Genomic DNA, 72,089 nt, shown 5'->3' on the forward strand with positions numbered 1-72,089 from the left:
GCGCCGTGATCTGAAGTTTTTAGCGGTACCATTTTTGCATTGATAGAACTTATTGACTTATTGATTTTTAAATGATATAAAAAGTGACCAAAAATGCACTATTTTGGACTTTGGAATTTTTTTGCGCATACGCCATTGACCGAGCGGTTTAATTAACGATATATTTTTATAAATTGGACATTTCCGCACGCGGTGATACCATATATGTTTATTTTTATTTACACTGTGTTTTTTTTTATGGGAAAAGGGGGGTGATTCAAACTTTTAATAGGGAAGGGGTTAAATGATGTTTGTTCACTTTTTTTTTCACTTTTTTTTTTGCAGTGTTATATATAGGAGACTATAACACTGCACACACTGATCTCTTATACTGATCATTGTTATCCCATAGGAGGCTATAACACTGCACACACTGATCTCTTATACTGATCATTGTTATCCCATAGGGACCTATAACACTGTACACACTGATCTCTTATACTGATCATTATTATCCCATAGGAGACTATAACACTGCACACACTGATCTCTTATACTGATCATTGTTATCCCATAGGGACCTATAACACTGTACACACTGATCTCTTATACTGATCATTATTATCCCATAGGAGACTATAACACTGCACACACTGATCTCTTATACTGATCATTATTATCCCATAGGGACCTATAACACTGCACACACTGATCTTTATCATTGATCACTGGTTTCTCATAGGAAACCACTGATCGATGATTCTGCCGCATGACTGCTCATCCCTGGATCTCAGGCACGGAGCAGTAATTCGGCGATCGGACAGCGAGGAGGCAGGTAGGGACCCTCCCGCTGTCCTGTAAGCTGTTCGGGATGCTGCGATTTCGCCGCGGCTATCCCGAACAGCCCACTGAGTTAACCGGCAGCTTTTACTTTCACTTTTAGCCGAGCGGCTCAGCTCTGAGCGCGTGGCTAAAGGGTTAATAGCGCGCGGCGCTGCGTGCTATTAGCGGCAGGTCCCGGCTTCACTATGACGCTGGGCCCGCCGTGATATGATGCGGGGTTACCGTGTAATCCCCCGGTTATATCACGGAAGCAGGATCAAGGACGTACCTGTACGTCTTTGGTCCTTAAGGGGTTAAATGAATAAGATGAAGGTCGCTGGCGCTTTAAATGAATGACTTGCGGGCCACCAGCGCTTTAAATGAATGAGATAAAGGTCGCTGGCGCTTTAAATGAATGAGATGTGAGTCGTGGCAAGATGTCACCTCCCCCTGCAAGCGCTGAAAACCTGGCTTTTAGCGCTTGCAAGGGATGTTGACAGCTTCCGGCTCGCAACTTAATCGTTTCCAGCGCCGCGGCCCGCATCACATTCATTTAAAGCGCCGCGGCCCACATCACATTCATTTAAAGCGCCGCGGTCCACATCTCATTCATTTAAAGCGCCGCGGTCCACATCTCATTCATTTAAAGCGCCGCGGTCCACATCTCATTCATTTAAAGCGCCGCGGTCCACATCTCATTCATTTAAAGCGCCGCGGTCCACATCTCATTCATTTAAAGCGCCGCGGTCCACATCTCATTCATTTAAAGCGCCGCGGTCCACATCTCATTCATTTAAAGCAGCGGCGGTCCACATCACATTCATTTAAAGCGCCGCGGTCCACATCTCATTCATTTAAAGCGCCGCGGCCCACATCTCATTCATTTAAAGCGCCGCGGTCCACATCACATTCATTTAAAGCGCCGCGGCCCACATCACATTCATTTAAAGCGCCGCGGCCCACATCACATTCATTTAAAGCGCCGCGGTCCACATCTCATTCATTTAAAGCGCCGCGGCCCACATCTCATTCATTTAAAGCGCCGCGGTCCACATCTCATTCATTTAAAGCGCCGCGGCCCACATCTCATTCATTTAAAGCAGCGGCGGCCCACATCTCATTCATTTAAAGCAGCGGCGGCCCACATCTCATTCATTTAAAGCAGCGGCGGCCCACATCTCATTCATTTAAAGCAGCGGCGGCTCGCAAGTCATTAATTTTAAAGCGACGCGGCCCGCATTTTATTCATTTAAAGTGCCGTGGCCGGGGGGGGGGGGGGTTAGAGAAATATATCAGCGCCTGGGGGTGAGGGGGAACACCGTTAAATACCGTGGAACCGCCATAACTTGTAAAAATACCGGATATACATTTTTGGTCAGTGGGCGGCAATACAGGAGCTGCAAAGCTCAGCCTATCAGGGCTCAGTGTATAATGAATGAATATTGATAAGGGGCGTATCCTCTAGCTGGAAGAGGAGAGTGAGGGGAGGGAGAAAACCCTTCTGTTGCATTGTGGGTAAATGTGACGTTCCGAGCCTAAGATGGCCGTCTAATGCAGCTCTATGGGCTGGAAAGTAATGCTGGCCGAACGAACTACTGAGCTTCCTGTACACAGCTGAGGAATGAATTACAGATGAACAGAAAAAGAAAGAAAACGCAAGGACATGGGAAAGTTATAGAACTTTTGTTTTTGCTCCTTTTAATAAGTTTTAACCACTTAAGGACCAAGGGCGTACAGGTACAGGGAACGGACCGGGGTGACTGCTGATATCGATCAGCAGGCATCCCACGCAAATACCCAGGGGGGCGATCGCCGCAAATCGCAAGTGAATTCACACTATTGAAAATCTCAAGTGAATTCACGGCTATTCCGAGTCATTACAGGTCTATAGTGACCCGGTGACCCAGAAAATAAGGGGGATCGTGGTTGTCCAAGACACCTAACATCCCCCTGAAGGGATAGGAGTGAGGTGGCAGGGGTGCCACCCCTCCTATCCCTGCTATTGGTCGTATAGATGCGACCACCAATAGCAGTGGGGGTTTAATTTTCGGTTTCCCCGTTCTGCCCACCCACAATAGGCGGGGCAGAACTAGGAAACCGGCGGGGACCGGCGACGAAGTCCACTTACCCTGGGGGCGACGATCCATGTCAGAGATTGTCGGGCAGCTATGTCGTGCGCCTGGCTCCCTGGATCCTACGGAAGCCGGTGAGTTGCCTAGCAACATCTGGAGGGCTACAGTTTGAGACCACTATACAGTGGTCTCAACTGTAGCCCTCCAGCTGTTGCAAAACTACAACACCCAGCATGCCCAGACAGCTATTTGCTTTATAGGCATGCTGGGATTTGCAGTTATGCAACAGCTGGAGGGCTACAATTTGGAGATCACTGTGCAGTGATCCAACTGTGGCCCTCCAGATCTTGCAAAACTACAACTCCTAGCATGCCCAGACATTCCCCCATAGGCTTGCATTGAGGGGGCGGAGCCGTGACGTCTCAATGCTCCGGCCCCGTGATCGCCACTCATCAGCTGAGAGCTGTCGCGCCCTCTCCCATAGGCTTGCATTGAGGGGGCGGAGCGTGACATCACAAGGGGGCAGGGCCGTGACAGCACAATGCTCCGGCCCCCGTGATCGCCAGGTATCAGACCCGGAGCGAACATGCTCCAGGGACTGATTATAACAGGGTCCCCCGCGATCAGCCATCTTATCCCCTATCCTTTGGATAGGGGATAAGATGTCTTAGTGCCGGAGTACCCCTTTAATGTTCTACATATGTTCCTATCTCTAAGACATATTACCAGGTAGATGTAAGTTACTAACATTAGCGTATAATGATTCACTAATACATATCTGATCATATCTGATTAATGATTCATATATACATATAATCATTGTGTTTATATACTCATGTACGATTATTAATCATAACCAATAAGTCTGCATAGTTTACAATACCTGTGTATCATTTATGATATAAGTTCTACCAAGCGCTAAATAGTCGCACCCAGAGACCTGAATTGCATGGTTTATATTTTTGCCAATTCAGCAGGTCAGAAATGTTGAACTTTTGGTCACTATTGGTCTTTAGGTGATAATGGCGTCATGACCTACTGCTATAGGGGCGTATTCATCGTGACACATTCAAAGCCCTAAAGGAGCAGGGGCCCTGTAAGAGTTAAAGGGGTATTCCAGTTTTTTTTTTTTTATTTGACTATGCTACAGGGGCTGTAAAGTTAGTGTAGTCCATAATATAGTGTCTGTACCTGTGTGTGACGGTTTTCTCACAATTCTTATGTGATTTTCACCCCAATATTTATTTTTAACAACATACAAAATGACTGTTGTCTCAGATTTTTCCCAGGTTGCAATGTGGCCGAGACATTACATCACTAGTCAGCTGATGACAGGGAGCCTGTCTGCTTCAATGGGTGGAGCGATCGGGGAGTGGGAGAGAGATCAATCTGCTAATGCAACAGCCGTAGGCACCCTGATTGAAAACCACAGGTCTTTTGAATGGATGCAGCTCGTTTATGTTTCAATGGGTGGGGTGGCTGATGTGTGGGAGGGAGGAAAATGGAATTATGGGATTTGTAGTAAAACAAGAAAAAGTCAAACAGGAAATAAGTTAACCACAGTGTTATGGTAATCTCACAACATAGCCATTTATCCCCAAGACAAGTGCAGATCCTTCCTGTCCATTACTGCCTGCCAGGTACGTAATAAAATTACCTTATGGTGGAGAATTCCTTTAATAGCCCCCACAACCCCCTCCTCCTACACATCTGTCCCCGCTGCTTCCTGTCACTGCTCCCACTTTCCGGAACTCTCCACCACAGTCTTCATAAAGACATAAATCTCACCTTCTCTACAATCTCTCACATGCCTCTCACTTTCTCCCCTTGTTTGTATAAACCTCGTTTTTGTTGTCGTCGTTGTTGTTGTAGCACAAGCACCAATAACCATGTGGCCTGATATAGCCAAACACCATTACCTGTCATCTCCAGAACACGTTACAATGGAGGAAGCGGATGATATCGTGGACTTTAATAGTAACGGGACTTTGGGCCGACGTACAGTGAGTTGTTCCTCCACAGTTGATTTGCCAGCACCACCCAGAAAAGATCCTTGCTGTCTTCTTTATCCTTTTCAGGACGTAGGGCGTATACATACGCCCTGCTTCCCGAGTCCTTTAGGACGAAGGGGGTATGCATACGCCCATGGGAATTCCGGTCCCCACCGCTAGTCGGTTGGGGACCGGACTGGGATGCCTGCTGAAATCATTCAGCAGGCATCCGAGCACATCGCCGAGGGGGGTCCTGAGACCACCCCCCCCCCCCCCCATGTCGGCGATCACAGAAAATCAGACATGCGATTTCCAGCTTTTCCGGGCTGATCGGGTCTCTGGTGACCCGATCGCCCGGATAATAGGGATGATCCCCTCCTATTTGTTAGAAATGAATTCTGACCAATGGCAGTGCACGACAGGGGGTTGCTATGGAAACTCCCTTCTCTGCCCACTCCTGGATGTCGGTCAGAACGGGGGGAGAAGATGCCGTGGGGACCGCCGATCATCGGTGGAGATCAGCGGAGCAGGTAGGGAGGCGACGGTGGGGGAGGGGAAAGGAAGGGGGCAGTAAAGCGATCTTTAATGCTGCCCTTCTAGTGGTTGCCAAACTGGCTAGTGGTTCAGCCAAGATGCAACGCGTTTCACTGCGCAAGAGCAGTGCAACGCGTTGCATCTTGGCTGAATAAAGCTTTTTACCTGCACCTACCTACCTGAATTGTCTCTGTCCTGGTCAGCGCCATAGCATTCCCTGCCACCCACAAAGTTAACTGGATTGCCGTCTTCTTTGGCAACTTTTCTGTCTCAATTTGTGCTCCCTAATGGGGCTCCGTCTGTTCTCCAAAAAGACTCTCACAGCCCCCCATGTGCTGAGAAAGATATTCACCCTAGATGTCAGTGCGTGGACTGAGGAGAAGCATCAGGTAGAGGTGGAGAACTTGATGGCTGAAATGTCGGGCAGAATTGGCGGTGGTTGTATCCGCACTGATAGACCTGGTGTTGTAGGCGGTAATAGGGTCACTGGTAGCCAATATGCAGACAGCGATGGAAGTAGGGGCACTGGTAGGCATGTTGGTTGCAGTAGTGGCACCAGGGCTTCCATCAGAAATTTTGGGGGCCCCTAACACAGTTCAAGGCCTGCGTCCCCCAGAGTTCGCCCCAATTTTATTTTCTAAGTAAATATTTCTAATTAGATAATAGCAGAGTGTAGTAAAAAAAATTGTAATCTAATATACCCTATTCTGGTTACTGTAAATATTCGCCAGTATTCCCAAATCCTGACCATAAAGAGGTAGATACCAGCTGTAGGCAAGCTCTGCGGACAGTATAAGGGATAACAGTTACATGTAGTGACTCACAGGTGACGTCTTCTTTGTACTTTAGCAACATACTTGTGAACCTGATGTACCCTGACCAGATCCCCCCCTTCCCTGCCCCTGTCATTTTATGTTCTTTTAAATGTTCTTATTGCTGTGCATTTTGTACTAATAAAGATTCATGGTTTTCTGATACTTTGGTCTATATACGCTTTTCTTTTTGAATTAGTGACTCACAGGGGACGTCCTATCTAAGCGACTCACAGGTGACGTCTTCTCTAAATGACTCACAGGTGACGTCTTTTCTAAGTGACTCACAGGGATGTCTTTTCTAAGCGACTCACAGTTGACGTCTTCTCTAAATGACTCACAGGGGACGTCTTCTTTAAGTGACTCACAGGGGACGTCTTCTCTAAATCAATCACAGGGGACGTCTTCTTTAAGTGACTCACAGGAGACGTCTTCTTTAAATGACTCACAGGGGACGTCTTCTCTAAGCGACTCACAGGGGACGTCTTCTCTAAGCGACTCACAGGGGACGTCTTCTCTAAGCGACTCACAGGGGACGTCTTCTCTAAGTGACTCACAGGGGACGTCTTCTCTGTTCAGAGTCTTTCACTTTTCCTTTTTTTTCACTATTTGGTTTGGGCCATCATGAAGACTTCTCCTGGCCAAGACTTTAGGCTCCTTTCTCCAGCACAATACCCCTCTTTAAAAACTCCCCATGTGTATTGCCCCACACAGTAATAGTGCTTGCTTTGGGCCCCCATATATAGTTGTAGGCCCCTCTGTGTCCCCATATACAGCTGTAGGCCCCCTCTGTGCCCCCCCCCATATACAGTTGGAGGCCTCTTACTACCCATATATATAGCTGTAGGTCCTCACTGTGCCCCTATATATAGCTGTAAACCACCTCTGTGCCCACATGTATAATAAGCCCCCATATATAGCTATAGGACCTCTCTAAGCCCCTATATAAATCTGTAGCCCCCATCTCTGCTAGTTGCCCCCATATTTTAGACCACTGCTCCCAACTGGCATATAACCTTCAGTGTTTTCTGGTCCAGGGTCGGGAACTACTGCTATCGGCCATAACTGAAGACTGGAGGAGCAGTGGCACAGAAGTTGACCAACAAGTTAGTTACCGTCTTGGGTCCTGACATGGTTGAGGCAGCACTTCAGGCTCTTTCTCTGACATGCACGTTTCCCTACGCTACCTCCCAGCAGTCACTGCCGCTTTGAAGCAGTAGAGAAGCCACAACACATTCCAGTCTAAGGAAAGTCTTGGCGGGAGGAGGATGACTATGATGATGGTTATGTGTTGGGCAGAATCTGGAAGCCACAGTAGGGTGACAAGGAGAAGATGACATCAGAGGAGGGTAAAGAACAGAGCCTGTGTGGGGCCAAGAGTAACAAAACTGTGCGGGGCCAATATGTGTGGAGGAGGAGACGATGCAGCTGCTCGAGGTGAATGTTCTAAAGCTGTCAGAGGGAAAGATCCGGTGATGGTGGCAGAATATTGGGGGTGTAGTATGGACATCTCTTCAGGTGGGAATTGTCCTCGTCATTGTCCGACAACAAAAACCTCACACTGGACAACCTCAGCAAGGAGAGAATAAGCCGTGACCGGTCAGGTACTAAAGTAGGAACAATAGTTCTCATTCATTCATATAATCTCTTATACAACTATATATCATTATACTCCAAAAAGCATCCTGTGGGGCAGAAAACCCTACAGGGAAAAAATAAAGACTTTAGTAATAGACTTTAAATATAAACACCAAAATAGTAATTACTAGGAACAAAGGAAAACGTAGAAAATGTAACAAAATCTTTATTAGAACAAATATAGACATACATAAAAAATGGCGGAGTAAGAGAACACCATGGATAGCAAATGCCAAGGTAAGCTGTGACTACCGTATATACTCGAGTATAAGCCTAGGCTCCTGATTTTACCCCCAAAAACCCAGGCAAACCGATTGACTTAAGTATAAGCCTAGGGTGGGAAATACATCATCCTCCCACCCCGTCATCATCCAGACCCCCGTCAATATCCCCCCGTCCACATGACCCTCTGTCATAATCCAGACCCCCCTGTCCATATGACCCCATCATCATCCAGACCCCCCGTCAATATCCCCCCCCCGTCCATATGACCCCCGTCATCATCCAGACCCCCCTGTCCATATGACCCCGTCATTATCCAGACCCCCATCAATATCCCCCCTTGGTCCATATGACCCTGTCATCATCCCCCCCCCCTGTCCATATGACCCCGACATTATCCAGACCCCCATCAATATCCCCCCCTGTCCATATGACCCCGTCATCATCCAGACCCCCCTGTCCATATGACCCCGTCATTATCCAGACCCCCATCAATATCCCCCCCCCTGTCCATATGACCCCCGTCATCATCCAGACCCCCCTGTCAATATGACCCCCTGTCATCATCACCCCCCCCCCCTGTCCATATGACCCCCTGTCATCATCACTCACCCCCCCCCCCCCTGTCCATATGACCCCCTGTCATCATCCAGACCCCCCCTTTTGTTTTCTTCTCACCTCCCTAGTAGCTGTAGGGACCGTCCAGTGAGGGTGAGCCAGGCCGTCCATCTTCACTGCAGGGACCATCCGCATTCCGGTGGGAGGGTGAGCCGGTACGGGCCGTCCATCTTCACCAGGAGGCCCTCTTCTCTGCTCTGGGCCATCCTCGGACTAGTGAAGCTGCATTGACGCCCCCATGCAGGGACGTCTGTGCGCAGGGACACCCCTGAGGCTATACGCGGCAGCTTCAATACAGCATCACTAGTCCGGGGACGGCCCGGAGAAGAGTTCCTCCCGGTTAAGATGGACGGCCTGGACCAGCTCACCCTCCCCACCGGAATGTGGACGGTCCCTGCAGTGAAGATGGACCCGGCCCAGCAAAGCCCTCGCCCTCCCCTCCATCGGTATGCCTAAAGCAATATTTTTTTTTTTTGTTCACTCAAGTATAAGCCGAGGGGGGGCGTTTTCAGCAAGAAAAATCGTGCTGAAAAACTCGGCTTATACTCGAGTATATACGGTACATGTAAGGAAGCAGTCCAGATAGAGAATCTAATGCAAAAAGCAATAGTGCAACGGATAACACGTAAAATACGTGGTAACAAAGTAACCCAGACCAATATCACCAGTACCAAATGATATAATAAGCCTTACCAAGGGATATGCTCAACCCAAGGGCTTATTATATCATTCATACTAGTAATATTGGTCTGGGGTTACTTTGCTACCACGTATTTTACTTGTTATCTGTTGCACTATTGCTTTTTGCATTAGATTCTCTATCGGGACTGTTACCTTACATGTAGTCACAGATTACCTTGGCATTCGCTATCCATGGTGTTATCTTACTGCGCTATTTTTTATGTATTTTTTATGTCTATATTTGTTCTAATTAAGATTTTGTTACATTTTCTACTCTTTCCTTTGTTCCTAGTAATTACTATTTTGGTGTTTAAACTACAAATCATTGCAGTAAATGTCTCTGGATGCCATATAGAATATTCCGGGTCTATACTATCTACGTGTATGTAACCCGTCATGTGTAGAGGAACTGGGATTGGTCCGTACACAATATGAAGCTATATTGCGGTTTTCTCCCCCTAAACAGGATTGGAGACTCTTCTAGAGCATCAGACACTTTCCACTCACTGGAATCCCAACTAGTATATGTATCCATGTGTACGAGAAGCCGAAAGCGGTGAGTGATTAAACGGGTTATCCAGGAAAAAAACTTTTATATTATATATTTATATATTTTTTTTTTTACTGGCTCCAGAAAGTTAAACAGATTTGTAAATGACGTCTATTAAAAAATCGTAATCCTTTCAGTACTTATGAGCTTCTGAAGTTAAGGTTGTTCTTTTCTGTCTAAGTGCTCTCTGATGACACGTGTCTCGGGAACCGCCCAGTTTAGAAGAGGTTTTCTATGGAGATTTGCTTCTAAACTGGGCGTTTCCCTGAGACACGTGTCATCAGAGAGCACTTAGACAGAAAAGAACAACCTTAACTTCAGAAGCTCATAAGTACTGAAAGGATTACGATTTTTTAATAGAAGTAATTTACAAATCTATTTAACTTTCTGGAGCCAGTTGATATATAAAAAAAAGTTTTTTCCTGGATAACCCCTTTAAATCCTGCACCAGACCAGAGAGCGGGTGTTTTCTGGACCATGACCTACAGGCGACACGTCTGACCAGGAGGGGTCTAACTGCGCCATGACCAACCCTGTTATCAGAGAATCACTGACTTTAGGTTATAATTTCTCCCTTATCTATCATTGAGTATTACATCTGTCTGCGACTTAAGGGTTAAATTGTTCGGCTTTTTCTGTGTTTTGATCCCATGCCTGGCTTTCAACTAAAAATACCGACCAAAATCCTGTGTGTGACCCCGGCCTAAGGGTTCTTGGTGACAACACAGAAGTGTCCTGATCCTGATAGGACAGAAGTGACACATGAGATACAATCAGTAATATTTCTAATGGAAATGAGGCCGAGGTAATACATAGTAATCACCAATCATTATCATCCATAGAAATCATCCAATCATACTGTAGTGTAGAGCTACAAGTCACTACTAAATGATACACAATAGCATTACATATTACTTCTCATTACCGCTATTTACCTACAAAGGTCACATGACCCCAGGTGCTGATGACCAAGAGATAATGTCGGCTTTAGCTTCTGCTTAGGTTTCATTATGAAGTTTATTCGAGGGTTAATTCTCACAACAGAACTTAGAAACATCATATTTTACTGTCACCTGAGATCTCAGATTTCCATTCTCCATATTATATATTTATCATTTATTATGTCATCTTACAGTCTCCTGTGTGACTTCTCGTGTCTAGAGAGGTTTGATTTACATGTAAAACATTTCCCACATTCTGGACATGAATATGGCTTCTCTCCTGTGTGAATTCTCTCATGTATAACAAGCTCTCCGCTACTTTTAAAACATTTCCCACATTCTGAACATGAATATGGCTTCTCTCCTGTGTGACTTATCTCGTGTCCAGAAAGTTGCGATTTACTTATGAAACATTTCCCACATTCTGAACATGAATATGGCTTCTCTCCTGTGTGAATTCTCTCATGTATATCAAGAGATGATTGAGTTGTAAAACATTTCCCACATTCTGAACATGAATACAGCTTCTCTCCTGTGTGACTTCTCTCATGTACAACAAGCTTTGATTTACTTTTAAAACATTTACCACATTCCAAACATGGATATGGCTTCTCTCCTGTGTGAATTCTTTCATGTTCAACAAGCTCTGACTTGCCTATAAAACATTTCCCACATTCTGAACATGAATGTGGCTTCACTCCTGTATGAATTTTCTCATGTCTTGAACATTCTGATATATTTTTAAAACATTTACCACATTCTAAACATGAATATGGCCTTTCTCCCGTGTGAATTCTTTCATGTCTAACAAGATGTGATTTACTTCTAAAACATTTATCACATTCTGAACATGAATATGGCTTCTCTCCTGTGTGAGTTCTTTCATGTCTAACAAGATGTGATTTACTTCTAAAACATTTATCACATTCTGAACATGAATATGGCTTCTCTCCTGTGTGAGTTCTTTCATGTCTAACAAGATGTGATTTAATGCTAAAACATTTATCACATTCTGAACATGAATATGGCTTCTCTCCTGTGTGAGTTCTTTCATGTTTAACAAGATTTGATTTACTTCTAAAACATTTATCACATTCTGAACATGAATATGCCTTCTCTCCTGTGTGAGTTCTTTCATGTATAAGAAGAGATGATTTTTGTGTAAAACATTTCCCACATTCTGAACATGAATATGGCTTGTCTCCTATGTGAGTTCTCTCATGTCTTCTAAGATTAGATTTACATATAAAAGATTTCCTACATTCTGAACATGAATATGGCTTCTCCCCTGTGTGAACTCTCTTGTGTGTTACAAGATCTGCTCTACTACTAAAACATTTGCCACATTCTGAACATGAATATGGCTTTTCCCCTGTGTGTATTCTCTCATGGCTAAGAAGAGATGATTTTTGTGTAAAACATTTCCCACATTCTGAACACGAATATGGCTTCTCACCTGTGTGAGTTCTCTCATGTTTTTTTAGATTTGATTTAAATATAAAAGATTTTGTACATTCTGAACATGAATATGGCTTCTCCCCTGAGTGAACTTTCTTGTGTGTTGCAAGCTCCGCTCTACTACTAAAACATTTGCCACATTCTGAACATGAATATGGCTTTTCGCCTGTGTGCCTTCTCTCATGTATAAGAAGAGAAAATTTTTGTGTAAAACATTTCCCACACTCTGAACATGAATATGGCTTTTCTTCTGTATGAACTCTCTGATGCATAATAAGCTGTGGTAGACATGTACAGCGTCGCCCACATTCTGAACACACATACTGCTTCTTTCTTGTGTGACATTTTCTGTGTCTAACAAGAGCTGATCTTTCAGTAAACTCTTTTCCACATTCATCACATTGAATCCTTTTTCCCCCTTTCTGATCTGTCCTTGTGGTAACAATGTGTGGTTGGTCAGGAGAAGGTTCCTCATGATCAGGTGGATTATTACAGGATAGATCTGGATGGACATTAGGGGTAAGGAGGTCTTCTCCTGAGGAGCGCTCCATCATATCTTCATCTTCTCCTTTATCATTCAGGGAGAACATGAAGTTTCCCTCAGAATTCTTACTGGGATTTTCTGTTGGGATAAAAATGGATTATGGGAAATGTATAAAATATTATTAGGTTGGAAACACACATGAAGTTTTGCTGCAGTTTTTGATGGTCACCTGACCCCAGAAGAGAATACAGAGGAGGAGATGATCCCCCTTTATAGTTTCCTTCTTTTTGGGGTCACTCCGGGCACTGACTCTAGGGAATGTTCACCAGAGATTTTTCTGCTTATAACAGAATTTACAAATATGTGACCCCCTCCCCCCAAATAATCATAGGAAACAATAGACTGGAGGGGACCCTAGTGACTCCACACAACTGCACAAGGTTGGCAGAGACATCCGGGCCCCAATGACCTCACTCCAAGTCCTCACATCACTGGATTGTCCCAGAAAATGTGGATTCACACTGAGACCGATCCCCAGAAAACTCATCCCTGGATTTTATGTCCATACAGGGGAAATCCAATCATGGGGGGCCGAATACTGTATATATATATATATATATATATATATACAACCTCCATATATTGTGGGGCCATATACTGTATATATACAACCTCCATATATTGTGGGGCCATATACTGTATATATACAACCTCCATATAATGTGGGGCCATATACTGTATATACACAACCTCCATATATTGTGGGGCCATATACTGTATATATACAACCTCCATATATTGTGGGGCCATATACTGTATATAAACAACCTCCATATATTGTGGGGCCATATACTGTATATATACAACCTCCATATATTGTGGGGCCATATACTGTATATACAACCTCCATATATTGTGGGGCCATATACTGTATATAAACAACCTCCATATATTGTGGGACCATATACTGTATATACAACCTCCATATAATGTGGGGCCATATACTGTATATACACAACCTCCATATATTGTGGGGCCATATACTGTATATACACAACCTCCATATATTGTGGGGCCATATACTGTATATATACACAACCTCCATATATTGTGGGGCCATATACTGTATATACACAACCTCCATATATTGTGGGGCCATATACTGTATATATACACAACCTCCATATATTGTGGGGCCATATACTGTATATACACAACCTCCATATACTGTATATATGGCCCCGTTTCCAGAGAGCCAGCGCGCGGCAGGTACAGCCAGTCATGGTGTAAAGTCCGCGATGTGCCGAGTGACGGTCGTCACGCCCCCTCCCATAGACATCAATGGAGGGGGGGTGGCTGCGATGTCGCGACCACGGCCGCTGCTCCAAGCCTTCCGAACCGGATGTTCAGAAGGCTGCGGCACGGGAGTACCCCTTTAACCACTTAAGGACCAAGCCCATTTTATCCTTAAAGCGGAACTCCGGTGGAATATTTTTTTTTGACAAATCAACTAGTGCCAGAAAGTTAAACAGATTTGTAAATTACATCTATTAAAAAAATCTTAATCCTTTCAGTACTTATGAGCTTCTGAAGTTAAGGTTGTTCTTTTCTGTCTAAGTGATCTCTGATGACACGTGTCTCGGGAACCGCCCAGTTTAGAAGCAAATCCCCATAGCAAACCTCTTCTAAACTTTCCCGAGACACGTGTCATCAGAGAGCACTTAGACAGAAAAGAACAACCTTAACTTCAGAAGCTCATAAGTACTGAAAGGATTAAGATTTTTTAATAGAAGTCATTTACAAATTTGTTTAACTTTCTGGAGCCAGTTGATATAGAAAAAAACCCTTTAAATTGTAGATCCCCTAAAGGACTGAACGAGGACTTTTCCTATGCAGCCTTCCTACATTGACTGGAGACAATAATGGAAAAAGTCATTTACACACATTATATATATATAAACGTTTAGAGTGAGAGGTTAAAAATAATAACGAGACTTGTCTAGATAATCAAAGTAAACGAATTGATAATAAACAGCACAATGAATAACAATGTTCCACAACCAGATCAAAAGAAAAAGAAGAAAAGGAAATAGAAAAAGATAAAAAAAAGGGGAAAAGAGAATAAGAAGAGAAATGACCAATACTTACCAGGTAAAGGAATGGTGGGTGTTCTGGGGTCAGTGGAGAAATAATGATCTACAAAAAGATAAGAACCTTATATCAACCTAATAAGAAGGAATTTATGAGATCAAATCTGAATAGTGGGAGATTATTCATCCATCATCCAATCATTGGATTGTGTATTTAACCCCTTAAGGACGGAGCCCATTTTCACCTCTAGGACTCGGCCATTTTTTGCACATCTGACCACTGTCACTTTAAACATTAATAACTTTGATGCTTTTACTTCTCATTCTGATTCCGAGACTGTTTTTTCGTGACATATTCTACTTTAACATAGTGGTAACATTTTGTGGTAACTTTCATCCTTTCTTGGGGGAAAATCCCAAAATTTGATGAAAAAATTTAAAATTTTGCATTTTTCTAACTTTGAAGCTCTCTGCTTGTAAAGGAAAATGGATATTCCAAATAATTTTTTTTGATTCCCATATACAATATGTCTACTTTATGTTTCCATCATAAAATTGATGAGTTTTTACTTTTGGAAGACACCAGAGGGCTTCAAAGTTCAGCAGCAATTTTCCAATTTTCCACAAAATTTTCAAACTCACAATTTTTTAGGGACCAGTTCAGGTTTGAAGTGGATTTGAAGGGTCTTCATATTAGAAATACCCCATAAATGACCCCATTATAAAAACTACACCCCCCAAAGTATTCAAAATGACATTCAGTAAGTGTTTTAACCCTTTAGGTGTTTCACAGGAATAGCAGCAAAGTGAAGGAGAAAATTCACAATCTCCATTTTTTACACTCGCATGTTCTTGTAGACCCAATTTTTGAATTTTTACAAGGGGTAAAAGGAGAAAATGTATACTTATATTTGTAGCCCAATTTCTCTTGAGTAAGGACATACCTCATATGTCTATGTAAAGTGTTCGGCGGGCGCAGTAGAGGGCTCAGAAGCGAAGGAGCGACAAGGGGATTTTAGAGAGTACATTTTTCTGAAATGGTTTTTGGGGGGCATGTCGCATTTAGGAAGCCCCTATGGTGCCAGAACAGCAAAAAAAAAAAAAACACATGGCATACCATTTTGGAAACTAGACCCCTTGAGAAACGTAACAAGGAATAAAGTGAGCCTTAATACCCCACAGGTGTTTCACGACTTTTGCATATGTAAAAAATGTTTTTATTTTTTTTCACTAAAATGTTGGTTTTCCCCCAAATTTCACATTTTTTAAAGGGTTAATAGCAGAAAAGACCCCCCTAAATTTGTAACCCTATCTCTTCTGAGTATTGAGGTACCCCATAAGTTGACCTGAAGTGCACTACGGGCGAACTACAATGCTCAGAAGAGAAGGAGTCATATTTGGCTTTTTGAGAGCAAATTTTGCTCGGGGGGGCATGTCGCATTTAGGAAGCCCCTATGGTGCCAGGACAGCAAAAAATACCCACATGGCATACCATTTTGGAAACTAGACCCCTCACAGAATGTAATGAGGGGTACATTGAGCATTTACCCCCCACTGGTGTCTGACAGATCTTTGGAACAGTGGGCTGTGCAAAATTTTTCATTTTCACGGACCACTGTTCCAAAGATCCGTCAGACACCAGTGGGGTGTAAATTCTCACTGTACCCCTAATTACATTCCCTGAGGGGTGTAGTTTCCAAAATGGGGTCACATGTGGGGTTTTTTTTTTTGCGTTTTTCAGAACCGCTGTAACAATCAGCCACCCCTGTGCAAATCACCTCAAATGTACATGGCGCACTCTCCCTTCTGGGCCTTGTTGTGCGCCCCCAGAGCGCTTTGCGCCCACATATGGGGTATCTCCGTACTCGGGAGAAATTGCGTTACAAATTTTGGGGGGCTTTTCCCTTTTACCTCTTGTGAAAATGAAAAGTATGCGGCAACACCAGCCTGTTAGTGTAAAAATGTTTATTTTTTTACACTAACATGCTGGTGTAGACCCCAACTGTTCCTTTTCATAAGGGGTAAAAGGAGAAAAAGCCCCCCAAAATTTGTTAGGCAATTTTCCCCGAGTACAGCGATACCCCATATGTGACCCTATTCTGTTGCCTTGAAATACGACAGGGCTCCAAAGTGAGAGAGCGCCATGCGCATTTGAGGCCTAAATTAGGGACTTGCATAGGGGTGGACATAGGGGTATTCTACGCCAGTGATTCCCAAACAGGGTGCCTCCAGCTGTTGCTAAACTCCCAGCATGCTTGGACAGTCAATTGCTGTCCAGAAATGGGAGTTTTTGTTTTGCAACAGCTGGAGGCTCCATCTTAGAAACACTGCCGTACAATACGTTTTTCCTTTTTATTGGGGAGGGGGGTGGTGGGGGGGGCAGTGTGCGTGTGTATATGTAGTGTTTTACTCTTTATTTTATGTTAGTGTAGTGTAGTGTTTTTAGGTTGCATTCGCACTGGCGGCGGATTACACTGAGTCTCCCAATAGGAGTTTGAGCTGCGGTGGAAAATTTGCCACAGCTCAAATTTGTAGTGGGGAAACTCACTGTAATCTGCCGCCGGTGTGAATGTAGCCTGTACATTCACATGGGAGGGGGGTCAAAACTACAACTCCCAGCATGCACAGACAGACCATGCATGCTGGGAGTTGTAGTTTTGGAACATCTGGAGGGCCACGGTTTAGAGACCACTGTAAACTGTGGCCCTCCGGATGTTGCTAGGCAACAACTCACCTAGCAGGACCCGGAAGTATTGCTGCCGCCGCACGTGGGGGAGGATCGCGTTCGGGGATCCAGGTAAGGGACCTTCGGCGCCGACCTTCCCTGGACGGATCCCCCGTTTTGCTCGGACAAAGGTGGGCAAAGCGGGGGAACCGAACTTTAACCCCCCCTCCCCCGGTCTGCTATTGGCCGCTCGCTCGGCAGACCAATAGCAGGGATAGGAGGGGTGGTACCCCTGCCACCAAACTCCTATCCCTTCAGGGGGATCGAGGGTGTCTCCGACACCCCCGATCCCTCTTATTTTCTGGGTCACCGGGTCACCAGTGACCCGTATGACCCGGAATCGCACAGATCGCAGGTCTGTATTCACCTGCGATTTGCACACATCGTGGTCATGGGGGGGTCTCAGGACCCCCCCCCCCCCCGGCGATGTGCCGGGATGCCTGCTGTTAGATAACAGCAGTAATCCCGGCCCAATCACCGCTACCGGTGACGTGGCGCTCCCGGAACCCCGCAACGTACATGTACGTCGCCGCGCGCCAAGTGACACTTCGCGGTGCCGTACATGTACGTCGCTCGTCGTGAAGGGGTTAAAGGGGTATTCCAGGAAAAAACATATATATATATATATATATATATATATATATATATATATATATATCTCAACTGCCACCAGAAATTTAAACTGATTTGTAAATTACATCTATTAAAAAATCTTAATCCTTTCAGTACTTATGAGCTTCTGAAGTTAAGGTTGTTCTTTTCTGTCTAAATCCTCTCTAATGACACCTGTCTCGGGAACCGCCCAGTTTAGAAGCAAATCCCCATAGCAAACCTCTTCTAAACTGGACAGTTCCCGAGACACGTGTCATCAGAGAGCACTTAGACAGAAAAGAACAACCTTAACTTCAGCTCATTAACCAAGAACCCCAAAACAGCTGTCTGCAGATGGGTGCTCTTTCCTTTTGGAGAGAGAGTTCTGGCTTGGCATTAATCCCGATTAGCTTTTTATATCCCGTAACTGGAGCTAAGCTGATACCAGGGAAGGTGATGTAATGAGCTGATTTGCATATTCCACTACCCAGAATGCCTGCGGAGTGCTTAGTGGCCCTTGAAAGCTCCATCACACCAGAAGTGGTGAACTCTCCCCGAGTTAAATACTCATCCCGTATATATATATAAACGTTAGAGTGAGAGGTTAAAAATAATAACGAGACTTGTCTAGATAATCAAAGTAAACGAATTGATAATAAACAGCACAATGAATAACAATGTTCCACAACCAGATCAAAAGAAAAAGAAGAAAAGGAAATAGAAAAAGATTAAAAAAAGGGGAAAAGAGAATAAGAAGAGAAATGACCAATACTTACCAGGTAAAGGAATGGTGGGTGTTCTGGGGTCAGTGGAGAAATAATGATCTACAAAAAGATAAGAACCTTATATCAACCTAATAAGAAGGAATTTATGAGATCAAATCTGAATAGTGGGAGATTATTCATCCATCATCCAATCATTGGATTGTGTATTTAAAGGGGTTATCCAGGAAAAAATTTTTTATATATATATATATATATATCTCAACTGGCACCAGAAAGTTTAACAAATTTGTAAATTACATCTATTAAAAAATCTTAATCCTTTCAGTACTTATGAGCTTCTGAAGTTAAGGTTGTTCTTTTCTGTCTAAGTGCTCTCTGATGACACGTGTCTCGGGAAACGCCCAGTTTAGAAGCAAATCCCCATAGCAAACCTCTTCTAAACTGGGCGTTTCCCGAGACACGTGTCATCAGAGAGCACTTAGACAGAAAAGAACAACCTTAACTTCAGAAGCTCATAAGCACTGAAAGGATTAAGATTTACAAAATTTACAAATCTGTGTAACTTTCTGGAGCCAGTTGATATATAAAAAAAAGTTTTTTTCCTGGATAACCCCTTTAATAAAAGTTCTGACCTAATAGCACAATAAATTTGTGTAATAAACTAAATATGCACATATAGATTAACCCCTTAACGACGCATGACGTAAATGTACGTCCTGGTGAGCTGGTACTTAACCCTTACAGGACCCAGGGCGTATGGATACGCCTTCTGTACCTGGGTCTTAAGGACGTACCTGTACGCCCGTGATGATATGGATCAGCAGGCACCCCGCGCAAATGCCCAGGGGGGTCATCAGACCCCCCCCCCCCCATATCAGCGATCGGCGCAAATCGCAAGTGAATTTGTGTTTACTTTCGTTTTCCCCGTTCTGCCCACCCACAATAGGAGGGGCAGAACGGGGAACCGACAGAGGACCGGCGCCGGAGTCCACTTACCCATCGGTGGAAGCTGCGGGACACGATCGGCTGCGGTGATCGGCGGGCAGCGATGTCGTGCGGCAGAAGAGGACGGCTCCCTGGATCCGACGGAAGTCGGTAAGTTGCCTAGCAACATCCGGAGGGCTACAGTCTGAAACCACTATAGTGGTTTCTAGACTGTAGACCTCCAGATGTTGCAAAACTACAACTCCCAGCATGCCCAGACAGCTGTTTGGGCATGCTGGGATTTGCAGTTTTGCAACAGCTGGAGGTCTACAGTTTAGAGACCACTGCACAGTGATCTCTATACTGCCCTCTAGATCTTGCAAAACTACAACTCCTAGCATGCCCACACAGCAGTTTGCTGTCTGGGCATGCTGGGATTTGTAGTTTTGCAACATCTGGAGGGCCACAGTTTGGAGATCATTGTGCAGTGGTCTATAATCTGTAGCCCTCCAGATGTTGCATAACTGCAAATCCCAGCATGCCCAAACAGCTGTCTCGGTATGCTGGGAGTTGTAGTTGCGCACCTCCAGCTGTTGCATAACTACATCACCCAGCATCAGTATATGCTGGGAGTTGTAGTTTTGCAACAGCTGGAGGCACACTGGTTGGAAAATACTGAGGTAACAGAACCTAACTGAAGGTCCAATCAGTGTGCCTCCAGCTGTTGCAAAACTACAACTCCCAGCATGCTCGGTCTGTCAGTACATGGTGGGAGTTGTAGTTTTGAAACAGCTGGAGGTTTGCCTCCCCCCCCCCCCCCCCATGTACAGGGTACATTCACACGGGCGGGTTTACAGTGAGTTTCCTGTTTCAAGTATGAGCTGCGGCAAATTTCTAGCGGGAAACTCACTGTAACCCGCCCGTGTGACTGTACCCTAAAAACACTACACTAACACCTAATAAAGGGTAAAACACTACATATACACCCCCTTACACTGCCCCCCCCCCCCCCCCCCCCAAATAAAAATGAAAAACCTATTGTACGGCAGTGTTTCCAAAACGGAGCCTCCAGCTGTTGCAAAACAACAACTCCTAGCATTTCGGACAGCCACTGACTGTACAGGCATGCTGGGAGTTTAGAAACAGCTGGAGGCACCCTGTTTGGGAATCACTGGCATAGAATACCCCCTATGTCCACCCCTATGCAAGTCCCTAATTTAGTCCTCAAATGCGCATGGCGCTCTCTCACTTCAGAGCCCTGTCGTTTTTCAAGGAAACAGTTTAGGGACACATATGGGGTATCTCTGTACTCGGAGAAATTGCACTACAAATTTTGGGGGGCTTTTTCTCCTTTTACCCTTATGAAAAGGAAAAGTTGGGGTCTACACCAGCCTGTTAGTGTAATTTTTTTTTTTTTTTTTTTTTTTACACTAACATGTTGGTGTTGCCCCATACTTTTTATTTTCACAAGTGGTAAAAGGAAAAATAGACCCGCAAAATTTGTAACGTAATTTCTCCTGAGTACGGAAATACCCCATATGTGGGTGTAAAATGCTCTGCGGGCGCACAACAAGGCTCAGGAGTGAGAGCGCACTATGTACATTTGAGGCCTAAATTGGTGATTTGCACAGGGGTGGCTGATTTTACAGCGGTTCTGACAAACGCAAAAAAAGAATTTTGGAAACGACACCCCTCACGGAACGTAACAAGGGGTATAGTGAGCCTGAACACCCCACAGGTGTTTAATGAAAATTCTTCAAATTTGGATGGAAAAATGAAAAAAAAAAATGTTTTCACTAAAATGTGTTACCCTAAATTCCTAAATTTTTCATTTTCACAAGGAAAAATAGGAAAAAAGTCCCCCAAAATTTGTAACCCCATTTCTTCTGAGTAAGAACATACCCCATATGTGGATGTAAAGTGCTCTGCTGGCGAACTACAATGCTCAGAAGAGAAGGAGCGCCATTGGGATTTTGAAGAGAAAATTTGTCCGGCCACGTGTGTTTACAAAGCCCCCCATGGTGCCAGAACGATGGACCCCTCCCCCACATGTGACCCCATTTTGGAAACTACACCCCTCACGTAATGCAAGATTTTTGGAACAGTCATCCGTGAAAATGAAAAATGTAATTTTTCATTTGCACAGCCCACTGTTCCAAAGATCTGTCAAATGCCAGTGGGGTGTAAATTCTCACTGCACCCCTTATTAAATTCTGTGAGGGGTGTAGTTTCCAAAATGGGGTCACATGTGGGGGGGGGGGGTCCACTGTTCTGGCACCACGGGGGGGGGGGGGGGGGGGGGGGGGCTTTGTAAACGCACACGGCCCCCGAATTCTATTCCAACCAAATTCACTTCAAAAGCTCAATGGTGCTCCTCCACTTCTGAGCATTGTAGTTCGCCAGCAGAGCACTTGACATCCACACATGGGGTATTTCCATACTCAGAAGAGATGGGGTTACAAATTTTGGGGGTCATTTTCTCCTATTACCCCTTGTAAAAATGGAAAAATTTGGGGAAAAACCAGCATTTTAGTGAAAAAATGTTTTAACAAAAAGTCATCAAATACCTGTGAAGTGTTAAGGCTCACTGGACCCCTTGTTACATTCCTTCAGGGGTGTAGTTTCCAAAATAGTATGCCATGTGTTTTTTTTTTTTGCTGTCCTGGCACCATAGGGGCTTCCTAAATGTGACACGCCCCCCCAAAAACCATTTCAGAAAAACTCACTCTCCAAAATCCCACTGTCGCTCCTTCCCTTCTGAGCCCTCTACTGCGCCCGACGAACACTTAACATAGACATATGAGGTATTTCCTTACTCGAGAGAAATTGGGTTACACATTTTAGGAAGATTTCTCTCCTTTTACCCCTTGTAAAAATTCAAACACTGGGTCTACAAGAACATGCGAGTGTAAAAAAATGAAGATTTTGAATTTTCTCCTTCACTTTGCTGCTATTCCTGTGAAACACCTAAAGGGTTAACACACTTACTGAATGTCATTTTGGATACTTTGAGGGGTGCAGTTTTTATAATGGGGTCATTTATGGGGTATTTCTAATATGAAGACCCTTCAAATCCACTTCAAAACAGAACTGGTCCCTGAAAAATTTCGATTTTGAAAATTTTGTGAAAAATTGGAAAATTGCTGCTGAACTTTGAAGCCTCTGATGTCTCCAAAAGTAAAAACATCTCAACTTTATGATGAAAACATAAAGTAGACATATTGTATATGGGAATCAATATATAATTTATTTGGAATATCCATTTTCCTTATAAGCAGAGAGCTTCAAAGTTAGAAAAATGCTAAATTTTCAAATTTTTCATGAAATTTTGGAATTTTTCACCAAGAAATGATGCAAGTATCGACTAAATTTTACCACTAACATAAAGTAGAATATGTCACGAAAAAACAATCTCTGAATCAGAATGAAAAGTAAAAGCATCAGAGTTATTAATGCTTAAAGTGACAGTGGTCAGATGTGCAAAAAACGCTCTGGTCCTACAGTGAAAATTGGCCTGGTCCTTAAGGGGTTAAAGGGGTTATAGAATTCCCTATGATTCCATTATACAACTGTATATATTTCAGCAAGGAAATGGTTAATCATTTGCAATTTATTTTTGCAACATAGTATCAAGAACTAAAGAAAAGAACAAACTGTGATTTACTATGAGTGTAAACAGTGACCTCTAGTGGTGGTGATGAGAAGTGCAGTGACCTCTAGTGGTGGTGATGAGAAGTGCAGTGACCTCTAGTGGTGGTGATGAGAAGTGCAGTGACCTCTAGTGGTGGTGATGAGAAGTGCAGCCCATTATCCCACTATACAGTTTAGTACGTCCCCTCCCCCATTATCTCCCCCGTCCTCGTGGTTTCGGGGTCTCACACGGCTTGGATTAAAAAAATAAATAATTATCATCACAAATCGCTCTCCCCAACCCCCCCTGCTCCCTATACCCCCGACCATGAATGGTTAATAGTACATACGACCCTGGAGATAACACATTGTAACAAAACTTCTGCACGGAAACTCACCTCAGCCTTTGTCTAACTTCGTCTAGTTCTAAGCTCCGCCCACTAGTATCACATGACCATCCTCACAGGTCCTTCACCTCAATCTCTACTATCCTGCTGAGCCCCGCCCACTCATGTCACATGACCATCCTCACAGGTCCTTCACCACAATCTCTTCTATCCTGCTGAGCTCCGCCCCCGCATGTACTGGTCACATGATTGTGACATCATCACAGGTCCTACAACCTCCCCCGTCTAGTACAGTGGTCTTCAAACTGAGGCCCTCCAGCTGTTGCAAAACTACAACTCCCAGCATGCCCGGACAGCCAACGGCTGTCCGGGCATGCTGGGAGTTGTAGTTTTGCAACATCTGGAGGTCCGCAGGTTGAAGACCACTGATTTGTAAGATACATGGCAGGTCCTGGACGAGGCTGAAGTTGGTTTCTTATAATGACTATTAATCCTTTCCTCCTCCTCTAATTTCTCTGCAGTAAATCTGTTTTTTATACATAAATGTTAAATATTATTTGGGAACAATCAGATTAATAAAAAAAAATCCGGATTGTTTGTGTATTTACAAAAAAAAAATATATCAAACAATGGATGAAAAAAATTACCATTTTAAAGTAACTGATGAATTTAAGGGGTTAAATGCTGTTGGGCCTCTGACCTAAGGATGGGAATATAAAGAGTAAGGGCCCCTCCATAATACCCACCTGTATCCAGCCTGGACCACACTGGGGATTGGCAGGAAATCAGGTGACATTTATATACATTTTAAGCATTTTGAATAAGGAACTGATGAATTTAAGGGGTTAAACGAGGTTGGGCCACTGAATTAAGAGTAACCAAGGTCGCTTTTAGAGGGCGACAACAAGCGATATTCTGTAACAATACAAAATGGCTTCAGGGGCCGAGCAATACCACAGCCACGGACAATACCACAGCCACAGGCAATACCACAGCCACGGGCAATACCACAGCCACGGACAATACCACAGCCACCGGAAAAATCACAGCCACGGGAAATACCACAGCCGCGGACAATACCACAGCCACGGGAAATACCACAGCCACGAGCAATACCACAGCCGCGGACAATACCACAGCCACGAGCAATACCACAGCCGCGGACAATACCACAGCCACGGGCAATACCACAGCCACGGGCAATACCACAGCCACGGGAAATACCACAGCCGCGGACAATACCACAGCCACGGGAAATACCACAGCCACGGGCAATACCACAGCCACGAGCAATACCACAGCCGCGGACAATACCACAGCCACGAGCAATACCACAGCCGCGGACAATACCACAGCCACGGGCAATACCACAGCCACGAGCAATACCACAGCCACGAGCAATACCACAGCCGCGGACAATACCACAGCCACGGGAAATACCACAGCCACGAGCAATACCACAGCCACGAGCAATACCACAGCCACAGGCAATACCACAGCCACGAGCAATACCACAGCCACGAGCAATACCACAGCCACGAGCAATACCACAGCCGCGGACAATACCACAGCCACGGGCAATACCACAGCCGCGGACAATACCACAGCCACGGGCAATACCACAGCCACGGGAAATACCACAGCCACGGGCAATACCACAGCCACGGGAAATACCACAGCCGCGGACAATACCACAGCCACGGGAAATACCACAGCCACGGGCAATACCACAGCCACGGGAAATACCACAGCCACGGGAAATACCACAGCCACGGGCAATACCACAGCCACGGGAAATACCACAGCCACGGGCAATACCACAGCCACGGGAAATACCACAGCCACGAGCAATACCACAGCCACAGGCAATACCACAGCCACGAGCAATACCACAGCCGCGGACAATACCACAGCCACGGGCAATACCACAGCCACAAGCAATACCACAGCCGCGGACAATACCACAGCCACGGGCAATACCCCAGCCACGAGCAATACCACAGCCACAGGCAATACCCCAGCCACGGGCAATACCACAGCCACAGGAAATACCACAGCCACGGGTAATACCACAGCCACGGGCAATACCACAGCCACGGGAAATACCACAGCCACGGGAAATACCACAGTCACGGGAAATATCACAGCCACGGGCAATACCACAGTCACGGGAAATACCACAGTCACAGGCAATACCACAGCACGGGCAATACCACAGTCACGGACAATACCACAGTCACGGGCAATACCACAGCCCGGGGCAATACCACAGCCACGGGCAATACCACAGTCACGAGCAATACCACAGCCAGGGGCAATACCACAGTCACGGGCAATACCACAGCCACGGGCAATACCACAGCCACGGACAATACCACAGTCACGAGCAATACCACAGTCACGAGCAATACCACAGTCTTGGAATTGGAATGGGGGGGGGTTTGGGGCTACTATACAGGGCAGATTTGGGACGTCCATGAAAATGTCTCCTTGTATAATAAAGATGCCTCCGCACCAAATAATAATCGCTCTTGTTTTTTTGGCCACAACCTTTTTGGATATAACAAGGGGCCATTATTCTTATTATTTCTTTCCTCACTTTAGTGACCAACAGTGTTTAACCCCTTAAATTCCTCAGTTAGTTATTCAAAATCCTAATTTTTTCATCCATTGTTTAATATTGTTTTTTTTTTCCAGTAAATACACAAACAATCTAGATTTTTTTTAAATTATTTTAATTGTTCCCAAATATTATTTAACATTTATGTATAAAAAACAGATTCAGGCTGGGTTCACACTACGTTTTGTCCCATACGGGAGCGCATACGGCAGGAGGGAGCTAAAAGCGCGCGCTCCCGTATGTCACCGTATGCGCTCCCGTATGCCATTCACTTCAATGAGCCGACCGGAGTGAAACGTTCGGTCCGGTCGGCTCATTTTTGCGCCGTATGCGCTTTTACAACCGGACCTAAAACTGTGGTCAACCACGGTTTTAGGTCCGGTTGTAAAAGCGCATACGGCGCAAAAATGAGCCGACCGGACCGAACGTTTCACTCCGGTCGGCTCATTGAAGTGAATGGCATACGGGAGCGCATACGGTTACATACGGGAGCGCGCGCTTTTAGCTCCCTCCTGCCGTATGCGCTCCCGTATGGGACAAAACGTAGTGTGAACCCAGCCTTACTGCAGAGGAATAAGAGGAGGAGGAAAGGATTAATAGTCATTATAAGAAACCAACTTCAGCCTCGTCCAGGACCTGGTCGGCCAGTCAGTAGGAAGGAGATTACATGAGGAGGAGGTTTGTTACAGTGTGTCACCCCAGTAGTAAGGAGATTACATGAGGAGGAGGTTTGTTACAGTGTGTCACCCCAGTAGTAAGGAGATTACATGAGGAGGAGGTTTGTTACAGTGTGTCACCCCAGTAGTAAGGAGATTACACGAGGAGGAGGTTTGTTACAGTGTGTCACCCCAGTAGGAAGGAGATTACATGAGGAGGAGGTTTATTACAGTGTGTCACCCCAGTAGTAAGGTGATTACATGGGGAGGAGGTTTGTTACAGTGTGTCACCTCAGTAGTAAGGAGATTACATGGGGAGGAGGTTTGTTACAGTGTGTCACCCCAGTAGTAAGGAGATTACATGAGGAGGAGGTTTGTTACAGTGTGTCACCCCAGTAATAAGGAGATTACATGTGGAGGAGGTTTGTTACAGTGTGTCACCCCAGTAGTAAGGAGATTACATAAGGAGGTTTGTTACAGTGTGTCACCCCAGTAGTAAGGAGATTACATGAGGAGGAGGTTTGTTACAGTGTGTCACCCCAGTAGTAAGGAGATCACATAAGGAGGAGGTTTGTTACAGTGTGTCACCCCAGTAGTAAGGAGATTACATGAGGAGGAGGTTTGTTACAGTGTGTCACCCCAGTAGTAAGGAGATTACATGAGGAGGAGGTTTGTTACAGTGTGTCACCCCAGTAGTAAGGAGATCACATAAGGAGGAGGTTTGTTACAGTGTGTCACCACAGTAGTAAGGAGATTACATGAGGAGGAGGTTTGTTACAGTGCGTCACCCCAGTAGTAAGGAGATTACATGAGGAGGAGGTTTGTTACAGTGTGTCACCCCAGTAGTAAGGAGATTACATAAGGAGGAGGTTTGTTACATTGTGTCGTTGGTTCTGTGATTCAGGCTCCTCCTCTTCCCCCAGTTGTTTCCTCTTCTCCTGAATGACCCCCAAGGATCCAGTGATAAATAATAATCTCCAATCCTGGTGATTCCCCCATAAATATTGCTCTTTATTTCATCATGTACATGTGTTACTACCTTTCTTTTATTTGGGATGTCCCGATACTGATATTAGCCATTTGCATTGTATCGGGGACTCGTTTAATGTCCCCGGTACCTGTTGCCGCTCCGGTGTCCCGTTCTCCCGTCCTCCGGTCCGTATCATGGCGTCCTATGGAGGATCATGTGACACACACGTCACTCCACCTCCTCCCCCGCGCCCAGCGTAACGCTACGGAGGAAGCAGAGTGACGTATATGTCACATGATCCTCCATAGGACGCCATGATACGGCCCGGAGGACGGGAGAACGGGACAGCTCCAGTACCCGACAGAGAAGGTGAGCTGCCTGCAAGGAGGGGGGCTGCTACTCATGTCTAAACCAGTGTGTCACAACCAGGGTGCCTCCAGATGTTGCTAAACTACAACTCCCATCATGCCTGGACAGCATTTGGCTGTCCAGGCATGCTGGGAGTTGTAGTTTTGCAACACCTGGAGGCACCCTGGTTGGGAAACACTGGTCTAAACGGGGGGCCCTACTGCTGTCTTAACCGGGGGGCCCAACTGCTGTCTAAAATGGGGGGCCCTGCTGCTGTCTAAAACGGGGGGCCCTACTGCTGTCTAAAACGGGGGGCCCTGCTGCTGTCTAAACGGGGGCCCTATGTCACGATCACACCCTATCGGTCCAGCCAAGACGCTAGAGAGAGTGCGATGGTGCAAGGGTTAAAGCCGCCAGACCTCTGGGTATCCACTACTAGTCCCAGCAAGTCACCAAATTAACCCTTAGATAAACGTGTTTCCACCAGAGCTGCCTTCAGAAAGGTGAGATCATATATTTAGAGATCAAAGACCAGAGCTGATTAATTAAACATTTAATCTGATAAAAGGTATCACAGTGCTATATATATAAAAATACAGGAACAAATGACATACAGGTATAACAATATATAAAAGGTATCACAGTGCTATATATATATATATATATATATATATATATATATATATATATATAATACAGGAACAAATGACATACAGGTATAACAATATATAAAAGGTATCACAGTGCTATATATATATAATACAGGAACAAATGACATACAGGTATAACAATATATAAAAGGTATCACAGTGCTATATATATATATATATATATATATATATATATATATATATATATACAGGAACAAATGACATACAGGTATAACAATATATAAAAGGTATCACAGTGCTATATATATATATATATATATATATATATATATATAATACAGGAACAAATGACATACAGGTATAAGAATATATATAAGAGTTTAGCAATCAAGTTCAGAAAAGTAAAAATGAAGTTCTTACAGCATTGATATTATAGCTGTCCATGAGAGTGAGTCTCCAGCTGTTCTTAGGATGGTCTTGTCAGCTTGGGGCACAGATCTTAACACCCTGACTCTAGCATTGTTATATATTATATATCTCCTTTTTGGAGGGACTCCATTCCCCCCTCCCCTCTGGTCCCACCAGGGGGGCATCTCTCTTCCTGGCCCTCTTATCTGGTTGATTATATGCAGGACTTCAAAGATGATGTAAACACAAAGCCAGACCCCCCCCCCCCCCCCACCCCAATAAACTGCAATACACAAAAGACACAGGATACACCGTCTGAATGACCCCTCCCCCCCCAGGTCTTAGTTTATACACAGATGCAATAATAAAACACAGGTATGTTTCCATAATCCGGCCTTGGGCCTGACACCCCCCCCCCCCCCCTTTAGATGGGGACAGGGAGATCTTGCCTTTCCAGGCTGATAGATCTGTCTCCATTAACCATCTATTTCTCCCTGACGCGATAATCCATCTGCATTTTGATGCAGGCTTCCTTTTCTGTGTTGGACAGTGAAATTATATTGCTGGAGGACAAGACGCCAGCGAAGCATTTTGCCATTGTTACCGGACACTCTGTCCAACCAATGTAGAGGGTTGTGATCAGTTATGACAGTAAAGTCCCTGCCGTATAGGTATGGCTGTAATGTTTGCAAAGCCCAGACCACCGTTAGACGTTCCTTCTCTATGACCGCATAGGCCACTTATCTAGGCAATAGCTTCCTACTCAGGTAGAGAATGGGGTGTTCTTCTCCATTGGAGTTTACTTGGCTAAGAACAGCCCCCAGACCAAAATTGGAAGCATCTGTTTGTACCACATACCTCCTACTGAAATCTGGGGCCTGGAGGACCGGAGAGTTGGACAATGCAGTCTTGAGGGCAATGAAGGACTTATCACAATCCTCAGTCCAGGTCATTTGCTTGGACACCTTCTTTTTTGTCAAGTCTGTGAGAGGTTTTGCTATCTTACTATAATCTGGGACAAATCTACGATAATACCCTGCAGTCCCCAAAAAGGACATGACCTGTTTTTTGGTCTTAGGAATTGGCCAGGCCATAATAGACTCCACCTTACTGGGCTCAGGGCGTAGGGACCCTCCTCCTTCTCTATGTCCTAGATACTGCACTTCTGTCATGCCAACTTGACACTTTTCGGGTTTTATGGTAAGCCCGGCCTCAGCTATTGGCTGCACCACCTTGCCCAGGTGACTCAGATGCTCCTCCTAGGTCTTGCTGAATATGGCAATATAATCTAAGTATGCCACGGCGTATTCCCTGTGGCCCTCTAGCAGCTGATCAACAAGTCGTTGGAAAGTGGCTGGGGCATTTTTCATCCCAAAAGGCATCACACGGCACTCAAACAACCCAAAGGGAGTGATAAAAGCTGACCGCTCCTGGGCCTCTGGGGTCATAGGGATCTGCCAGTACCCTCGGCTTAAATCCATGATAGTCACATATTGGGAACCTGCTAGCTGATCAAGTAGTTCATCTATTCTGGGCATAGGGTAAGCATCAAAGGTAGTGACAGCATTTAACCTTCGGTAGTCCACACAGAACCTAGTGGATTTGTCTTTTTTGGGCACCAGCACCACTGGGGAGGCCCAGGGGCTTTTTGACTTCTTAATTACCCCTAGCTCTAACATGTCCTCGATCTCCTTCTGTATATGGGCTTTTACCTCTGGGGATACCCGGTAGGCTACCTGTCTTAGTGGTGGCTGGGCCCCCGTATCAACATGGTGGGTGGCTAGAGTAGTTCGCCTGGGCCTCCCAGTAAAGGTGGCACTGAAGGGGCCTAGTACCTGATTAAGCTGCCTCCTCCTTTCATCTGAGAGCTGTGGATTGATCTCCACATCCTGAAGGGATCCCTGGCTCTTAGCTTCCTCCACTAGGTCCAGTAGGGGATCACTACCCTTCCTCTGGTGCACTGCATACACTGAGTATCACCTCCTCAGGGTCATAGTATGCCATATTAATGTGGTACTGTCTCTGCCTCTGACCTTTCTCATCAAGGGCTACTACATATGTGGTGGGTTCTAGGCACCGTAAAATGGTAAAGGGACCCTCCCAGGCCGCCTGCAACTTATTCTGCCTAATGGGATTCAGAACCATTACCTTCTGTCCCACTTCATAGACTCGGTCCCTTGCATTGCGATCATACCAGTACTTCTGCCTGGACTGGGCTGCTGTGAGGTCCTGTACCAGACCAGTCAATGTCTGCATCCTGTCCCTGAATCTCAGAACATTCTCCACCACAGAAGTCTCAGGGGCATGTAGCCCCCCTTCCCATTCTTTCCTAACTAAATCTAGGGGTCCCCGCACTTTGCGACCATACAATAACTCAAAGGGCGAGAAACCTGTAGATTCTTGGGGTACCTCCCTGTAAGCAAATAACAGATGGGGTAAATACTTTTCCCAGTCTCTGCCCTCCGATTCTACAAATGTTTTTAGCATTTGTTTCAAGGTGCCATTGAACCTCTCGCAGAGACCATTTGTTTGGGGGTGGTATGGGCTTGCTACCAAGTGCTGTACATTCACCTTTTTACAGAGGCTTTGCATGAGATTGGACATGAACTGGGTGCCCTGATCAGTGAGCATTTCTTTGGGGAACCCTACCCTGCAGAAAATACTGATCAGTGCATATGCCACCTTATCTGCTCGGACAGAGGATAAGGCAACAGCTTCAGGGTACCTAGTTGCATAATCTACAACAGTGAGAATAAATGGTTTCCCTGTGCTGCTGGGTATAGCTAGAGGTCCCACAATATCCACTGCCACTCGTTCAAAAGGTACAGATATGACTGGTAGGGGCACTAGGGGAACACGAGTAACATCCCCGGACTTACCCACCTTCTGGCAGACACGACAAGATCTACAATAATTGGCAACAGCAGTACCCATACCCGGCCAGTAGAAATTGTGTGCCAACCTGGACTTTGTCTTGGCCACTCCCAAATGTCCTGCCAGGGGGGTCTCATGGGCCAACCTCAGCAGCTCTTTCCTGTACTGCCTAGGAACCACTAACTGCCTTTCTCTCTCCTGGGCCCCTAGCATGCCTTTGGAAAGGGATTCCCAGTACAAGATATCATTTTCCCAATATACCCTATGCCCCTCTGGGTCAACACCTGTATGTTCAGCACGTTGTCTCAGCCCTTCAAGGGAAGGGTCACTGTGCAGAGCTTCCCGGAAATGCTCATTTCCCTCCCCCCATCTCGTGGTATCAGGGAGCACATTTCCCCCAGGTGAACTAGCATCTCCACCTTCCTCTGCTGGGGCTTGCAAGTCACACAGCTTGCCCCTTGCATCACCATCCTCCCTTTCTTTTAAAGCTGCAGCCCTGGCATGCTGCTGACGCGTTACCACTGCCACCATTGGTATGCCCCCATGGGGTTTACCTTCCTCCCCCTCAGTTCCAGACATAACAATACAGGCATCATACACAGGGTTATCACTCCTTTCCTCCTCCTTAGGCTCACAGGATTGGGACATAAAGCTCACTGCTGATCCCTCATCCTCCTTAGGCTCACAGGATTGGGACATATCACTGACTGCTGGTCCCTCATCCTTACATGTCACCAGGGGCACACCAACCCCTCCCCCTAGCCCATCTCCACTAGGTTTTGGCATTGGCAATGCATTGTCACCACATTTCACAATACACCCCATTCCACTTTTGGAAAACATTACTGATTCAGTCACAGGTAAACAATTATGAATCCCCTGCACCCCCTCCCAGTTACCACATCTCACAGTGTCTCCCAAAGTCTCGCACAGTACCTCAGAATGAACAGGGCTCTCTCCTAGCCCATCCGGTGTGCAGGTAGTGTCCTCTGGAGCATAATGACAGAGCATCCAACCCAAATCATTCCCCAGCAGAACATTAACAGGGATGTCCTCAGAGACCCCCACCTCCCGCAAACCTTTGCCTGTACCCCAATCCAGGTACACATGGGCCATGGGCACAGCAGGCCGCACACCTCCAATTCCTTTTAAAGCCATGGTTCTTCCAGGGATGATGTCCTCTGTATCCACCACTTCAGGCCGCACTAAGGTAAAGGAGGCTCCAGAATCTCGCAAACCCACTGTCACCCGGTCACCCACAGTTACACTCTGCAGGTTATCCGCTCTTTTCTCCACCGCTCCGGACACCAGAAGAACGGCTGTGTGTCCTCCAGCTACTGGGGGAGAATACTTTTTGTTGGGGCAAGTGGCACTCAGGTGCCCAATATTGTTGCATCTGTAACATCGGTGGGTGTCCCCCTGACCCAATGTGGCTCCTGTTGCTCTTGGTGTTGATGGCAAGAACTTTCCGGCTGGCTTGGTGCTGCTGGTGGTGCTCTGTGGGTGTGTGGCTCCCCTCCAGGCACTTGCTCCGGCTTGTGCAGATCCACGCTTTGCGGTCGGTGCCCGGTTGTTGGCGAAGTCATCTCCAAGTTCTGCTGCTTCCATGGCTGTCTTGGGCTTGCGGTCCAATATCCACTCTCTGGCTTCAAAGCTCTGTGTTTGGAGAAACTGATCCAGGACCATCAAGTCCTCCAGGGCCTCATAGGTAGTGACTTGTAGGCCCCCGGTCCATTGCCTGAATGCAATCCTTAGCTGACCTGCATGTTGAGTGCAGCTTTCTGTGGTGCTTTGTTGCAAAGTCCTAAATCTTTTCCGATAAGCCTCTGGAGTCAGATTAAAACTTTTTAGCAGGGCAGATTTTATTGCCTCATAGTCCTGGTCACTCTCAGAGGGAAGCGAAGCGAACACATCCAGAGCTTTCCCTCGCAACCGTGGGGTTAGATATCGTCCCCACTGTTCCTTAGGTAGATGGAACTGCCGGCAAACCTTTTCAAATCCCATCAGGAACACATCCAGATCACCATCTATCTCCAACATGGGGAAATGTTCCAAGCGGGGTTTGTGGTCTCCTTGATCCTGCACATCACTCCGTGCGGATGAAGCATCCCCTCTCAGCCTCAGAACCTCCAGTTCATGCCTCCGCTGGGCCTCTCTTTCTGCCGCCTCTCTCTCTGCGGCTCGTGCCTGGGTCTCTCTCTCTGCAGCCTGTGCCTGGACCTCTCTCTTTCTGCAGCCTGTGCCTGGGCCTCTCTCTTTCTGCGGCTCGTGCCTGGGCCTCTCTCTCAGCAGTTTGGTACTGTAGAAGCAATTGGAATTTCATATTGGCATCCACATTCCCAAGGTGTTGTAAGGCAGTCCGCATATAAGAGTCCAAGGCCTCATGGGGAGTACTGTCCTGATGGGGAGTAATGTTGTATTCCCCAGGAGATATCAGTCCTTGGATGGCAGTTCCAGCTGTAGGACTTTGCCTCATGTCACTCAGCTCTTCTGCAAGGGCATCATATTCCACAAGATCAGCAATAAGATGTTCCTTGTTCTTTCCTGCAGTAGGGATCTCCTTTTCTTGGCACATTAGCTCCAGTGCAGGCTTGGACTGCTTGCGATATGCCTCCATATTTCCGAGATGAGACAGAGGAGGTAAAACAGGAGATGAGGAGGACAGAACTGTCTTGCACTCTTTTTGTATGTCTTTTAAACCAGCACTGAGCTCTGTCTTTAGAATTTACACACAAGAAGATGTCTGCAATTTCTTTTTAGTGCTAAGATTTCCTTACAGGTAAAATTCAGCAAGCACTAAAAATCTCTAAATATATCCCGACGCTGCCACCAGTTGTCACGATCACACCCTATCGGTCCAGCCAAGACATTAGAGAGAGTGTGATGGTGCAAGGGTTAAACCCGCCAGACTTCTGGGTTTCCACTACTAGTCCCAGCAAGTCACCAAATTAACCCTTAGATAAACGTGTTTCACCCGAGCTGCCTTCAGAAAGGTGAGCTCATATATTTAGAGATCAAAGACCAGAGCTGATTAATTAAACATTTAATCTGATAAAAGGTATCACAGTGCTATATATATATAAAAATACAGGAACAAATAACATACAGGTATAAGAATATATAAAAGGTATCACAGTGCTATATATATAAAAATACAGGAACAAATAACATACAGGTATAACAATATATAAAAGGTATCACAGTGCTATATATATATATATATATATATATATATATATATATATATATATATATATATAAAATATAAAAAATCAGGAACAAATGACATACAGGTATAAGAATATATATAAGAGTTTAGCAATCAAGTTCAGAAAAGTAAAAATGAAGTTCTTACAGCATTGATATTATAGCAGTCCATGAGAGTGAGTCTCCAGCTGTTCTTAGGATGGTCTTGTCAGCTTGGGGCACAGATCTTAACACCCTGACTCTAGCATTGTTACATATTATATATCTCCTTTTTGGAGGGACTCCATTCCCCCCTCCCCTCTGATCCCACCAGGGGGGCATCTCTCTTCCTGGCCCTCTTATCTGGTTGATTATATGTAGGACTTCAAAAGACGATGTAAACACACAGCCAGACCCCCCCCCCCCCCCAATAAACTGCAATATACAAAAGACACAGGATACACCGTCTGAATGACCCCTCCCCCTCCAGGTCTTAGTTTATACATAGATGCAATAATAAAACACAGGTATGTTTCCATAATCAGGCCTTGGGCCTGACACCCTACTGCTGTCTAAAACGGGGGGCCCTGCTGCTGTCTAAACGGGGGGCCCTGCTGCTGTCTAAAACGGGGGGCCATACTGCTGTCTAAAACGGGGGGCCCTGCTGCTGTCTAAACAGGGGGCCCTGCTGCTGTCTAAAACGGGGGGCCCTGGTGCTGTCTAAACCGGGAGGCCCTGGTGCTGTCTAAACAGGGAGGCCCTGGTGCTGTCTAAAGGGGAGGGGGGGCCCTACTGCTGTCTAAACGGTGAGCCCTACTGCTGTCTAAACCGGGGGGCCCTACTGCTGTCTAAACCGGGGGGCCCTGCTGCTGTCTAAACCGGGGGGGCCCTACTGCTGTCTAAACCGGGGGGCCCTGGTGCTGTCTAAACCGGGGGGCCCTGGTGCTGTCTAAACCGGGAGGCCCTGGTGCTGTCTAAAACGGGGGGCCCTACTGCTGTCTAAACTGGGGGGCCCTGCTGCTGTCTAAAACGGGGGGCCCTGGTGCTGTCTAAAGGGGAGGGGGGGGCCCTACTGCTGTCTAAAGGGGGGGCCCTACTGCTGTCTAAAGAGGGGGGGCCCTGCTGCTGTCTAAACGGTGAGCCCTACTGCTGTCTAAACCGGGGGGCCCTGCTGCTGTCTAAACCGGGGGGCCCTGCTGCTGTCTAAACCGGGGGGCCCTACTGCTGTCTAAACCGGGGGGCCCTGGTGCTGTCTAAACCGGGGGGCCCTACTGCTGTCTAAACCGGGAGGCCCTACTGCTGTCTAAACTGGGGGGCCCTGCTGCTGTCTAAAACGAGGGGGCCCTACTGCTGTCTAAACGGGGGTCCTGCTGCTGTCTAAAACGGGGGGCCCTGCTGCTGTCTAAACCGGGGGGCCCTACTGCTGTCTAAACCGGGAGGCCCTGGTGCTGTCTAAACAGGGAGGCCCTGGTGCTGTCTAAAGGGGGGGGGCCCTACTGCTGTCTAAAGGGGGGGCCCTACTGCTGTCTAAAGAGGGGGGGCCCTGCTGCAGTCTAAACAGGGGGCCCTGCTGCTGTCTAAAACGGGGGGCCCTACTGCTGTCTAAACCGGGGGGCACTGCTGCTGTCTAAAACGGGGGGGCCCTACTGCTGTCTAAACCGGGGGGCCCTGCTGCTGTCTAAACAGGGAGGCCCTGGTGCTGTCTAAAGGGGGGGGCCCAACTGCTGTCTAAACCAGGGGGCCATGCTGCTGTCTAAAGGGGGGGGCCCTACTTCTGTCTAAAACGGGGGGCCCTACTGTTGTCTAAAGGGGGGGCCCTGCTGCTGTCTAAACAGGGGGGGGGGGGGCCCTGCTGCTGTCTACAGGGGGGGCCCTTTTGCTGACTAAACGGGGGGGGGGCTGCTGTTGTCTAAAGGGGGGGGGGGCTCTGCTGCTGTCTAAGGGGGGGGCCTGCTGTTGTTTAAAGGGGGGGGGGACCTGCTGCTGTCTAAAGGGGGGGACCTGCTGTCGTCTAAAGGGGGGGGCCTGCTGCTGTCTAAAGGGGGGGGGCTGCTGCTGTTTAACCCCTTAAGGACTCAGGGTTTTTCAGTTTTTGCATTTTCGTTTTTTCCTCATCACCTTTTAAAAATCATAACTCTTTCAATTTTCCACCTAAAAATCCATATGATGCTTATTTTTTACGTCACCAATTCTACTTTATAATGACATCAGTCATTTAACCAAAAATGCACGGCGAAACGGAAAAAAAAATCATTGTGCGACAAAATCGAAGAAAAAATGCAATTTTGTAACTTTTGGGGGCTTCCGTTTCTACGTAGTACATATTTCAGTACAAATGACCCCTGATCTTTATTCTGTAGGTCAATACGGTTAGAATGATCCCCGACTTATATAGGTGATTTTGTCGCACTTCTGGAAAAAATCATAACTACATGCAGGAAAATGTATACGTGTCACGATGCCGGCTGGCAGGTAGTGGATCCTCTGTGCCAGAGAGGGATTGGCGAGGACCGCGCTAGTGGACCGGTTCTAAGTCACTACTGGTTTTCACCAGAGCCCGCCGCAAAGCGGGATGGTCTTGCTGCGGCGGTAGTGACCAGGTCGTATCCACTAGCAACGGCTCACCTCTCTGACTGCTGATGATAGGCGAGGTACAAGGGAGTAGACAGAAGCAAGGTCGGACGTAGCAGAAGGTCGGGGCAGGCAGCAAGGTTCGTAGTCAGGGTGGATAGCAGAAGTTCTGGTACACAGGCTTTAGACACACAAAACGCTTTCACTAGGCACAAGGGCAACAAGATCCGGCAAGGGAGTGCATGGGAGGAGGTTAGATATAGTCAGGGACCAGGTGGAAGCCAATTAAGCTAATTGGGCCAGGCACCAATCATTGGTGCACTGGCCCTTTAAGTCTCAGGGAGCTGGCGCGCGCGCGCCCTAGAGAGCGGAGCCGCGCGCGCCAGCACATGACAGCAGGGGACGGGAACGGGTAAGTGACCTGGGACGCGATTCGCGAGCGGGCGCATCCCGCTGTGCGAATCGCGTCCCCAACGGCCATGACAGTGCAGCGCTCCCGGTCAGCGGGACTGACCGGGGAGCTGCAGGGAGAAAGACGCCGTGAGCGCTCCGGGGAGGAGCGGGGACCCGGAGCGCTAGGCGTAACAGTACCCCCCCCCCCTTAGGTCTCCCCTTTTTTTTGTCCGGTGACTGCCTCCCCTGGGATGAGGACACCGGGAAGGAATGGATGGTTTCCTCAATGGCAGGCAGTGCAGCAGGAGTAGGAATGGGGAGGGAGGGCAGAGGGTGAAGCTTGGCACGGGGCAGGGAGACACAAGGACGGGAGCCATGAGGGGACACAGAGGCTTGCCTGAAGGGACTGGGAGGGGGGGAGAGGCATTTTCTGTGGCAGGCAGAGTCCCTAACGACTTTAGGGGGACCGGATACAGGAGGAACCACAGGGTCACGGCAGGGAGTACTGGGAACTGGTTTAAGGCAGTCCTTGGAACAAGAGGGACCCCAACTCTTGATCCCCCCAGTGGACCAGTCCAGGGTTGGGGAATGGTGTAGAAGCCAGGGTAGTCCAAGGAGAACTTCGGAAGTGCAATTGGGAAGGACAAAAAATTCAATTTTCTCGTGATGAGGTCCGATGCACATTAGGAGGGGCTCCGTGCGGTAACGCACGGTGCAATCCAACCTGGCTCCGTTGACCGCGGAAATGTGGAGTGGCTTGACAAGACGGGTCACCGGAATGCGGAATTTATTCACCAAGGACTCCCGAATAAAATTCCCAGAAGCACCAGAGTCCAGGCAGGCCACGGCTGAGAGGGAAGAGCTGGCTGAAGTAGAAATCCGTACAGGCACCGTGAGACGTGGAGAAGCCGACTTAGCATCCAGAGACGCCACACCCACGAGAGCTGGGTGCGAGCGTGCGTTTCCCAGACGTGGAGGACGGATAGGGCAATCCACCAAAAAATGTTCGGTACTGGCACAGTACAGACAAAGATTCTCTTCCTTACGGCGATTCCTCTCTTCCAGGGTCAGGCGAGACCGATCCACTTGCATGGCCTCCTCGGCGGGAGGCCTAGGCGCAGATTGCAGTGGAGACTGTGGGAGAGGTGTCCAGAGATCTAAGTCTTTTTCCTGGCGGAGCTCTTGATGTCTCTCAGAAAAACGCATGTCAATGCGAGTGGCTAGATGAATGAGTTCATGTAGGTTAGCAGGGATTTCTCGTGCGGCCAGAACATCTTTAATGTTGCTGGATAGGCCTTTTTTAAAGGTCGCGCAGAGAGCCTCATTATTCCAGGAAAGTTCAGAAGCAAGAGTACGGAATTGTATGGCGTACTCGCCAACGGAAGAATTACCCTGGACCAGGTTCAGCAGGGCAGTCTCAGCAGAAGAGGCTCGGGCAGGTTCCTCAAAGACACTTCGAATTTCCGAGAAGAAGGAGTGTACAGAGGCAGTGACGGGGTCATTGCGGTCCCAGAGCGGTGTGGCCCATGACAGAGCTTTTCCAGACAGAAGGCTGACTACGAAAGCCACCTTAGACCTTTCAGTAGGAAACTGGTCCGACATCATCTCCAAGTGCAGAGAACATTGCGAAAGGAAGCCACGGCAAAACTTAGAGTCCCCATTAAATTTGTCCGGCAAGGACAGGCGGAGGCTAGGAGTGGCCACTCGCTGCGGAAGGGGTGCAGGAGCTGGCGGAGGAGATGATTGCTGCTGAAGTTGCTGCACAATGGTGAATACTTCCGACAGCTGGTGGGTTAGATGGGCGATCTGTCGGGATTGCTGGGCGACCACCGTGGTGATATCAGAGATATAAGGCAGAGGGACGTCAGCGGGATCCATGGCCGGATCTACTGTCACGATGCCGGCTGGCAGGTAGTGGATCCTCTGTGCCAGAGAGGGATTGGCGAGGACCGCGCTAGTGGACCGGTTCTAAGTCACTACTGGTTTTCACCAGAGCCCGCCGCAAAGCGGGATGGTCTTGCTGCGGCGGTAGTGACCAGGTCGTATCCACTAGCAACGGGTCACCTCTCTGACTGCTGATGATAGGCGAGGTACAAGGGAGTAGACAGAAGCAAGGTCGGACGTAGCAGAAGGTCGGGGGCAGGCGGCAAGGTTCGTAGTCAGGGTGGATAGCAGAAGTTCTGGTACACAGGCTTTAGACACACAAAACGCTTTCACTAGGCACAAGGGCAACAAGATCCGGCAAGGGAGTGCATGGGAGGAGGTTAGATATAGTCAGGGACCAGGTGGAAGCCAATTAAGCTAATTGGGCCAGGCACCAATCATTGGTGCACTGGCCCTTTAAGTCTCAGGGAGCTGGCGCGCGCGCGCCCTAGAGAGCGGAGCCGCGCGCGCCAGCACATGACAGCAGGGGACGGGAACGGGTAAGTGACCTGGGACGCGATTCGCGAGCGGGCGCGTCCCGCTGTGCGAATCGCGTCCCCAACGGCCATGACAGTGCAGCGCTCCCGGTCAGCGGGACTGACCGGGGAGCTGCAGGGAGAAAGACGCCGTGAGCGCTCCGGGGAGGAGCGGGGACCCGGAGCGCTAGGCGTAACAATACGTTTAAAAATGTCATCTTCTGACCCCTATAACTTTTTTATTTTTCCGCATATGGCCCAGTATGAGGACTCATTTTTTGCGCCGTGATCTGAAGTTTTTATCGGTATGATATTTGTTTTGATCGGACTTTTTGATCACTTTTTATTAATTTTTTAATGGTATAAAAAGTGACCAAAATACGCTTTTTTGGACTTTGGAATTTTTTTGCGCGTACGCCATTGACCGTGTGGTTTAATTAATGATATATTTTTATAGTTCAGACATTTACTCACGCGGCGATACCACATATGTTTATTTTTATTTACACTGTTTTATTTTTTTTTATGGGAAAAGGGGGGTGATTCAAACTTTTATTAGGGAAGGGGTTAAATGACCTTTATTAACACTTTTTTTTTACTTTTTTTTTGCAGTGTTATAGGTCCCATAGGGACCTATAACACTGCACACACTGATCTCTTATACTGATCATTGTTATCCCATAGGAGACTATAACACTGCACACACTGATCTCTTATACTGATCATTATTATCCCATAGGAGACTATAACACTGCACACACTGATCTCTTATACTGATCATTGTTATCCCATAGGGACCTATAACACTACACACACTGATCTCTTATACTGATCATTATTATCCCATAGGAGACTATAACACTGCACACACTGATCTCTTATACTGATCATTGTTATCCCATAGGGACCTATAACACTACACACACTGATCTCTTATACTGATCATTGTTATCCCATAGGGACCTATAACACTGCACACACTGATCTCCTATGCTGATCACTGGCATGTATTAACACGCCTGTGATCAGTGTTATGGGCGCTTGACTGCTCCTGCCTGGATCTCAGGCACGGAGCAGTAATTCGTCGATCGGACAGCGAGGAGGCAGGTAAGGGCCCTCCCGGTGTCCTGCAAGCTGTTGGGGATGCCGCGATTTCACCGCGACGGTCCCGAACAGCCCGACTGACTAGCCGGGATACTTTCGCTTTAGAAGCGGCGGTCAGCTTTGACCGCCGCTTCTAAAGGGTTAATACCGCACATCGCCGCGATCGGCGATGTGTGGTATTAGCCGCGGGTCCCGGCCGTTGATGAGCGCCAGGACTGACGCGATGTGATGCGGGGTTGCAGCGCGACCCCACTTCATATCGCGGGAGCCGGCGCAGGACGTAAATATACGTCCTGCGTCGTTAAATGGGGGCCCACTGTCTAAAGGGGGCTGTGGTCTACAGGGGGGCTGCTGCTAATGTCTGCAGGGGGGCTGCTGCTAATGTCTGCAGGGGGATACTCCCAACTATTAAAGACAATCTTACAGCAGAGTCACCTGCACTAACTTCAATTTATTTGTAGATAGGTCAGGTGACCCGGTTTCTGCCGCTGCTCACCATGTGGTCATCAGTCTCACCGCCAAATTCCCTGTTCTGCCCAATGGAGAAGAGAGAAATCTTGGCTCATACTACAGCAGCCGCCTCCATTATACACAACAAGGACCAACATATCATACGGTAAACAGCACCAGAAACCGCGTCACAATGGGGTCAGATTCCCTTTAAGATATAAGTACTCGGACTTGGTATCGGCGAGTACTAGAATTAAAGTATCGGTACTCGTACTCGGTCTTAAAAAAATGGTATCGGGACATCCCTACTTTTTATGCACATAACGATAAATTAAAGAACACTATTTTATGGGGGAATCGCCGGCATTGGAGATCATTATTTATCACTGGATCCATTGCCGTTTGCCGACTTCCTGGGAGGATCGGGTGCTCAGGTGACATGTTGTTTTAGATGTGATGCTCTGAGCATAACCAACTCTGGTGAGTGTAAGGCTGGGTTCACACTACGGTTTGTCATTACGGTTCCCGTATACGGCTGGGATGAGGGGTGGGCGTGGCTTAACCGCGGCGCCAGCACTCAGCCGTATTCAGGAACCGTAGTTAATATATTTCTATGAGCCGACCGGAGTGAACCGCAGCCTCCGGTCGGTGGCTTTTTCGGCTGTATGCGGTTTCCCAACCTCAGGCAAAAACGTGGGCCACGCGTTATATATCGGGAGTGGACTCAGGACGTACCGGCACCTGAAAGGATCCAGGTTTGATGCCCCTTTTCGCTGAAGCTACTAAGGGGCCGAAAATGCTCCTGGCTTCAACCCAGGCGTTAACCAAGGTATCAGCCAAGGAGTCGTATACTGATGGCATCTTGACCGAAGCCAAGATGCCCAGGGGTTACAGGGAGGTGAGGGGTGAGGAACCAAATGGCCACACACACCTCCCCTAGACCACCAGGAGGGACACCCAGAAGGGCTACCACATCCTGACAATCCTGTGTACAAAAACAAACAAAAAGAATAAATAATAATAATATACTGCCCGGTCATCTGGCTGGATCTATAAAAATTTCCCTGATCCTAGCCACAAGGCCGGGATACCAAGGGGGAGTGCCAAAGGTGAAGAGTATATATATATAGCATATATAAGGCTACCCGTTTATAGATTTGAACCATAAAAGCAACAACTTCAATAAAAAAATGGGAGGTCGAGATAGGAGGTCAGGATAGTAGGTCGAGATAGAAGGACGGGAAAGGAGGACAGGATAGGAGGACGGGATAGGAGGTCAGGATAGGAGGTCAGGATAGGCGGACAGGATAGGCGGACAGGATAGGAGGACGGGAAAGCAGGACGGGATAGGAGGTCGGGATAGGAGGACAGGATAGGAGGATGAGATAGGAGGTCGGGATAGGAGGACAGGATAGGAGGATGGGATAGGAGGTCGGGATAGGAGGACAGGATAGGAGGATGGGATAGGAGGTCGGGATAGGAGGACAGGATAGGAGGATGGGATAGGAGGTCGGGATAGGAGGACAGGATAGGAGTTAGGGAAAGGAGGAAGGGATAGGAGGACGGGATAGGAGGTCAGGATAGGAGGTCGGGATAGGCAGACAGGATAGGAGGACGGGATAGAAGCACAGGATAGGAGGACAGGATAGGAGGATGGGATAGGAGGTTGGGATAGAAGGACAGGATAGGAGGTCGAGATAGGAGGACGGGATAGGAGGACGGGATATGAGGACAGGATATGAGGTCAGGATAGGAGGTCAGGATAGGCGGACAGGATAGGCGGACAGGATAGGAGGACAGGATAGGAGGACGGGATAGGAGGTCGAGATAGGAGGACAGGATAGGAGGATGGGATAGGAGGTCGGAATAGGAGGACAGGATAGGAGGATGGGATAGGAGGTCGGGATAGGAGGACAGGATAGGAGGATGGGATAGGAGGTTGGGATAGAAGGACAGGATAGGAGGTCGAGATAGGAGGACGGGATATGAGGATGGGATAGGAGGTCGGGATATGAGGACGGGATAGGAGGTCGGGATATGAGGACGGGATAGGAGGACGGGATATGAGATCGGGATAGGAGGACGGGATAGGAGGTTGGGATATGAGGTCGGGATAGGAGGACGGGATAGGAGGATGGGATAGGAGGACGGGATAGGAGGTCGGGATAGGAGGACGGGATATGAAGTCAAAAGCTTCCTCTGTTGATTTGTTAATTTAACCCTAACCTACCCCCATTTGTGAGGGTCGGGGTTTTTGTTTAAAGTCCAATGCAAATCTATGGGAAATGTATGTTCCAGCATAACTTCTGTATGACTGGAGATATTTTGATAATACTGGGTCACATGTTACTTATATGTCAAATAAAAATATAAAATAGTTAAATTAACCCCTAACTTATCCCCATATGTGAAGGATGGGATCGATGTTTCAAATCCCATGCAAGTATATAGGACTTCTGGTGCCTTACTCCACAAGCTCCGCTTCTCCTAGTGAATGCGTCAATCACAGGCATGCCACACCCTCCCTGCATGCCGTACCCCATCTTGCAAAAACACGCCCACCCTTTAAGCCACACCCCTTTCGTTTTCAGCTTACAATATCTTTACCACAACTCAGCTCCACCTGAGGATGGGATATGAGGACGGGATATGGGGATTAGAAATGAGGATTAGATATGGGGACAGGATATGAGGATTAGATATAGGGACAGGATATGAGGATTAGATATGGGGACGGGATATGAGGTCAGGATATGGGGACTGGATATGGGGATTAGAACTGAGGACAGGATATAAGGATTAGAAATGAGGATTAGATATGGGCATGGGATATGAGGATTAGATATGGGGACGGGATATGAGGATTAGATATGGGGACGGGATATGAGGTCAGGATATGGGGACTGGATATGGGGATTAGAACTGAGGACAGGATATAAGGATTAGAAATGAGGATTAGATATGGGGACGGGATATGAGGATTAGATATGGGGACGGGATATGAGGATGAGATATGAGGACGGGATATGAGGATGAGATATGAGGACGGGATATGAGGATTAGATATGAGGACGGGATATGAGGATGAGATATGAGGACGGGATATGAGGATTAGATATGGGGACGGGATATGAGGATGAGATATGAGGACGGGATATGAGGATTAGATATGAGAACGGGATATGAGGATTAGATATGGGGACGGGATATGAGGATTAGATATGAGGTGGGATATGAGGATTAGATTTGAGGACGGGATATGAGGATTAGATATGGGGATGGGATATAACGTTAGGTTATGAGGACGAGATATGAGGTCGAGATAGGAGGACAAAATATGAGGACAGGATATGAGGTCGGAATATGAGAAGGGGATTTGGGGTCAGGATTTAAGGACAGGATATGAGGACAAAAGCTTCCTCCTTTGTTGCTTTTCCTCCCCCACAAGGATAAGGTAGGAAAAACCGGGCAGCCCTGGGTATTCAGCTAGTGAAAAGAATAAAAAAAAAAAAAAAAAACATTTATATATATATATATATATATATATATATATATATATATATATATCCAAAGGGTAGGCAGCACAACCAAAATATTGACGAGAAGTCCTGGGGTGCAGGCAGACAGTTACAGTCCCAGTCGCAGTCTGTGTTGATGCATCCAACAGAAAGAATTTCAGCAGCACTCTCGTCAATTCAAGTGAAGTTGATGGCATTTTAATGACCAATGTCCATAAAATAGTATTTGATATGGGTCAATAAAATATCATCAACTTCACTTGAATTGACGGGTGTACTGCTGAAATTCTTTCTTTTGTTAGTTTATATACAGTGGGGAACAAAAGTTTGGGCACCCCAGGTAAAAATCTGTATTAATGTGTATTAAGAAGCCGAGGAAAGATGGAAAAATCTCCAAAAGGCATCAAATTACAGATTAGACATTCTTATAATATGTCACCAAAAGTTACATTTTATTTCCATCATTTACACTTTCAAAATAACAGAAAACCAAAAAATGGCGTCTGCAAAAGTTTTGGCACCCTGCAGAGTTAATATCTTGTACTGCCCCCTTTGGCAAGTATCACAGCTTGTAAACGCTTTTTGTAGCCAGCCAAGAGTATTTCAATTCTTGTTTGAGGTATCTTTGCCCATTCTTCCTTGCAAAAGTCTTCCAGTTCTTTGAGATTTCTGGGCTGTCTGTCACACACTGCTCTCTTAAGGTCTATCCATAGATTTTCAATTATGTTGAGGTCAGGAGATTGTGAAGGCCATGGCAAAACCTTCAGTTCACGCCTCTTGATGTAATCCCCCGAGGATTTCGAGGTGTGTTTAGGATCATTATCCATTTGTAGAAGCCATCCTCTCTCTAACTTCAGCTTTTTCACAGATGGCATCAAGTTAGCATCCAAAATTTGCTGATATTTTATTGAATCCATTTTTCCTTCTACTCGTGAGATGTTCCCTGTGCCACTGACTGCATTACAACCCCAAAGCATGATTGATCCACCCCCATGCTTAACAGTTGGACAGAGGTTCTTTTCATTAAATTCTGTTCCCCTTCTTCTCCAAACGTACCTTTGCTCATTCCGGCCAAAAAGTTAAATTTTAACCTCATCGGTCCACAGAACTTGTTTCCAAAATGCATCAGGCTTGTCTATATGTTCATTTGCAAAGTTCAAACGCTGATTTTTGTGATGAAGACGTAGAAGAGATTTTCTTCTGATGACTCTTCCATGAAGACCATATTTGTACAAGTATCTCTTTATAGTGGAATAGTGTACCACAACTCCAGTGTCTGCCAGATCTTTCTGGAGGGATTGTGCAGTCAAACGTGGGTTTTGAATTGTTTTTCTCACAATCCTGCGAGCTGTTCTGTCTGATATTTTTCTTGGTCTGCCAGATCTTGCTTTAACTTACACTGTTCCTGATGACTGCCATTTTCTAATTACATTCCGAACAGAAGATATTGACATCTGAAAAAATGTTGCTATCTTCTTATAGCCTTCTCCAGCTTTGTGAGTGTCAACTATTTTCAGTTTCAGATTTCTAGACAACTGCTTAGAAGAACCCATGGTGCTGATTGTTGGGGCAAGGTCAGATGAGTCTGGGCATTTAAAACCTTTGAGATTGACATCACCTGGTCTTCCCAGATGATGATTGAGAACAATCCATGACACTGGCAGGTCTCAGCTGTGCAAAGGGGGCAGTGCATGCTATAAATTCTGCAGGGTGCCCAAACTTTTGCAGACACCATTTTTTTGTTTTCTGTTATTTTGAAAGTGTAAATGATGGAAATAAAATCTAAATTTTGTTGACATATTATAAGAATGTCTAATCTGTGTCGTGAGGTAATAACTCAATTATGAATTATGGTCATAAAATTATTAATTATGAAAAAAAATAAAAATTATAAAAAATATAAAAATTATGACCTGGTAAATTGTAGACAAAGCTAATCAATACAATTCAAACCTGAGTCCGACTATTTCCTGAGATATCAACAAGTTATTTTTATGACGGGATGACATTAACGCTTAAGGATGTAGTTTTGCAATATACAATAATACACAGGTATTATAAAGTATGCAGATTTATTGGTTATACGATTATAAACATAAATGAGTAACAAACACAATGATATATGCAAATGAATATCAGTTAGATATTAGTAAACAGTGTAAGCTTGTTAAATTGACTACATATAAGTAGAACAATACATGTGAGTAGTTAGTAACTTGTTACAATAAACAAAAGCTACTTGGTTAGAATATCATATAAGAAAAAGGTTACATATCACTGGGCCATATCTAATCATAGACATCAATATGGAATGCTAAGTACACTCCGCCCCCTTCTACTTAACTACAAATCACATGACTCCAAGAATGGGGAAATCCATCTAAGGATATATACATGGAAGAACTATGATATACTTCCATCCCATTCTGGACTATTTTCTATACATGATGTTGGTAAGACATTAAGACAATTAGCAGAGATATATGATCTTGCTCTATATTTTAGGAGGAAGAACATTAAGCAAGTTTCCTGTGTGGGAAATATTTTTATAACACTTAGCTCGGCGAGTAGGAATTCTATCAATATGTATAAGCAATTATTTAATGCTTTGATAGATTATGAGTCTTGATTCTTCTGCAGGTAGAATGAAGTCTCACAATAGCCTAAAACTATAATCTCAATAACGAGATAATTAATTATTTTATTTTATTAATTTATTCGCCAATCTAAATGGTATAATTCCATCCACATTATCCCAATTAGTCTTAATTAAATGGAATACAATTTTTATGTCTCTTACCAAAACTTTGTAAGAACCTTACTTCTGCTCTGAGGAACACTGAATGGTCCATCTCATCACCAGGGACAGCCATTGGGTCGGTACCATTTGATCAGTCCGGCATCTGGGATCTCACATGACTTTCATGGCTCCCATCTTGTGGACCTCTTTTAGTGGAAGACCTCTTTGTCTGTCCTTTTCAGCCTACAGTTCAGATCAAAGTCTCCAGTTCCCCCTCAGTTCAGTTAGAGCAGTTCAGACTTCAGCCTTCAGTATCGAGCCCTAACATTTGGTTTACCAGACTTTTTTAATTAGTTAGACACACCCTCCTAAATTGGAATTCCCCAATGAATGTAGGTTGGGCGTGTACATATGGTAATGACATCACTATACTACCCAGAATGTCTTTCCTGTCAGTGTAATGCAAACTCCCCATACACTAGGAGGTGCTATTGCATAAGCAATTAGCATCATTACCATTAAGGGTTAACTGCCAATAACTGGTCTTAAACCCAAATTCCACACTTGAAATATGGAGCACTAGATTATCAAACAGGGATTACTTTGGACATCTATAAGTAATCAAACCCTGGATTCTCATAGACATAGAGTCTCCAATTAGACATCCTAAATTTATTGAAGAGATAAGAGTTTGATGTAGGTCTCTTTCCCCACAGATGTGTGAATGTCTAGAGAATGTAACTAGACCCCTTATCAGTCTCTTGTCTAAACACCATAAATAAACTAAGTAGACATCTCTACTCCCCGACTGGCATTTAGAGATGCAGTAAAGATGAAACTTCAGAAATTGGCCTACTTATGTTATACATAAAATGGCCGACATCATGCTCTTATACTATAAAACATATTGTCACGATGCCGGCTGGCAGGAGGTGGATCCTCTGTGCCAGAGAGGGATTGGCGTGGACCATGCTAGTGGACCGGTTCTAAGTCACTACTGGTTTTCACCAGAGCCCGCCGCAAAGCGGGATGGTCTTGCTGCGGCGGTAGTGACCAGGTCGTATCCACTAGCAACGGCTCAACCTCTCTGACTGCTGAAGATAGGCGCGGTACAAGGGAGTAGACAGAAGCAAGGTCGGACGTAGCAGAAGGTCGGGGCAGGCAGCAAGGATCGTAGTCAGGGGCAACGGCAGGAGGTCTGGAACACAGGCTAGGAACACACAAGGAAACGCTTTCACTGGCACAATGGCAACAAGATCCGGCGAGGGAGTGCAGGGGAAGTGAGGTATAAATAGGGAGTGCACAGGTGAACACACTAATTAGAACCACTTGCGCCAATCAGCGGCGCAGTGGCCCTTTAAATCGCAGAGACCCGGCGCGCGCGCCCTAGGGAGCGGGGCCGCGCGCGCCGGGACAGGACCGACGGAGAGCGAGTCAGGTACGGGAGCCGGGGTGCGCATCGCGAGCGGGCGCCACCCGCATCGCGAATCGCATCCCGGCTGGAGGCGGTATCGCAGTGCACCGGGTCAGTGGATCTGACCGGAGCGCTGCAGTAGCGAGAGTGTAGCGAGCGCTCCGGGGAGGAGCGGGGACCCGGAGCGCTCGGCGTAACAGTACCCCCCCCCCTTGGGTCTCCCCCTCTTCTTAGAGCCTAAGAACCTGAGGAGCAGATTTTTGTCTAGGATATTGTCCTCAGGTTCCCAGGATCTCTCTTCAGGACCACAACCCTCCCAATCGACCAAAAAAAAAGTTTTCCCTCTGACCTTCTTGGAGGCCAGTATCTCCTTTACGGAGAAGATGTCCGAGGAGCCGGAAACAGGAGTGGGAGAAACAAGTTTGGGAGAGAAACGGTTGATGATGAGTGGTTTAAGAAGAGAAACGTGAAAGGCATTAGGAATACGAAGAGAAGGAGGAAGAAGAAGTTTGTAAGAGACAGGATTAATCTGGCACAAAATTTTGAAAGGACCAAGATAGCGTGGTCCCAATTTGTAGCTAGGGACACGGAAGCGGACATATTTAGCGGAGAGCCATACCTTGTCTCCAGGAGAAAAAATGGGGGGAGCTCTTCTTTTCTTATCAGCAAACTTCTTCATGCGTGATGAAGCCTGTAAAAGAGAATTTTGGGTCTCTTTCCATATGGTGGAAACATCACGAGATATTTCATCCACAGCGGGCAAACCAGAGGGCAAGGGAGTAGGGAGGGGGGGAAGAGGGTGACGGCCGTACACCACGAAAAATGGGGATTTGGAGGAAGATTCAGAGACTCTGAAGTTATACGAGAATTCGGCCCATGGTAGAAGATCTGCCCAGTCATCCTGGCGGGAGGAAACAAAATGCCGTAAATAATCACCCAGGACCTGGTTAATTCTTTCTACTTGCCCATTGGATTGAGGATGATAGGCAGAAGAAAAGTTTAATTTAATCTTGAGTTGTTTACAGAGAGCCCTCCAGAATTTTGACACGAATTGGACGCCTCTGTCCGAGACGATCTGCGTGGGCAACCCGTGAAGACGAAAAATGTGTACAAAAAATTGTTTTGCCAACTGAGGCGCTGAAGGAAGACCAGGAAGAGGGATGAAATGTGCCATCTTGGAGAATCGATCAACGACCACCCAAAACAACAGTGTTGCCAGGGGATGGGGGTAAGTCTGTAATAAAGTCCATACCAATCAGAGACCAAGGCTGTTCGGGGACAGGCAGAGGATGAAGAAGACCAGCGGGCTTCTGGCGAGGAGTCTTATCCCGGGCACAGACAGTGCAGGCTCGCACAAAATCCACAACATCCGTCTCCAGAGTCGGCCACCAATAGAAACGAGAGATGAGTTGCACGGATTTCTTGATGCCCGCATGACCTGCGAGATGGGAGGAGTGACCCCATTTGAGGATTCCGAGGCGTTGGCGTGGAGAGACGAAGGTCTTCCCTGGAGGAGTTTGCCTGATGGAGGCTGGAGAAGTGGAGATCAGGCAGTCAGGAGGAATGATGTGTTGCAGAGAGAGCTCTACTTCCGAGGCATCCGAGGAACGAGAGAGAGCATCGGCCCTAATGTTCTTATCGGCAGGCCGAAAGTGAATTTCAAAATTAAATCGGGCAAAGAACAGAGACCACCTGGCCTGGCGAGGATTCAGCCGTTGGGCAGACTGGAGATAGGAGAGGTTCTTGTGATCGGTGTAAATAATAACTGGAAATCTTGATCCCTCCAGCAGATGCCTCCATTCCTCAAGTGCTAATTTAATGGCTAGTAGCTCTCGATCCCCGATGGAGTAGTTCCTCTCCGCCGGAGATAAGGTCCTAGAAAAAAAACCACAAGTAACAGCATGCCCGGAAGAATTTTTTTGTAGAAGGACCGCTCCAGCTCCTACTGAGGAGGCATCAACCTCCAATAGGAAGGGTTTAGATGGGTCAGGTCTGGAGAGCACGGGAGCCAAAGAAAAGGCAGACTTGAGATGTTTAAAGGCGTCTTCCGCTTGAGGAGGCCATGACTTAGGATTGGCATTCTTTTTGGTTAAAGCCACGATAGGAGCCACAATGGTAGAAAAATGTGGAATAAATTGTCTGTAATAATTGGCGAACCCCAAAAAACGTTGGATAGCACGGAGTCCGGAGGGGCGTGGCCAATCTAAGACGGCAGAGAGTTTGTCTGGATCCATTTGTAGTCCCTGGCCAGAGACCAAGTATCCTAGGAAAGGAAGAGATTGACATTCAAACAGACATTTCTCCATTTTGGCATAAAGTTGATTGTCACGAAGTCTCTGAAGAACCATGCGGACATGCTGGCGGTGTTCTTCTAGGTTGGCAGAAAAAATCAGGATATCGTCCAGATACACAACAACACAGGAATATAAGAGATCACGAAAAATTTCATTAACAAAGTCTTGGAAGACGGCAGGGGCGTTGCACAGGCCAAAGGGCATGACCAGATACTCAAAGTGTCCATCTCTAGTGTTAAATGCCGTTTTCCATTCATCCCCCTCTCTGATGCGGATGAGATTATAAGCACCTCTTAAGTCCAGTTTGGTAAAGATGTGGGCACCTTGGAGGCGATCAAAGAGTTCAGAGATGAGAGGTAGAGGGTAGCGGTTCTTTACCGTGATTTTATTAAGACCGCGGTAGTCAATGCAAGGACGTAGGGAGCCATCTTTTTTGGACACAAAGAAAAATCCGGCTCCGGCAGGAGAGGAGGATTTGCGGATAAAGCCCTTTTTTAAATTTTCCTGGATGTACTCAGACATAGCAAGAGTCTCTGGGGCAGAGAGAGGATAAATTCTGCCCCGGGGTGGAGTAGTGCCCGGGAGGAGGTCAATAGGACAATCATAAGGCCTGTGAGGAGGTAAAGTCTCAGCTTGTTTTTTGCAAAAAACATCCGCAAAGTCCATATAGGCCTTAGGGAGACCGGTTACAGGGGGAACCACAGGGTCACGGCAAGGAGAACTGGGAACCGGTTTAAGGCAGTCCTTGAAACAAGAGGAACCCCAACTCTTGATCTCCCCAGTGGACCAATCCAGGGTTGGGGAATGGTGTTGAAGCCAGGGTAGTCCGAGGAGAATTTCGGAAGTGCAATTGGGGAGGACCAAAAACTCAATTTTCTCGTGATGAGGTCCGATGCACATTAGGAGGGGCTCCGTGCGGAAACGTATGGTACAGTCCAATCTTTCATTGTTAACACAATTGATGTAGAGGGGTCTGGCGAGACTGGTCACCGGGATGTTGAACCTGTTGATGAGAGAGGCCAAAATAAAATTTCCTGCAGATCCGGAATCCAAGAAGGCCATAGTAGAGAAGGAGAAGGTAGAGGCAGATATCCGCACAGGCACAGTAAGACGTGGAGAAGCAGAGTTGACATCAAGGACTGTCTCACCTTTGTGCGGAGTCAGCGTACGTCTTTCCAGGCGGGGAGGACGGATAGGACAATCCTTCAGGAAGTGTTCGGTACCGGCACAGTACAGGCAGAGATTCTCCATGCGGCGTCGTGTCCTCTCTTGAGGTGTCAAGCGAGACCGGTCGACCTGCATAGCCTCCACGGCGGGAGGCACAGGAACGGATTGCAGGGGACCAGAGGAGAGAGGAGCCGGGGAGAAAAAACGCCTCGTGCGAACAAAGTCCATATCCTGGCGGAGCTCCTGACGCCTTTCGGAAAAACGCATGTCAATGCGAGTGGCTAGATGAATGAGTTCATGTAGGTTAGCAGGGATTTCTCGTGCGGCCAGAACATCTTTAATGTTGCTGGATAGGCCTTTTTTAAAGGTCGCGCAGAGGGCCTCATTATTCCAGGATAGTTCAGAAGCAAGAGTACGGAATTGTACGGCGTACTCGCCAACGGAAGAATTACCCTGGACCAGGTTCAGCAGGGCAGTCTCAGCAGAAGAGGCTCGGGCAGGTTCCTCAAAGACACTTCGAATTTCCGAGAAGAAGGAGTGTACAGAGGCAGTGACGGGGTCATTGCGGTCCCAGAGCGGTGTGGCCCATGACAGAGCTTTTCCAGACAGAAGGCTGACTACGAAAGCCACCTTAGACCTTTCAGTAGGAAACTGGTCCGACATCATCTCCAAGTGCAGGGAACATTGAGAAAGAAAGCCACGGCAAAATTTAGAGTCCCCATCAAATTTATCCGGCAAGGATAGTCGTAGGCCTGAAGCGGCCACTCGCTGCGGAGGAGGTGCAGGAGCTGGCGGAGGAGATGATTGCAGAAGCTGTGGTAGTAGCTGCTGTAGCATCACGGTCAGTGGAGACAGCTGGTGGCCTTGTTGCGCTATCTGTTGTGACTGCTGGGCGACCACAGTGGTGAGGTCGGCGACAACTGGCAGAGGAACTTCAGCGGGATCCATGGCCGGATCTACTGTCACGATGCCGGCTGGCAGGAGGTGGATCCTCTGTGCCAGAGAGGGATTGGCGTGGACCGTGCTAGTGGACCGGTTCTAAGCCACTACTGGTTTTCACCAGAGCCCGCCGCAAAGCGGGATGGTCTTGCTGCGGCGGTAGTGACCAGGTCGTATCCACTAGCAACGGCTCAACCTCTCTGACTGCTGAAGATAGGCGCGGTACAAGGGAGTAGACAGAAGCAAGGTCGGACGTAGCAGAAGGTCGGGGCAGGCAGCAAGGATCGTAGTCAGGGGCAACGGCAGGAGGTCTGGAACACAGGCTAGGAACACACAAGGAAACGCTTTCACTGGCACAATGGCAATAAGATCCGGCGAGGGAGTGCAGGGGAAGTGAGGTATACATAGGGAGTGCACAGGTGAACACACTAATTAGAACCACTTGCGCCAATCAGCGGCGCAGTGGCCCTTTAAATCGCAGAGACCCGACGCGCGCGCGCCCTAGGGAGCGGGGCCGCGTGCGCCGGGACAGGACCGACGGAGAGCGAGTCAGGTACGGGAGCCGGGGTGCGCATCGCGAGCGGGCGCCACCCGCATCGCGAATCGCATCCCGGCTGGAGGTGGTATCGCAGCGCACCGGGTCAGTGGATCTGACCGGAGCGCTGCAGTAGCGAGAGTGTAGCGAGCGCTCCGGGGAGGAGCGGGGACCCGGAGCGCTCGGCGTAACATTCGGCTGTCTCCCGGGGTCTTCTGCTCTGATCTGAGATGGAGCAGACCAGAGCAGAAGATGACCAATAACACTGATCGGGGCTATGTCCTATGCATAGCACTGAACAGTATTAGCAATCAAAAGATTGCTATAGATAGTCCCCAATGGGGACATAAAAAGTGTAAAAAAAAAAAAAGTTGAAAAATGTAAAAAAAAGTTATAAAAAGTTTTAAAAAATTGAAAAAAATCCCCTCCCCCAATAAAAATTAAAATAGTTTTTTCCCATTTTACCCCCAAAAAGCGTAATTTTTTAAAATAAACATATTTGGTATCGCCGCGTGTGTAAATGTCCTAACTATCAAAATATAATGTTAATGATCCCGTATGGTGAATGGCGTAAATGTAAAAAAAAAAAAAAAAAATCCAAAAATGCTGCTTTTTTTCACATTTCATTAAAAAAAAATTGATTAAAAATGTATAATGTATAATAAAATAATAACAGTTTGATAGATGCAAATGTGGTATTGATAAAAAGTACAGATGACGGCACAAAAAAATGAGCCCTCATACCGCCCTATATACGAGAAAATAAAAAAGTTATAGGTGGTCAAAATAGGGCGATTTTAGATTACTGATTTTGTACAAAAAGTTTTAGATTTTTTTAAGCGGTACAAAAATATAAAAGTATCTATCCATGGGTATCATTTTAATTGTATTGACCCACAGCATAAAGAACACATGTCAATTTTACCGTAAAGTGTACAGTGTGAAAAACAAAACCCTCCAAAATGTGCAAAATTGTGGTTTTATTTAAATTTCTTCCTTAAAAAAAAAATTTTGGGGGGTTCGCCGTACATATTATGGTAAAATGAGAGGTTTCATTACAAAGTACAATTGGTCACGCAAAAAACAAAACCTTCTATGGGTCTGTAGATGGAAAAGACTATAAAAGAGTTATGGATTTTAGAAGGCGAGGAGAAAAAAACGAAAATGCAAAAATAAAATTTGCCTGGTCCTTAAATGGGTACTCTCATAAAAAATTTTTTTTTTATTAAATAGATTATGTAAAAAAAAAGTTTCTAATATATTTTATAAAAAAAAAAAAAATCATGTTTTATGTGTTTTTTTTACGTTTGTAAACCTGGCCACTAGGTGTCGCCCTATATGGCTCAGGATTACTTTTCCCCCGTGACGTTCAGCACGTTCGGACCAACGCTGGCCGGGCAGCGTGGCCCAGCGTGTTTCGAAACGCGCGTTCACTTGAATGAGGAGATGGAGATGCAGGGGGGCGGGGATATTTAAATTTTGCGCGCCGCATGCACACGAGCACTGTGCTCGCTCTCTGCTTGTTTCCTATACAGGCAGAGAGCGAGTACAGCGATTGTGTGCGCACGGCACGTGAAATTTTTATATCCCCGCCCCCCTGCATCTCCCTCTCCTCATTCATTGCATCACGCGAGTTGCAGGAAAGAAAGAGGAGATGGGCGGAAGAGAGCCCCGGCCAGGCTTCAGATGACGTTGTGCCTGCCGGGGCCGCCCACTTCCTGCCCTCACCAGAGAGCTCAACTCTGAGCTCCTGCAGACGTTTTTCCAAAGGTATTTTTATGGGGATTTGGGCAGAAATTCAGACAGGGATAGAAGTAGTTAGTTTCAGGGACAGATGGGGAGGGGGAATAGGGAAATTTAATTTAGTGATAGCTACTCTTTAAGGTTAAAATGGGATTGGTCCTTAAGGGGTTAAACACATGCAAGAAGTACATGGACATACCACTGTAGGGTTAATATTCAAAGGACTTGAAGTAGTGAAGCACCTCAATTCAACATTGGATAGGAACGCTAGATTGCTCCGAGCCGAAGCTATGTGGATTATGCGCCTCAATGCGCAAGGCCCCCTTTGCATACGTCCTGCATCCCGAGTCCTTAAGGACGTGGGGCGTATGCATACACACGTGGGAAATGAAAGTGAAAGTAAAGTGATCTTTACTGTGGCAATCACTAGGTAGGCTGGGAGTTGTAGTTTTGCAACATCTGGAGGGTCACAGTTTGGAGACCCCTGTTACAGTGGTGCCCAAATGGTAGCCCTCCAGATGTTGCCAAACTACAACTCTCAGCATGCCTTGACTGCCCAGGAATGCTGGGAGTTGTTGTTCTGTAACATCTGTCCCTTCAGATTTTGCAATTTTCATGACATTTTTTAAAATTGCTGCTCTACTTTGAAGCCCTCTAATTTTTTCAAAAAGCAAAAATATGTCCATTTTCTGAGGCCAACATATAGTGGACATATTGTGTTTGTGAAATTTTTTTTTTTTTTTATTGTGAATATCCATTTTCCTTACAAGCAGAGAGCTTCAAAGTTAGAAAAATGCTAAATGTTCAAATTTTTCATAAAATTTGGGGATTTTTCACCAAAAAAGGATGCAAGTAACACCAAAAATTTACCACCAAAATAAAGTAGAATATGTCACGAAAAAACAATCTCAGAATCAGAATATTCGGTAAAAGCGTTTTCGCGTTATTAATTCATAAAGCAACGGTGGTCAGAATTGCGAAAAAGGGCTCAGTCCTTAAGGTGAAAAAGGGCTGCGTCCTTAAGGGGTTAACTAATATTCCCTTTTCTTAGTAGTAGACGTTAGGTTTTTGATTGTTCACCTGAAAGGTCACATGACCATATGCGCGTCCTCACCTGCAACTATAAAATCTTCAGCGCTGACGTGAAGTGAGGCCGGATGAAGCGCGAATGCGTGAAATAACCGGTTCTAGCGTCTGAGCGCAAACAACGTCTCTGTTTCATCCTTATACTAGCACCACCGCCCCCGGCAGATTTCAATATGGTCGGTCTCGCTTTGCTGTACCCGTCTCGCTGACCTCATTAACCCCAGAGTCTCCACAGACATTTGGCGCCTTCCTACACTCTCTCCTACACCCGTATACTTCTATTTATCTTCGCACCCGCAGTATTTCTTGTTTTTCCTTCTCGTGTGGATTGGTGCCAAGTTTGGAGAATTACCGTATTTTTCGCCGTATAAGACGCACTTTTTCTTCCCCAAAACTGGGGGGGAAAAAGTCGATGCGTCTTATACGGTGAATACACACACCTATCGCGGCGGTCCCTGCGGCCATCAACGGCCGGGACCCGCGGCTAATACAGGACATCACCGATCGCGGTGATGCCCTGCATTAACCCTTCAGACACGGCGATCAAAGCTGACCGCCGCATCTGAAGGGAAAGTGACACTAACCCGGCTGTTCAGCGATTTCACCGCGGCGTCCCGAACAGCCCGACTGAATAGCCGGGTTAGTGCTTACAGGACACCGGGGGGGACCTAACCTGCCTCCTCGGTGTCTTCTCCGTTCAGGGATCCCCTGTATGGCCGGCGCTCTCCTTCCTCGTCATCACGTCGTTGTGTACGTGCGCGTAACGACGTGATGGCGGCGACTGAGAGCGAGGATACCCGGCCGGCAGCAGAGACGTTCCGGAGCGACGGGGACACGGCGACAACGATGGAGCGACATCCAGGGCAGCGGTGACGGGTCCGGAGCGGCGGGGACACGTGAGTATTACCTCCTATACCAGTGGTCTTCAATCTGCGGACCTCCAAATGTTGCAAAACTACAACTCCCAGCATGCCCGGACAGCCAACGGCTGTCCGGGCATGCTGGGAGTTGTAGTTTTGCAACATCTGGAGGTCAGCAGGTTGAAGACCACTATTGGGTTCAAAATCTTTATTTTTTTAGATTTTGCCCCTAAAAATTGGGTGCGTCTTATACGCCGGTGCGTCCTATAGGGCGAAAAATACGGTAAATCTTACTTTATTACAGGACTTTTATTTATCCATATTTTTTTAGACCATATAGTAGTTTCCCACACTTGGAGTTATCCTCAGAGATGGAGATTTTGTTGCTGTTTTATGCTTTATACCATATGCTTTTATTTGTATAAACTTTTTTTTATGATTGTTTATTGTACATGTGGTGACTACAGGGTTAACTTCCGACCACACCTGATGCAGGTCCCGGTTGATTGCCCAGCACGCACCATATAAATATAGTTTGAAATAAAAGGACAACGATTTTAGACCGCGCTGCACAACTTTCTGTTTTGCTTTATAATAGCATTACATATATTACTTCTCATTACCGTTATTTACCTACAAAGGTCACATGACCCCAGGTGCTGATGACCAAGAGATGATGTCGGCTTTAGCTTCTGCTTAGGTTTCATTATGAAGTTTATTCGAGGGTTAATTCTCACAACACAACTTAGAAACATCACATTTTACCGTTACCTGAGATCTCATATTTCCATTCTCCATATTATTATATTTTTATCATTTATTATTTAAATCTATCAGTCTCTAGTGTGACTTCTCTCATGTCTAGAAAGATGTGATTTACTTATAAAACATTTCCCACATTCTGAACATGAAAATGGCTTCTCTCCTGTGTGAATTCTCTCATGTTTAACAAGATGTGATTTGCATATAAAACATTTCCCACATTCTGAACATGAAAATGGCTTCTCTCCTGTGTGAATTCTCCCATGTTTAACAAGATCTGATTTACGCATAAAACATTTCCCACATTCTGAACATGAATATGGCTTCTTTCCTGTGTGAATTCTCTCATGCATAGAAAGTTGTGATTTACTTGTAAAACATTTCCCACATTCTGAACATGCATATGGCTTCTCACCTGTGTGACTCCTCTCATGTACAACAAATTCTGATTTATATATAAAACATTTATCACATTCTGAACATGAATATGGTTTCTCTCCAGTGTGAATTCTCTCATGTACAACAAGTTCTGATTTATATATAAAACATTTGTCACATTCTGAACATGAATATGGTTTCTCTCCAGTGTGAATTCTCTCATGTCTTAAAAGTTTCGATCTACATGAAAAATATTTTCTACATTCTGAACATGAATATTGTTTCTCTCCTGTGTGAATACTCTCATGTTTAACAAGATTTGATTTACTTATAAAACATTTCCCACATTCTGAACATGAAAACGGCTTCTCTCCTGTGTGAATTCTCTCATGTTTAACAAGATTTGACTTACTTATAAAACATTTCCCACATTCTGAACATGAAAACGGCTTCTCTCCTGTGTGAATTCTCTCATGTTTAACAAGATTTGATTTACTTATAAAACATTTCCCACATTCTGAACATGAAAACGGCTTCTCTCCTGTATGAATTCTCTTATGTTTTGAAACATCTGCTTTACTTATAAAACATTTACCACATTCTGAACATGAATATGGCTTTTCTCCTTTGTGAATTCTCTCATGTCTAAACAAATGTGATTTGTCTGCAAAACATTTACCACATTCTGAACATGTATAAGGCCTCTCTTCCGTGTGAATCCTCTTATGTATTAAAACATAAGCTTTACTTGTAAAACATTTCCCACAGTCTGAACATGAATATGGCTTCTCCCCTGTGTGAATTTTCCAGTGTCTAAAAAGACTTGATCTTTCAGTAAACGCTTTTCCACATTCATCACATCGAATCCTTTTCCCTCCTTTCTGCTCTGTCCTTGTGGTAACAATGTGTGGTTGGTCAGGAGAAGGTTCCTCATGATCAGGTGGATTATTATAGGATAGATCTGGATGGACATTAGGGGTAAGGAGGTCTTCTCCTGAGGAGCGCTCCATCATATCTTCATCTTCTCCTTTATCATTCAGGGATAACATGAAGTTTCCCTCAGAATTCTTACTGGGATTTTCTGTTGGGATAAAAATGGATTATGGGAAATGTATAAAATATTATTAGGTTGGAAACACACATGAAGTTTTGCTGCAGTTTTTGATGGTCACCTGACCCCAGAAGAGAATACAGAGGAGAGGAGATGATCCCCCCTTTATAGTTTCCTTCTTTTTGGGGTCACTCCGGGCACTGACTCTAGGGAATGTTCACCAGAGGTTCTTCTGCTTATAACAGAATTTACAAATATGTGCCCCCCCCCCCCCCCCCAAACAATAGACTGGAGGGGACCCTATTGACTCCTTTTCTGGGCATGCTCTGTGACCTGTGCAGAGGTCATTATACGGGGAGGAGGAAGTAACATTGGCCCCGAATTCTTATCACTAGTCCAACTTCTCATGAATGGAGTGGGCGTTGCTTGAAGTCACTGAAAACCGGAGGTTCCCAAAACTGGAGATTCAGCACCGTGTAGAATGCGGGTGCTGGAGGGAGATAGGGGATAAAATGTTTTTTCCCGGAATACCCCTTTAACTAACTTGACGTAGGTGCCGACAGCAGGTTCCGGTATAGTGAGTGTTCTAAAGCAGAGCTGCAAGTCAATAGTTCACTGAAATAAGTTTGCTGTACGCTGTGACTACAATGTGTATTATGCCCTTGAATAAGTGGCAGTGATGAGCGCCGAGGCCAGAGTTTATTTTAGATTTGTTACGGTGGAGCGCTATGTTTTGGTGGCGGAGGACAAAAGGGGCGGGGTTAAGGATGGGGCTGGTAGTAGTGTGCGCTCCTATTGGCACTAATGCCTTCGGGCCGGTGTGCGCTACAGTCAGCACTGACATCCGCGCTATGCTGCAGTGGCGGAGGGCAGATAGGGCGGAGCTAAGGTGAAACTCTGTGTTGTGAGCGCTGCTAATGGTTTTTGGCCGTACGTTGGTGTGTGCTGTTATAAGCACTGGTTTCGGGACTGGAGCGATAACCCAGTATGGGAGCGCTATATAAGTGTGGCGATATTGAAGGTAGGAGGAGCTACATAACATAAATATAGAGGGTGGGGAAACTATGGTAGCCACTTCATAGTAATGTGGGAAGATGGAATAACGGGGAAAAAAGGCGAGATGGAATAAGGGGGGGTGACCTTATTGATGTATAAAATTATGTCACAATAGGGTAATCGCGATAATTATGTCACAATAGGGTACTGGGGATAATTATGTCACACTAGGGTACTCGGGATAATTATGTCACAATAGGGTAATCGCGATAATTATGTCACAATAGGGTACTGGGGATAATTATGTCACAATAGGGTACTGGGGATAATTATGTCACACTAGGGTACTGGGAATAATTGTGTCACAATAGGGTACTGGGGATAATTATGTCACAATAGGGTACTCGGGATAACTATGTCACAATAGGGTACTGGGGATAATTATGTCACAATAGGGTACTGGGGATAATTATGTCACAATAGGGTACTGGGGATAATTATGTCACAATAGGGTACTGGGGATAATTATGTCACAATAGGGTACTGGGGATAATTATGTCACAATAGGGTACTGGGGATAACTATGTCACAATAGGGTACTCGGGATAACTATGTCACAATAGGGTACTGGGGATAATTATGTCACAATAGGGTACTCGGGATAACTATGTCACAATAGGGTACTCGGGATAACTATGTCACAATAGGGTACTCGGGATAACTATGTCACAATAGGGTACTCGGGATAACTATGTCACAATAGGGTACTCGGGATAACTATGTCACAATAGGGTACTCGGGATAACTGTCACAATAGGGTACTGGGGATAATTATGTCACAATAGGGTACTGGGGATAATTATGTCACACTAGGGTACTCGGGATAATTATGTCACAATAGGGTAATCGCGATAATTATGTCACAATAGGGTACTGGGGATAATTATGTCACAATAGGGTACTGGGGATAATTATGTCACACTAGGGTACTGGGAATAATTGTGTCACAATAGGGTACTGGGGATAATTATGTCACAATAGGGTACTCGGGATAACTATGTCACAATAGGGTACTGGGGATAATTATGTCACAATAGGGTACTGGGGATAATTATGTCACAATAGGGTACTGGGGATAATTATGTCACAATAGGGTACTGGGGATAATTATGTCACAATAGGGTACTGGGGATAATTATGTCACAATAGGGTACTTGGGATAACTATGTCACAATAGGGTACTCGGGATAACTATGTCACAATAGGGTACTCGGGATAACTATGTCACAATAGGGTACTCGGGATAACTATGTCACAATAGGGTACTCGGGATAACTATGTCACAATAGGGTACTCGGGATAACTGTCACAATAGGGTACTGGGGATAATTATGTCACAATAGGGTACTGGGGATAATTATGTCACAATAGGGTACTGGGGATAATTATGTCACAATAGGGTACTGGGGATAATTATGTCACAATAGGGTACTGGGAATAATTATGTCACAATAGGGTACTGGGGATAATTATGTCACAATAGGGTACTGGGGATAATTATGTCACAATAGGGTACTGGGGATAATTATGTCACAATAGGGTACTGGGGATAATTATGTCACAATAGGGTACTGGGGATAATTATGTCACAATAGGGTACTGGGGATAATTATGTCACAATAGGGTACTGGGGATAATTATGTCACAATAGGGTACTGGGGATAATTATGTCACAATAGGGTACTGGGGATAATTATGTCACAATAGGGTACTGGGGATAATTATGTCACAATAGGGTACTGGGGATAATTATGTCACAATAGGGTACTGGGGATAATTATGTCACAATAGGGTACTGGGGATAATTATGTCACAATAGGGTACTGGGGATAATTATGTCACAATAGGGTACTGGGGATAATTATGTCACAATAGGGTACTGGGGATAATTATGTCACAATAGGGTACTGGGGATAATTGTGTCACAATAGGGTACTCGGGATAACTGTGTCACAATAGGGTACTGGGGATAACTGTGTCACAATAGGGTACTGGGGATAACTGTGTCACAATAGGGTACTGGGGATAACTGTGTCACAATAGGGTACTGGGGATAACTGTGTCACAATAGGGTACTGGGGATAACTGTGTCACAATAGGGTACTGGGGATAACTGTGTCACAATAGGGTACTGGGGATAACTATGTCACAATAGGGTACTGGGGATAACTGTGTCACAATAGGGTACTGGGGATAACTGTGTCACAATAGGGTACTGGGGATAACTGTCACACTAGGGTACTGGGGATAATTGTGTCACACTAGGGTACTGGGGATAATTGTGTCACAATAGGGTACTGGGGATAATTGTGTCACACTAGGGTACTGGGGATAATTATGTCACAATAGGGTACTCGGGATAATTGTGTCACACTAGGGTACTCGGGATAATTGTGTCACACTAGGGTACTCGGGATAATTGTGTCACAATAGGGTACTGGTGATAATTATGTCACAATAGGGTACTCGGGATAATTATGTCACAATAGGGTACTGGTGATAATTATGTCACAATAGGGTACTCGGGATAATTATGTCACAATAGGGTACTCGGGATAATTATGTCACAATAGGGTACACTGGATAATTATGTCATAATAGGGTACTCGGGATAATTATGTCACAATAGGGTACTCGGGATAATTATGTCATAATAGGGTACTCGGGATAATAAAAAATCATCTGAGGACCCAGCAGAAACGGTCAAAATTTTCAATTTATCAACTTATGTATTAAATCCATATGAACTGTCACATCAAAAAAATAAAAAGGGTTATCTTTTTACCCCACATACCAAGCAAATCCAATTCAAACTTTTCTTGGACCTCCACAAGTTCACAAGAAACATCACCCTTAAAAATATTTTTCTGTATGAAAAATGAAAATAGCCATATTTGGCCACGACTGGTCCCACACCCGACTATGCACAGTGGGGAGAGATACCGGACCCGTAGACAGAGTAGCGGATATGCAGAGAGGGACCTGCCAAGCAGCCCACCCAGTAAACCAGTATGTGGTTCAGTGCATAAGGTACATGGAGCAAATCGGAGAGACTCCCACGAAAACTACCATGGCAGCGGTGAACAACCGTCCACGGGGCGACAATGCATGGTAGATGACCCAAAGCAGCAGTCTGGCTGAGCAAGAAACCCCCCCCCCCCCAAACCGTAGGGAAGGGGTACAGCCAGACCGGAGAGAACTGTGCACCTATGAAAGGAGGAAGGGCGGGGAGCCAAGAAACCTCACCCCCCTGTGTCAGTTCCACGTATACCATGCACCACAGTGGAGTACTGGAACACTAGCCGCAAAAAAACATCTGCCGTGAGATAGTCGGCAGAAGAAAAAATGTCTGGTTTACCGGTATGAGTCCTTAGGGGACAGCGAGTCATCCCAGCGGGAACCTCACCCAGTAGTGAGGGTTTGGAAGACCAGTCGCAGATACATTGTCGCAGATACATAATCTCTGAGTCCCCGTCCGGGAGCGGAGGGTCCCGCTCTGAAGAAGACGGGGGCGGAGCAAAGCTCGGAGTCCCCGTCAGGAAGCGGGGTCCTGCTCTGAAGACGACAGGGGTGGAGCAAGGCTCTGATACCCCGTACAGGGGCAGAGGGTCCCGCACTGAAGACGGGTGCGGAGCTAAGCTCAGAGTCCCCGTCCGGAGCAGACGGGTCCCGCTCTGAAGAAGACAGGGGCGGAGGAAAGCTCCGAGTCCCCGTCCCACCGGCGGGAGAGAGTGTCGATCGCGGCGCGAGGGACAGTAGTGCCCGAAACCCCGTGCAGACGCGCGAACGCTGCCCGGGAGTAGTCGGCCGGAGGGGTACACCGGCTGTAACCCCAGCCGGCAGAAAACTCCCTGCAGCGCGCCTGACTGGAGAGCTCGCTGTGGGGAGGAGAGGGGTGGAGCTAAGCCCCGTCAGGAGAGGCAAGAGTCACTCTCCCCTGTCGGCGCTCTGAAGGCAGCGCAGGCAGAGAACCTCCCCACAGCTGAGACCCCAGGTTCCCGCTCTGAACTCGGGAAGAAGGGGGACGGGGTTACCTGCCTCCATAATGGCTTCCGCCGGCCAGCACAGCGCTGGGGCTGGAGCAGTGACTGTGGAGGAATTAATAAAAGGGAGCTGCCGCAAAAAAACAGGCAGCTGCCCGGTAGAGGACAAGTGACACTAACAGTGAGAGCCCAGACCCCATTAAACACCCCCACAAAAGCCAGACCACTGAAAACCACAAGGAAAGGAATAAACTCTTAGGGCGGGGAGGGAGGGGAACATACTCACCTATCTTCACATACTCACCTGGAGACGTCTTCAGCCAGCATTTTAGTCACCTGCATCACGTCACGCTGCTACAGACCAAGACGAGCAGGAAAAATAGGGGGATCTGGACCCACGGTGCAACCCCAGGCACTGGCCGTTGGTAGGAAGGGGGTTAACGGTGCATTTTATGTCCCGTGCCCCTTAGCCGCATATGGGGGAACAGGTAGCGCCATGCTCCTGAACCCCCACCTGACAAAGGGAAACAAAAAGGAGTAAAGAACCTGACTAAACAGCCCTTACTAGAAAATAATAAAAAGACCAGGTCTGGAGAGCTCCATACCTGTGTGTCTACCTCCTAAGTGACACTAGCTAAAACTGATTACCTCACTGCAGGTGGGCGGGTATATCCTGCCAGGGAGGAGTCCACTTTTCTTATTCCTAGTGTCAGCACCTCCTGGTGGCAAGAGCATATACCTATCAGTTTGGTGTCCCCCAATGAAGAGCGAACCAGAAATGCAATTGTCTCCGTACCTCTTCACACCCCGGGGTTTGTGAGCATCTCAATGGGTTTGTAAAATTCCAACATTTTAAGATGGAGGGAATTCAAGAGACCTATTGTGGCAAGGCAATTGGTTAGTAAAATTAGACCCAAAAGAGTCCTATCTCACGGTGCCTATGCAGCCCTCTTCTCAGCCATATCTCCAGTTTATATGGGACAACACCAAATGGAAATTTTCCAGCCTTCCTTTTGGTCTAACATCCCCAACATGGTGCTTCACAAAATTATTCTAGCCAGTGGTCTTAAAATTTAGGAGGTCGAGGTGTCCATCTGATTATTTATCTAGACGACATCCTCCTCATGGCGGATTCATGGTCCCTCATTCATCAACATATGCAATGGACTCTGTCCTTACTGACAAATCTAGGCTTTGTAATCAATTATCAAAAATCCATACTTACCGCTTCTTGGGAAGTCGAGTTTCTAGGGTTCATGGTCAACACACAATCGGCCATATTGAGTCTTCCACCAAGAAAATTGAAGACCATACAGAGAAATATCTGTGCACTAAACGAATCTCTAATTTCTTTACAGACCATTGCACGCATTGTCGCTCTATTGTCAGCATCAATCCAGGCTATCTTTCCAGCTCCATTACACTACAGAGCCTTGCAACGTCTCAAGGTGTTACATTTAACCCCTTAAGGACGCAGCCCATTTGAGCCTTAAGGACGCAGACAGTTTTATTTTAACGTTTTCGTTTTTTCCTCCTCTCCTTCAGAAAATCATAACTCTTATATTTTCATCCACAGACTAGTATGAGGCTTGTTTTTTGCGCGACCAGTTGTCCGTTGTAATGCCATCACTCACTTTACCATAAAATGTATGGCGCAACCAAAAAAATATTATTTGTGTGAGGAAATTAAAAAGAAAACAGCAATTTTGCTAATTTTGGAAGGTTTCGTTTTCACGCCGTACAATTTACGGTAAAAATGTCGTGTTCTTTATCCTTTGGGTCAATACGATAAAAATGATACCCATGATAACGTACTTTTCTATTTTTGTTGCGCTTAAAAAAAAAAATCTAACTTTTTAACCAAATTAGTATGTTTAAGATCCCCCTATTTTGAAGACCTATAACTTTTTCATTTTTCCGTATAAGCGGCGGTATGAGGGCTCATTTTTTTCGCCGTGATCTGTACTTTTTATTGATACCATATTTGCTTATATAAAACTTTTAATACATTTTTTATAAATTTTTTTGGAATAAAATATTTCAAAAAAGCAGTTATTTTGGACTTTTTTTTTACGTTCACGCCGTTCATCGTACGGTATCATTAACATTTTATTTTAATAGTTCAGATATTTTTTTTTAACACTTTTTGGGGGTGAAATAGGGAAAATGCGACAATTTACGTTTTTATTGGGGGAGGGGGTTTTTCACATTTTTTTTACCTTTTTTTTTTTTTTTACTTTTTATACTTTTATTTTTACACTTTAATAGTCCCAATAAGGGACTATTTATAGCAATCATTCGATTGCTAATGCTGTTCAGTGCTATGTATAGGACATAGCACTGATCAGGGTTATCGGTCATCTTCTGCTCTGGTCTGCGGGAAGTCAGATCAGAGCAGAAGACTCCCGGAAGGCAGCAGAGCCAGGTAAGGGGAGCTCCGTCTGCCGTGCGGGATGATCTGATCGCCGCGGCAGCGCTGTCATGCAACCCCATATATTGTGGCTCAAACACCATTCACTTCAGGGTTTGTTCGGCATCCACAGCAGGAAGAGGTCCCCGCCTCCGCCCCCCCCCCCCCAAAAGTGATGTCCCCACATCGGGAAAAGGGTTAACTGTGAGCCGCAGCGCTGCACATTCTCCCCACTCCAAAACTACCAGACAACCAGATATACCAGACAAGATACAAATACTAACAGGGCAGGATATAGTGTATTAACAAACAGTTCATAAACCAGATATCAGATAAACGGCAGACATGATAAATGAACAAGACTAGGTATGGAACAGGAATACAGCAGAATCCAGGAGATGCAGGGGCTGGACGGAAGAACAGAGCTAAAACACTAAACTGATCAGGAATATAGGACACTGTTCACACTGGGACACAGAACAAACAAACTGGACGCCCCGCTCCACATAAGAAGTAGCCATTATAATAAAGCCAAATAGACTACTGGCCAGCGGGCACACTCCACCGTGCGATCAGGATGCTGACCCATTAGGAAACAAATAGAATACATGAAACTTCATAAAAACGTAGTATTCGTAGTAGCATTATTGCACAAAATAACCAGCAACTAGAATGCAGACTGAACTGGAGTTATATAGGCACACCCGCAATGCAATTGGGTGAAAGGCTTAAACAGGTACTCCGGCGATAAGACATTTTATCCCCTATCCAAAGGATAGGGGAAAAGATGCCTAATATCGGGGGTCCCGCCGCTGGGGACCCCTGTGATCTTGCATGCAGCACCCCGTTACCATAAGTCCCCGGAGCACGTTCGCTCTGGGTCTGATGACTGACGATCACAGGGCCAGAGCATTGTGACATCACGGCTCCGCCCCCGTGTGACGTCAGGGCCTGCCCCCTCAATGCAAGCTGTGACTGTGTCACAATAGGGTACTGGGGATAACTGTGTCACAATAGGGTACTGGGGATAACTGTGTCACAATAGGGTACTGGGGATAACTGTGTCACAATAGGGTACTGGGGATAACTGTGTCACAATAGGGTACTGGGGATAACTGTGTCACAATAGGGTACTGGGGATAACTGTGTCACAATAGGGTACTGGGGATAACTGTGTCACAATAGGGTACTGGGGATAACTGTGTCACAATAGGGTACTGGGGATAACTGTCACACTAGGGTACTGGGGATAATTGTGTCACACTAGGGTACTGGGGATAATTGTGTCACAATAGGGTACTGGGGATAATTGTGTCACACTAGGGTACTGGGGATAATTATGTCACAATAGGGTACTCGGGATAATTGTGTCACACTAGGGTACTCGGGATAATTGTGTCACACTAGGGTACTCGGGATAATTGTGTCACAATAGGGTACTGGTGATAATTATGTCACAATAGGGTACTCGGGATAATTATGTCACAATAGGGTACTGGTGATAATTATGTCACAATAGGGTACTCGGGATAATTATGTCACAATAGGGTACTCGGGATAATTATGTCACAATAGGGTACACTGGATAATTATGTCATAATAGGGTACTCGGGATAATTATGTCACAATAGGGTACTCGGGATAATTATGTCATAATAGGGTACTCGGGATAATAAAAAATCATCTGAGGACCCAGCAGAAACGGTCAAAATTTTCAATTTATCAACTTATGTATTAAATCCATATGAACTGTCACATCAAAAAAATAAAAAGGGTTATCTTTTTACCCCACATACCAAGCAAATCCAATTCAAACTTTTCTTGGACCTCCACAAGTTCACAAGAAACATCACCCTTAAAAATATTTTTCTGTATGAAAAATGAAAATAGCCATATTTGGCCACGACTGGTCCCACACCCGACTATGCACAGTGGGGAGAGATACCGGACCCGTAGACAGAGTAGCGGATATGCAGAGAGGGACCTGCCAAGCAGCCCACCCAGTAAACCAGTATGTGGTTCAGTGCATAAGGTACATGGAGCAAATCGGAGAGACTCCCACGAAAACTACCATGGCAGCGGTGAACAACCGTCCACGGGGCGACAATGCATGGTAGATGACCCAAAGCAGCAGTCTGGCTGAGCAAGAAACCCCCCCCCCCCCAAACCGTAGGGAAGGGGTACAGCCAGACCGGAGAGAACTGTGCACCTATGAAAGGAGGAAGGGCGGGGAGCCAAGAAACCTCACCCCCCTGTGTCAGTTCCACGTATACCATGCACCACAGTGGAGTACTGGAACACTAGCCGCAAAAAAACATCTGCCGTGAGATAGTCGGCAGAAGAAAAAATGTCTGGTTTACCGGTATGAGTCCTTAGGGGACAGCGAGTCATCCCAGCGGGAACCTCACCCAGTAGTGAGGGTTTGGAAGACCAGTCGCAGATACATTGTCGCAGATACATAATCTCTGAGTCCCCGTCCGGGAGCGGAGGGTCCCGCTCTGAAGAAGACGGGGGCGGAGCAAAGCTCGGAGTCCCCGTCAGGAAGCGGGGTCCTGCTCTGAAGACGACAGGGGTGGAGCAAGGCTCTGATACCCCGTACAGGGGCAGAGGGTCCCGCACTGAAGACGGGTGCGGAGCTAAGCTCAGAGTCCCCGTCCGGAGCAGACGGGTCCCGCTCTGAAGAAGACAGGGGCGGAGGAAAGCTCCGAGTCCCCGTCCCACCGGCGGGAGAGAGTGTCGATCGCGGCGCGAGGGACAGTAGTGCCCGAAACCCCGTGCAGACGCGCGAACGCTGCCCGGGAGTAGTCGGCCGGAGGGGTACACCGGCTGTAACCCCAGCCGGCAGAAAACTCCCTGCAGCGCGCCTGACTGGAGAGCTCGCTGTGGGGAGGAGAGGGGTGGAGCTAAGCCCCGTCAGGAGAGGCAAGAGTCACTCTCCCCTGTCGGCGCTCTGAAGGCAGCGCAGGCAGAGAACCTCCCCACAGCTGAGACCCCAGGTTCCCGCTCTGAACTCGGGAAGAAGGGGGACGGGGTTACCTGCCTCCATAATGGCTTCCGCCGGCCAGCACAGCGCTGGGGCTGGAGCAGTGACTGTGGAGGAATTAATAAAAGGGAGCTGCCGCAAAAAAACAGGCAGCTGCCCGGTAGAGGACAAGTGACCCTAACAGTGAGAGCCCAGACCCCATTAAACACCCCCACAAAAGCCAGACCACTGAAAACCACAAGGAAAGGAATAAACTCTTAGGGCGGGGAGGGAGGGGAACATACTCACCTATCTTCACATACTCACCTGGAGACGTCTTCAGCCAGCATTTTAGTCACCTGCATCACGTCACGCTGCTACAGACCAAGACGAGCAGGAAAAATAGGGGGATCTGGACCCACGGTGCAACCCCAGGCACTGGCCGTTGGTAGGAAGGGGGTTAACGGTGCATTTTATGTCCCGTGCCCCTTAGCCGCATATGGGGGAACAGGTAGCGCCATGCTCCTGAACCCCCACCTGACAAAGGGAAACAAAAAGGAGTAAAGAACCTGACTAAACAGCCCTTACTAGAAAATAATAAAAAGACCAGGTCTGGAGAGCTCCATACCTGTGTGTCTACCTCCTAAGTGACACTAGCTAAAACTGATTACCTCACTGCAGGTGGGCGGGTATATCCTGCCAGGGAGGAGTCCACTTTTCTTATTCCTAGTGTCAGCACCTCCTGGTGGCAAGAGCATATACCTATC

The 72,089-nt window shown here is 46.4% G+C and overlaps 2 protein-coding genes across 10 annotated transcripts in view; both read right to left on the reverse strand.

Annotated features, from left to right (window-relative positions):
• Window positions 1–10,899: 10,899 nt before the first annotated feature.
• LOC130302808 (zinc finger protein 260-like) lies at window positions 10,900–28,271 on the reverse strand. Of its 4 annotated transcripts, none has more exons than XM_056551736.1 (4): window positions 28,150–28,271; window positions 18,985–19,032; window positions 14,951–14,998; window positions 10,900–12,940 (listed from the first exon to the last, which is right to left on the reverse strand). In XM_056551736.1, the coding sequence occupies exon 4, from the start codon at window positions 12,906–12,908 to the stop codon at window positions 11,049–11,051; it is 1,860 nt and encodes a 619-aa protein (XP_056407711.1). In that variant the 5' UTR covers window positions 12,909–12,940; window positions 14,951–14,998; window positions 18,985–19,032; window positions 28,150–28,271; the 3' UTR covers window positions 10,900–11,048. The 4 variants fall into 4 exon arrangements, with proteins under 4 accessions (XP_056407711.1, XP_056407710.1, XP_056407712.1 ...); XM_056551735.1 differs by lacking the exon at window positions 28,150–28,271 and adding an exon at window positions 23,886–23,917; XM_056551737.1 differs by lacking the exon at window positions 14,951–14,998.
• Window positions 28,272–59,283: 31,012 nt separating this feature from the next.
• The window catches only part of LOC130302806 (gastrula zinc finger protein XlCGF26.1-like), a 43,657-nt gene continuing 30,851 nt past the window's right edge, over window positions 59,284–72,089 (reverse strand). For all 6 annotated transcript variants that reach the window (XM_056551730.1, XM_056551733.1, XM_056551729.1 and 3 more), the window contains one exon: window positions 59,284–60,941. In XM_056551730.1, coding sequence (XP_056407705.1) covers window positions 59,554–60,941 — 1,388 coding nt within the window. In that variant the 3' untranslated portion in view covers window positions 59,284–59,553. The remainder of the gene's footprint in view (window positions 60,942–72,089) is intronic.

The sequence above is a fragment of the Hyla sarda genome, unplaced genomic scaffold (assembly GCF_029499605.1).
Source record: "Hyla sarda isolate aHylSar1 unplaced genomic scaffold, aHylSar1.hap1 scaffold_1182, whole genome shotgun sequence".
Taxonomy (NCBI): Eukaryota; Metazoa; Chordata; class Amphibia; order Anura; family Hylidae; genus Hyla; species Hyla sarda.

What these genes read in the sequence shown, in the direction of transcription:
- LOC130302808 (XM_056551737.1), bottom strand. Translation starts at nt 12,908, where the DNA reads ATGTTCTCCCTGAATGATAAAGGAGAAGATGAAGATATGATGGAGCGC.